General features: G+C 47.4%; 3 protein-coding genes and 3 pseudogenes across 5 annotated transcripts in view; 3 read left to right on the top strand and 3 right to left on the bottom strand.

Annotated features, from left to right (window-relative positions):
- Positions 1–6,106: 6,106 nt before the first annotated feature.
- On the bottom strand, positions 6,107–7,811 carry LOC120842850 (annotated as a pseudogene).
- A 4,432-nt stretch (positions 7,812–12,243) lies between these two features.
- Positions 12,244–12,806, bottom strand: LOC115319013 (annotated as a pseudogene).
- A 7,192-nt stretch (positions 12,807–19,998) lies between these two features.
- Positions 19,999–20,703, top strand: LOC8026043. Its single transcript, XM_040214171.1, has one exon. The coding sequence runs from the start codon at positions 19,999–20,001 to the stop codon at positions 20,701–20,703; it is 705 nt and encodes a 234-aa protein (XP_040070105.1).
- Positions 20,704–21,832: 1,129 nt separating this feature from the next.
- On the bottom strand, positions 21,833–24,933 carry LOC120842938 (annotated as a pseudogene).
- A 24,825-nt stretch (positions 24,934–49,758) lies between these two features.
- On the top strand, positions 49,759–54,612 carry LOC120842934 (BEN domain-containing protein 5-like). Of its 3 annotated transcripts, XM_042293895.1 has the most exons (7): positions 49,759–49,856; positions 50,597–50,788; positions 50,871–50,995; positions 52,227–52,578; positions 52,703–52,773; positions 53,080–53,299; positions 54,374–54,612. In XM_042293895.1, exons 2-7 carry the CDS (start codon positions 50,599–50,601, stop codon positions 54,517–54,519), a joined length of 1,104 nt encoding a protein of 367 aa, XP_042149829.1. In that variant the 5' UTR covers positions 49,759–49,856; positions 50,597–50,598; the 3' UTR covers positions 54,520–54,612. The 3 variants fall into 3 exon arrangements, with proteins under 3 accessions (XP_042149829.1, XP_040070097.1, XP_042149830.1); XM_040214163.2 differs by lacking the exon at positions 49,759–49,856 and having other exon boundaries at positions 50,037–50,788; XM_042293896.1 differs by lacking the exons at positions 49,759–49,856; positions 50,597–50,788; positions 50,871–50,995 and having other exon boundaries at positions 51,405–52,351; positions 52,410–52,578.
- A 9,959-nt stretch (positions 54,613–64,571) lies between these two features.
- The window catches only part of LOC120842931, a gene marked incomplete at its 5' end in the record, with an annotated part of 11,463 nt that continues 4,963 nt past the window's right edge, over positions 64,572–71,071 (top strand). Inside the window, one exon of the mRNA XM_040214156.1 lies at positions 64,572–64,580. Coding sequence (XP_040070090.1) covers positions 64,572–64,580 — 9 coding nt within the window. The remainder of the gene's footprint in view (positions 64,581–71,071) is intronic.

The raw sequence follows: 71,071 nt of genomic DNA, 5'->3' as shown, positions 1-71,071 counted from the left end.
CAAAAATGTATTAGGAATTCTTACTTTAAAACTACCGTCCACCTCTGTGCTGTCAATTTGTCTCTTCCTGACCACCCCGTAGCATTTTCACGCTTTTTATCAATAAAGAAATTGTGAAGAACGGGTATGCGCACGCCCCATTTATGGCAACCGCGTTAGCGTCAATTTGGCCATATTCCTCGCTTTATAGCTTGCAAGCCACACAAATATTGCATTATGTTTTTGCAGACTCTGTTAGTACATATTATAGACATTAATTTCGGAGAATTTAAAAAATATTGAAGATGGCCTTTTTTTTTAAATGATTTTCAAAATAATGCATTTTTGGTTAAATGCCCCTGTGTGAGCAATTCTTGTAAATATATCCTGCTAACCAGGACAACAATATTCAATGAAAAGATTAACTATACACAGGGCAACACACTGGCGATGTTTTATAACCTTAGCCTATATAGATACGGTGAAAAAAAATCTTTAATCCAGAGCATTACTGCGCAATGTGCCGTGTTTGCGATTTTGTTTGTAAAAATAACAACCCCAATACTCGATTATTAATACTTGGTGTCAATCCTTCTTATGCCTAGTTTGTCAGTAAATATTTCTAGACCCGTAGCCAGAACAGTTTTTTGGGGGAAGCCGCCCGAAATGCCAACATCGCACTATATGCAAAACGCACACGTGGCTGAGGGGGTGCTAACAATTTTTTTTCGGAAAGACAAATTTTTTTTTTGCCAAAACAAGGATCGGTTTTGTTGTTCTTGGCATAAAGCCAGCAAAATGTTTTTTTTTCATTAAAATTAAAAATGGTCACCGGACATCATTGTTCGATCTTATCTGAAAACGCCCATTGGCCGACTTGCAGGTCTGGTTGTCGGGAATTTTGAGTTGGAGGGGTTGTGTGGAGGCAAGGTGCTTGCAAGTCAGGCTTTTAAAAGCACTACAGGGCGTGGTGCCAGGTACAGTGCCGACCAGATGTGGGTTGGTTTTCCTTTCAGGCTGCTTTTGATGTGAAAAGTGCAGAGTTTTGGTGGACGGCGGGAAGGGGCCTTGGAATTAAGTTGGGAGACTTGCAGGTGAGATGTTGCAGAGGAGAGTATGTGAGCTAGTTTTGGGACTATAGGGTGGTATGTAACTATAAGGGGTCTCTTTCTCTTTAGGATGGGTGTTTGTGAAAAGGGCGTCCTGTCTGGTAATGCCGAAGGCCCGTTGTTTGGCCCTCTTGAGCAAGTGGAGAGGGTAGCCCCAGTTGAAAAAGGAGGAAATCATTCTAATCACTTTTTTTTAAAGTCAACAATGTTGCTGCTGCAAATACAATGTGGGCGAGTGGTGTGTCCGAAGCAGCGGAAACATCTGTATCTTCGGCGGTGTCGCTATCTCATAGGAGCGATATCTTGCGCTCTATTGCAGTTAACTTTCCGAGGTCGTCATAAAGAGATGAAGGAACTTCGGCCAAGTGCTCAAAAGTCACAACCAAAAGCAACTAACTTGAGACAATGATGCAGCTGAGTGGATCAGGAGTTGAGACGGTGGAAATGCCGATGTTGTTACCTTAGGCTTAGGACGTGGCCACCGGCTGGCCGACGTGCCTCTCGTTTTCATTGATCGGTGGCAAGCTCTGAAGGTTTGCCAAGTGTGCCGTTTAACCATTAGCATTGCGGAAATAGAACTTCACCTTGCGAAACAAATAAAAGGAGCGAGCGATCATTCAACCGAAGCATGAAGAGGAGAAGCAAAGACAGTAGTGTCTGCGTGCTTGGATCACGTGACGTGTTGCGAGCCAACAGGGTCTCTAGTTTCGTTTTCAAGTCGATTGGGACCGACACTTGGGAGTAATTTTTTCTGCGTCTGTGTACTCGCGACCGAAGATTATTCTGGTTAATAAAATCTCGAAGAAACCACGTTTTCAGTGAGGGTATGAAAATCCCCGTAGTTCTAACGAGCGAAGAGCGATTGGCATTTCAAAACCGTAAACATTGCAGGCTGCGCTCGGCGAACCGGCTTAGGATTCAATGTGCGTTGCCGCCCCATCGAAAATATTTTGTGTAGATGTAAATGTCCGCCGTACGCGTACGTAATCTTCAGGAAAGGTGCACTATTATCTTCTGAAACCAATTACATGAAAAAAAAAAAAGATTATAAAAAAAAATCCAAAATTTAGGCCTGTGTTCTTCCTTTGAAGCTTTTGGGATTTTGAGGGTGATCGTGAGTGCTTGGAGCACGGGATAAAACTGGGATGTGCAGTTAGTTGCATGGAAACCGGGAGGTGTATTATTCAGAAGTAAGATAGGGTTCAGAAAACAAACAAGGAATATCGGAAAACAAACAAGAAATAAAGGGAGTTAACACTCACATTGGGTGAGGACATGGAGGCAGCAAGATAGCAGGAAGTTTCCGAAATAAGGGGGGCACTGCCGAGCACAATGAGCTTAAACAAGAAATCTAAAAAATATATGATTGTGCTACTCTAAGTAAGGACATGAATGGGAAGGAATACACGTTTCGGGCAAGACACCCTTCTTTACTGAGTCAGAAATCTGCATAATCTGATTAACATTGAATGAGCAAAATTGCTCTCTATACAGATCTCTGCATGACACCATTAGTGATTGAGTAACCGCCTCTCTAAAAAATTGACATCCTCTACGGACACCGGTTTGGACAGCAGATGTAGACTGCACCCGTCAGAAGGACAAAATGGTCAAGCTGAACATCTGGAAGGCTGTTGTACAAAACAGGAAAGGAGTAAAACAAAAGCCAGGCTCGTAGCTCACTGTCTTTCCTGTAGCCTTTATGTTTCAGGGAATGTAGGGTTCTGGTAATATACTCTGGTGGCTTAATGGCCAGTAACTTGGTGTTCACCATTCTAACTGATAAATCCCCCCTCCCCCCAAAAAAAAGAAAAAAAAAAGTGACATTTAAAATAAATGTACTCACTTTATTTGACATTACAGTTCTCTCCTGAGAGCAGGGGTTTTTATGTTTCCAATGATAAGGGCTGTTGTTTTTCTCACGGTAATAAACTAAGTCCAGTGGATTGTTGAGCTACCTAAATTAATTTTTTTTTAAATACTTGGGCTTTGCACGTTTTGGCACACTATTTGTTATCTATAGGTTCAAAATAACGAGAAAACGGCCAAATAAGAAGGTGCCTTTTGTGGTGCACCTAGTCGTCATATGTGAAGGTCGTACATGCACCATCATCTAGCCATGGGCACACAAAGTGTACCGAGAATCACTGTACATATGTGCATGTCCTGCACATGGTTGAAGGTCTACAATCACTTGGGGGCAATCAAGCTCCCTCGCTCGAGGTAGCCACCCAGTACAAGTGGTTTTCTATGGACCTTCTCCAGAGTTGCAGCTCAGAATAGATCAAGGTCTTTTTTTGCACCTGAAAATAGAAAGAACAAACTTCCTAATGTAGGCTTTAATAGGATGATCACATAATAAACTTCACATGTAAAGCAATTATCTTGTTGCTGCAGGCATCCATTCACTTATTGCCAATCACCTTCCTCGTCTTCTAACCATTCGCCAGCGGCGGCTTTATCTTCAAGGCTCACGCGAAACCCGCATCCATGTTTCATTGACGCCTGATCGTCTTTCACAATCTCGAGCGCCGGAGAACTTGATTCATCGGAAGGTAGTGGTGGCACATGTCACGCATGCACGAAAGCACGCTAGCTAGCACACAAGTCGTGATGACTGCGGAACTGATCTGCCGAACACAAATCGCACCTTAATATCGCACACAGAAACATGCCACACAATGCAGAACGTACGAGGGTGATTCAATAAATAAGGTGAATTTTTTCGTATAAGGACGTTTGGCACACTGGGTGCCAAACGGAATACAAACCGAAAATTAAAGCAATACCGTTGTTTTTGACTGAGCCGGAACAAATCATCACCATAACTGTAACCAGCTATCGTCGTCTTTCATGTCTTCGCTAAACATGTGTGCTGAAAAAAGAAAAAGACCAGTTTGGAAATTGGCACACGACCTTGATGCGGGGATTCAAAATCAAATGCTTGATTTATCTCATATGGAGAAAGGAGGCAGAGATAAAAAAGCAACATTTGTTGCTTGTCGATACACGTCCTGCATTAAAGTAGTGAAAAGAATGATTCCAGCCAAACCACATTGAAGGTGTAATGTAAAGCATGCAGTCAACATAGCAGTGAACTTCTCATTACTGATTGGCATGTTGTACACAAAAGGTAAACATGGCAAAAATATCCAGATCAATAAAACAGTCATTGTCAAGTGCAGTGTTCAGCATGGATTATTCATGCTTGGTTGAATGGGGAATGGTGGGCATGTAGACTACAACCACTAACTCCAATCACTGAAGTTTATAATGAGAAGAAAAACAAATTTGTTCTACTTTGCATCACTGGTTGTTTACTATGCAATCTCTTGCTTAGTACACAGGTCTGTAACGTCTACCAGCGAACAGCCGGCACGTGAAGCTCATGCAATGTAAACATTCGCCTTCAATTGTTTGAACGTGTTACGCAGCAGTATTAGTTAACATTGTTCTTGTGGATACCATAAAGTAGCTTTTACAGAAATATAACACTTGCTATCTATGCTGGATATCTTTCACGTATACAGAATTAAAACGAAAGCAGCTTACCTTTTTTGTCTTTAAACGGCTAGCGCAACAGAGATAAGTGCCGCTTGGACCGCGCGCTCGTTGCACGCGAACAAGGCAGGGACGAGAACGACCACAACGTCACGTCCGCCATGCGGCTGATTTCTAATGTTGCCGTCGCTAGCGCCTCTAGTTTCGGTTTTGTCGACCACGCCCCAAATAAAGCTTTAAGAACTCGATATCTTTGAAACTACGTACAATGCAGAGAAAAAAATTACACCTTGTAATTCAGGGATGCTGACTGCCCTTTAAACATGAAGCAAGAAGACACATTAATAAAACGTTAACAACAGAGAACAACATGTATGGAATGCAGTTTTTTGCACACATTTTCTGGCAACATAGTGTGAGATTCCACTTACCTTACTCCACCATGAGGTGGATCCCACTCCGTAGCTTGATGTTGAGGACTGCTATGGCCGGGCTCGTCCGGAGGCTGCTGTGGGCTCCGATGGAGAGGAGTCACTAAGAAACAAGAATTCAGAAGAAACGGGTTTATTGGCGTCTTCGCTACAACGCTTTGCCTGTCGGCCAAGCAAATGAAAGAGGAGGAGGAGGAAACTATTGGTTTCCAAGATCAGGGGACGTTGGAGGCCCAGAGGGCCGCCGCGACCGTTGGGGCCCGGGAGGTGGTCAGGACTTGGCCTGACTCCTCCGGGTTGTGCAGCATCCGCTCTCAGACGTGAGGGGAGGGAAGAGGGGGGTACGTGTCTGCAGGGCATTCGCAAAGGGAATGGTAGTGAGGGTCAAGTGCCCTGCAAGCAGGACAGGCGGGGGTGGTAAAGAAGTGTGGATGAGTGTGTACTAGTTGTGTTCAGCGGGGAAAAGTGTGTGTTTGTAGGAGGCGCAGCATGTGTGCTGCCTCCAGGAAGAGATGTGGGTGCTGGGGTGGGTATTGGCGGTGGAGGAGGCACTTCTTACTTCTGATGGCTTCCAGCTTCGAAGCAGCCTGAAAGGCCTAGCCAAACGGCACCTGCTTTTCCCTTTCCTAATAAAGTGCAGTAAAGCCGAAATCTAGTGGATAGGTCCCATTGGCTGGTGCATGTTATAATTTCAAGGAAGGAGGTTCCCATTGGCCGCCGCACGTCAGTTTGAGGGACCATGGCGCTGTGGGCCTGTACCGGCGCCACCAGTGCGCCGGTAACAGGAAGTGTCTGTCCGCTGAGCGAGACAATGTGTGGCACGAAGGGCGCATGCTCTGCCGTTTATGCCAGTACGCCGCAGATGAACTAAGGGAGCAGAAGAATGACATGCGGGGTTTTGAATTCACAACTCGTAAGAAGTGCTTAGGTGTCTGAGCCCTTTTTATCCCGAATGTTACCGACGATTGTGATTTGCTAGTCTGCTTCCGTTTTTGCCGGCCGTAAGTGGTGATTATCGGGATAGTAGACATTTGCTTTATTCATAAAAAGCTTGTGCTATCCGTGTGAATTTAGCTGTTGCCATCCTTAATCACGCTCCACTTGGTTAGGAAGAGCCACAACAGGAACGCTTGCAGCAGTACGCTTCGTGGCAACACACTTTCTCTTCCCTTTTCGCACTGCTGCAAAGGAAATCCCAAGCTGAGTGCCCATGAAGGGTACATTCTTTGCAAAATGAAGCTTCTCAATGAGCACCAAGTGCTGGGGATGCTGTTGTGCAGGGCTCCCATCAAACACTGCAAGTGCTTGTATGATGCCAGCTGAATCATCCTGCAGTTGAGCAACAGACTTGACCCTCTTCGGCGTGCTGTATGCCTCTGAATGCCAGAGAATCCCAATAGACAGGAACCTGTTTTAGTAAGTAATGTGCCGAGGTAAGAAACCAGGTGGTATTCTAATGCCACTTCCAGCCTCATATCGGTGCCAAAGAAACTCTTGTTACCGGTATACAACTACATCCCCAGGGAGCATCACCCCAGTCCTACCCATGGTCTGCCGACCGACCATCCTTTCAAAGAATGATGACCTTCCTTTTGGCGCCTCGATTCTGTTTGCCCAGGGAGAAAGCTGCTGCCACAAAACAAATGTTTGGGCAATCTGCTCACCGACGCACTGTGTCCCAGCGAAGTAGTTGAGCAGAACAGCATTCCGCCCTCAAATGGAAAGCAAGAGGTCACCCACAGTGGTTCCCAGGCCTGCACAGAGTCTGTTAAGTGAAGCAGCTGGTGAACGTTGTATGACACGTCTGTCATGCCATACAACGCACTCATCTGCAACATAAGTTTGTCCGGCAGGCCCCGTGCCTCAAAAAGGTCTCACTCCGTGATTTCATCTTTGAGCAGCAGGTACACACCTTAGGACAGAAGTGTAAACTGCTTAAAGAACTGCCGTGGCAAGACGGGCTTCAGCACAACGTAGCCTTAAAAAAGTAAAAGGGCTCGCAACTTTGATGCCTTCCAATAGGCCCTGTGCTCAAACTTCCTTGGGGTGTGTGTAATCTCTGTTGGAGGAGAGACTGCTAGCAGGAGGCTGTTTAGCAGCGGCACCTTTCTTCCAACGTACCAGGGAAAGTCATGATACTCACTTTCAAACCACAGCTTAAAGGCCGACCTACAAAATTATTTTCCGCGGGAGAAGAGGTTTCCTCCTTGCCATCCAGAAAGGAGGAAACCCCTTCTCCTTTCCACAAAGACTAGCTTCCGGACTCGCCCTTTTCAGGGGAGGAGGAGGAAGGAGTGCGAGAGGGGAGGGAGCGAACGTCGTTGGGGAGCACTTTCCTACCCTGCGGAAAATGGTTTCGTAAGTCGGCCTTTAAGCAACTGTCGCATGATGCCAAGGCAAGCACTGTGCTGGTAGTCTGGGATGAAACCATCCACCACAACAAATCGATGAAGGGTCATTGCTAGGCAGGGGCCCTTCACCCCATTCACAGACGCCGCAGCAGTGCCCTTTGTTGCTTCTTTCAGAAGCTTCCGAGCTGTTCTATGCTCTGGAGCTGGATTTAGGTATTTACAGGAAAAACACCCTTGATGGTAACACCACCCACACCCATAGAAACCATTAAACTGCTTGCAGTTCTGCACTGCACAGCGAGCTACAGTATCCATAGAGCACGCAGCTGCGAAATCTCTTCAAGGACCTTCTCTCCTTGTTTTATACAAGAACATCTTCCAGAAGGATCCCGCAGCTCTTTAGTGAAAGGAGTCACGAGTCTACTCATGTTGGATTTGAAAAACCCAAACCAGGGTGCAGGCCAAAGCATGTTCTGCATCTGTACTGTAGGGTCCGACTGAAGGATTTTGCACTGAACTGTCCAGATATCGAAGCTAGATTTTTTGAACACTGATCCCATTCGTGCTCCAAAGCAGGGAAATGTCGTTATTTAAAAAATCAGCCTGACAGTCTGGCGTGTTCAATGCCACCCCCACATTCCTAATGGTGTCCCGCTTGCTGCTTTGTGGAAGCCACTTGAGGTTAGGCTGTGCAAGAATCCATTCAGTCTGCTCCTTCAAAGGCATCACAAGAAAAAAAGGGGCAGGAGCCCAGGTCAATATCCCGGTCAGTTTTCGCATTGAGCCAGACTTTCATTATTTGCTTGCCCCACATACCCCAAGCACATTGGCACCCAAAGCCTTTAAAAAAGGTGCTTTTTCCGTGGTGCTTTGCCTGGTGTGATTATGTTTTGCATGTCTAGTAAATCTGTAATGCCCTGATTACTGACCTTGTACCATATGACATATGCCAACAAGACGGCAGCAATCTGTCCTTTCGTCGGAAAATGGTAGATTTGTAGTCGGGCCTCCATCAGAGTCTGGGTCCAGAAATATAAAAGAATTTGCACATATTCAATACAAAAAATCTTTTTTTGTATTGAACATTCTGACTGAGATTCTGAACGGATTCCGGTTTTTCGCTGTGAAAACTTTGTGCATGCTTGGTGAAGTGCTCGGTGAAGCTGCATTCCTGTTTGCACTCAACGAAGTCGCACTCCTTAGGTCCGATGGCTGCGATGGAGACATTGCTCTATCATCAGGAGAGATTTGTGCTGGCAGGTTTTTGCGTGTATCCCCTGCAGGAACCTTCCTCCAAACCTCCTCAGTATTCCACATGATTTCTGGCTACACGCCATCATCCACTGACCTAATGTGTTCAAGCTCTCGTTCGAGTGGCACAGGCCTCCTTGTAGCTCCTTATGTCCTGTTGTTGTCACTTGCCTTCTTCCTTTTCACGACTGTTTTGACGTGAGCCTCACATTGTTTGGAAGTTGTGATGGTGTTTATTATGGTTTCAAGCTCTTGCTATAGCGGCATACATTCTTTCTTGGTTGCCGAAACGTTTGAAGGGGCCACAGTTAACACTCCCGGAGCCTCGCCAACCACTAATTTACTAACTGGACAATTATCAACTTCATAACGATAGGAACAGATCTTTGTTTACCGTAGTCAGCACTGGCTTGCGACCAGGTTTCCTGCACAGCTCGTGGCTCAGCTATGACTGCAAAGAAAATGAGCATTGCTTGCTAGGTGTGTGCAAATAGTAATTTTTCAAACTGAATCGAATGTGGATTGAATAGTGGTGACATTGAATCAAATAATTTTTGAATATTTGGTTCACTGTTTATAACGCAGACTGCTCAGTATGGTTCACTTGAAAGTATTGTAATAACACAAGGCTAGGTAGTCGAAAATGACTAAATTAAGACGTGCAATTAAATAGAATAACTAACAATGTGCGATCCATCAGCTACAGCAACATTTTGGCGTCGCACAAACTGATGCAGCGGCATAGAAATCATGTGAAGTAAACCACTCTGCTGTGGTGAATACAAAATGTGCAAGTTGAACAAGGGTAGCCAACCCCAGTGAAAATTTATGTCCATTGGGTCCCATTTGTTTCTGACAATTGGAAGCAATGGGGAAAACTGTTTGTGATTTCGGGCTCCTCATTGAAAAAATCCCAGTTGGTTCTAATTGTTGATACCCAATTGAGCATTGCCTATTGACCCAATGGACATTTGGACTCCAAACATTACAACTAGGCGTTGCCCAGTTGTAATGTTTGGAGGTGGGCTAGTCGGTGATGCATAGTAAACATAGAAATAAAACAGCGCAAACGAACACAAGGACAAGTAGAAGAAGGGACACAGACACAGCGCTGACTCACAACTTACTCTCTTTCTCATCTTTTTAAAACATATCAACATAATAAAACAAGAAATGAAAAATAAAAGAAGAATCCAGCATGTAGGACATCCTCTCTGTCATATGCCATCTGAGGAATGTTTTACTGAAACTATACATTATATACCATTACAAAAAAAAACAAATTAAAAAAGAAGAAGTAAATAGTAGGAAAAGATATAACTATACATCATTCCACCTCAGGTCTGAGCAAAGCCAAAAACCACAGCGCGAGCCCTAATGCTCTGTGCGTACCTGTCTTGCACGTGGCCTCTTGGTATGTCGGCACCCTTTTCTGGCTGCATGTAGGCATGCGCCTGTGGTTATAGGATCACTCCCATGGAAGCAGAAAGTATTAAACAAACGTGCCCAAACTCCGAAGAAACTCGAACTCTTCACTGTATAGACCTTTTCCACAAGGGCGCCGCCATCTTGAATTGACTTCACTTCCAGTATGGGCGAAAACGTAACTTTGCCGTTGCCACGCCAATAGAAGACATTTAGGATATAAGCCTAACCGTCACACATTCTCGTTTTGGCTCGCCTCTATTTTTTTACTAGTTACAGGTTGAAACGTTTTACTTTTTTTTCGTCGCCCATACTGGAAGTGACGACAATTCAAGATGGCGGCGCCCTTGTGGAAAAGGTCTATAACGTCACTGACTCTGAACTGACGGAAAGATCGGGACCGTGTTGTCGAATGTAAAACGCTTCATGAATTTCCCTTGCCATTTTTTGTGAATGTTTAGCCAAAATTTCAGTGTCACTTAACCGAGGGAAACAACCACACCTATCACAATGAATGGCTAGGTGACCCGAAGGTGAAGACCTCAGAAACAGATAATGCTCCCGAGCTCGAACATTAATACATCTGCCCGTCTGCCCAATATACACTTTACCACATGAAAAGGGTATTTTTTAAACGACCTCCACAGCACAAGCTACATATTTGATGCGATGGTTTATTCCACACCCTACACGCTGAAGTCCTGCTCTCTCAATGGACGCACACAAACGAGATAACTTGGAAGGTGCTGAAAACACTATGGGAACTTCGTATTTAACAGGATCAAAAAAGTGGCTGTTAAATACGAAGTTCCCATAGTCTTTTCAGCACCTTCCAAGTTATCTCGTTTGTGTGTGTCCATTGAGAGAGCAGGACTTCGGCGTGTAGGGTGTGGAAATTAACCATCGCATCAAATATGTAGCTTGTGCTGTGGGGGTCGTTTATAAAATACCCTTTTCATGTGGTAAAGTGTATATTGTGCAGACAAGCAGATGTATTAATGTTTGAGCTCGGGAGCATTATCTGTCTTTGAGGTTTTCACCTTCGGGTCACCTAGCCATTCATTGTGATAGGTGTGGTTGTTCCCCTCGGTTAAGTGACAGTGAAATTTTGGCTAAACATTCACAAAAAATGGCAAGGGAAATTCTTGAAGCGTTTTACATTCGACAACACGGTCCCGATCTATGCGTCAGTTCAGAGTCAGTGACGTTATGCAGTGAAGAGTTTGAGTTTCTTCGGAGTTTGGGCACGTTTGTTTAATACTTTCTTTCTGCTTCCATGGGGGTGATCCTATAACCACAGGCACGTGCCTACATGCAGCCAGAAAAGGGTGCCGACATACCAAGAGGCCGCGTGCAAGACAGGTACGCATAGAGCATTAGGGCTTTATTTTTTAATTTAAGTTTAATAAATTAATCGGGATTAAAACATTAATCAATTAATCGGTAGGTTAACCGATCAATTACCCAGCTCTAGAAAAGTCAGCGCTATACAGTGTTTAATTGAACTTGTCTTTTTTTTCTCTCTTGTTTGTTTGTTTGTTTGTTTTTCTTTCTTGTTTTTTCTGGTGTCACCGACCGCTCATCTCTAAATCGTTTCGCACCGCCGCACGGGCTCACTTTAAAAAAAAATTTTTGTATGTGGCTTAGGGTGTGCATTTATCGTTTTTTTGTTACTTGTACGTGCAGCACTTTCCTTTCTTTTTTCGTACACGTTGCCCAAGCATGACTACTCTACGACCGATCGAGCGGTAGCGGAGGTGCGAACACGGTCTACGAAAACTCTCTAATATCGCGAGCTGATTGGCCGCTTCTTTAGAGACGTTTGTTTTGAAGGCCTTTGAAATGCCCATCTGACAGGGGTATAAAAAATGTCCTCGTGTCTATTGTCGGGCACAATACGAAAAGAGCCAATCATCGGCAGTTACGACCGCACATATGTCTTTTGACCAAAACACATCATCTGCGAGCGTGACGTTTTGCGTTGTCACAAGTGAAAGCGCGTTTTTTGGTCTAAACATATGTTCCGCTTCGGTTGGCTCTCTGCGGGAAAGCAGACGCGCTGATTAGTCCATACTGCTCGTCGCGCACACACATAAAAAAAAAAAAAATATATATATCATTTATGTTGAAGTGGGAATGATTCCCCATGACCGGTCGTCGCGTTGATCTGGCGCTGGCGGGATCTGGAAGGGTTAAAATAAATGTGTGAATTTCAGTGCATTGAAACACATGAACAATTGCACGGGTTTTGGTGAAAATGTCGGCAACCCTTATGTGCTAGTTCTCCCTACCTTTAGCTTTGTAGGTACTGCCTTGCGATGGTTTCGAGGAGCCGCAGGAAGGTGTCCTTGCACTTTGTGAGGCCGTTGATGGATCGCCACCAGACCCAGTCCAGGTAGGCCTGCAGCATGCGGTCTGCCTCCGCTCGTCCTCGCGGTGTGTTGCCACTCGGGCCGCTCCACCCCTTCATGGTGCGGATGAGCAGCGCCTTGGCGGGTCCCCACGCAGACTCAATATTTTGAGTGGGCCCCGTTCCTGGAATTCACAAACTGCCGGCTGTGGTTGACGGTCAGGTGGGTATAGTCCAGGGAAACTCCAGCCGCGTGCCGGAGCGCGGGAATCCTCCTATACGCCGCCCACTCGTCCGTGGTTATCGTGGTCCCGGGCGCCAAGTGCCGTTGAATTTCGCGACACAGGGTCAGGGTGTCCTGCCTGCGGACCCTGACCATCCGGAGTTTGCCGCTCGCCACGTCGATCATCCCGAACACCCAGGGCCCGCAGGCCTTCCCATTGAAATTATTTCGGAGGGAACCATACCCGTCCGCTTCCAGCATCCGGCCCACGTTCCCCTTCCTTTTTCCCCGAAATAGCGCTTCGTCCGCTTGCACGTGTTTACCGGGTCCTCCCAGTAGGGGCAGAGTCGCCCGTTCCGCGGCACAGCACTCGTGTGCATAGTAGAACCAATCTGCCTGCATATGCCCATTCATGGGGAAATGTCTGTTAAAATCGTGCCTCGTTTTACGCGTGGAGTGTCCGGGGCACTTGGAGTAGAGCAGGGCCAAAACCTCGACCCGGCCCAGCTTGACGTTCTGTCTTCCCAGAACATCGATGCGCATAAAAAAGGAGCCCCTGACCCCATGCTCCAGCTCCGACCGCATACGAGCGCATTTACCGCATTGCATCTGATTCCGAATGCCTTTCTTGGCCTTGAGCTTGTGTTTTGTAACGGTTCCGGGGCACTGCGGTTTGTTGCGGTTAAATCGAAGGTCCCTGCATACACCGTACACGGGATTGCGGGGCGGTCTTCCCCTTCTTCCCCCGACCACCACCCCGACCCTGGGCGGCACAGCTTGGGGCGCCAAGCCAAAGTTCATGCAGAACTGATCCAGGTGTTCTTCGTCCTGAACTAATCTAGCGATCCCCGTGACGTCAGGGTCAATGCGTACTGCAGCAGCCATGATGTGGCCGAACCTAAAAAGAGGTTGAACATATATTAATATTTCGTTCATGGAGCGTTTAGTCAGACATAATTACGATTACTGTCAAAGGGGCACTGAAGTCAATTCTGAGATCGTCCTTTCGTGGCGACAACTCAATCTAGGCGCCCTAAGCATCCCAACAGACCAGAAATTACAATCGTGCGTAGCTTATTTCTTTAAAACCGCAGTCAAAGAACGCGACACGCCCATTTGGGAAGAATTTTCCGAGTGAAGTGGTCGACGAAGGGCGCTTGTCGGCCCGTTGCAAGCCATGGCTTCGCCCGCTGTGAAAAAGAGGAATCTTATCCGAATGTGTATACCTATCAGACTCTCCTCGAAACGAGTTATAATTAAATCATTCAAAATCTGCACGTATTGTAGAGGGCTTTGATTGGTCTACATAATGTATAGTCTGCGAGAAAAAAGAGTCTACATGTTTATCTCTTGCCCTAAGATGAATAGGCGGTTTTGTAATATAGGACTTGGTATACTGTAATACCCTTAATGTTCGCGAGCCCTCAATTTTCGCGAATTTCACGAATTGAAGAATTTGCGAAATTTAAGGGCGCGCAAAAATTTCGGTCCTTAAGATTTTCAATGCAGGCGTCTGAAATTCGCAAAATTTAGTGGTCGCGACTATGTCATCTGTGACCGATTCGCGAAAAATAGGGGCCGCGAAAATAGAGGGTTTTACAGTATGTGGGAACTAATACATTTTAAACAATATAAGATCAAAAACGACCGTTTTCAAAAATGAGCTCAGTGCGCCTTTAACGTTTAAGTATAGAAGATAGACCCGTGTCCCCAGTAGTTCAAGACATGAAAGGATTACGAAATGTCGCAAGCTATACGGTATAAAACCACCCGTTCTCAATGTGCGCATGGGCACAGTCCATTATGACAACAACATGAATCAGCTCGCGAGCATCCCTACTTTGATGTATGTATAAAACAAACATGAGAATCTCAAAAAAGTTCTAATATCCGTGTGCACATCGAGGGACTACAGCTGCGGTCGTATAATGCGACAGCGTAAGGCTACATAGACTCTAAGGACGTGTCGGCGCGCCTACTCTCCCGCAGAACACGAAGAGCGGTAATCACTGCCATTTACAACCGCGAGTGACGACGTCGAACGTATGTTTTTGTCTAAAGAAAAGTCTGCGCCGAGGCATTAGGCAGTGCAGGCGTGATGTTGTATGGCAATGATTGGATCTGTATGTGTTCGGAGGGAAAGCAGACACACGGACATTTTTTAGAGTGACGCAGTAATTCCCATGCGCTAACTTTCTTGCAAAACAATTGGAAAAGCCAATCAGTGCCATCCCCAGACAGAGATTTTTTATAACTTTGGCTGTTCAACAATATTAACAATCTCACCATCTAACACTGTAAAAACAACTTATCTACCCGAGGCTAGAGATATCAGCAAAGCCAAGAGTTTCGTAGAGTTGACGATCAATATTTAAATCCACACAATTAAATAAGACAAGGAGCCCGCTACATCAGTTGGCTATTGCTAAACTTTCATTGTCGTCGCTTATGCACATACTTAAAAAGCAAACAAGAAGTAACGATGTTCCTAAAACGGTGTCACAAAATGACAACGCTTTCACTAACCAATGCCGCGGAAACTGGCACTCAATTGCATTGCATTTCGGTGCTGGTGCAGGGAGACATGGTGCACGGACCTTTCGGTGCTAGGACTTTTCGGTGCACGGACATTTCGGTGCACGGACATTTCGGTGCGCGTACATTTCGGTGCGCGTATATTTCGGTGCGCATACATTTCGGTGCGCGGACTTTTCGGTGCATGTTCGATCAAAATCACATTTTTTTTTGTCTAAAAGTAGTACGCATTATTTTAGCTCGAAATAATTTTTTTCGCTCTTTATAAATTTGTAGACTTGGTCATGCCTTTACGGTCACTTACTGATGTAAAACCTAAGTAGCTAAGTGACTTTATATATTAGGCACAGCACCATCCTGCGGGTGGACTGCAGACGTTGGACGTTATGTTTCATTTTCTCTTTTCCAACGTATACGTACTAGACGCGCCACATTATGTTTTTGCGTTGGTTCGATACAGGCGTTTTCGGCGTCTTCTGTAAAGGTGTGGGCTTTATTATTAATCATCTGTGCACGAAAGGCCCCAATAGCAATAAGCTTGAAAATGTTGAAAATTACCCGAGTAAAAGATTAGAAACTTCGTGAAAGTTTGAGACGTCCTTCTTCTTGTGTGTCCTTTTTCTTCCACGACGTTTCTCATCTTTTACCACAGTCTCGGGTAATTTTCGACGTGATCAACATCCACCAGTTCGCCTGCAAACTTGCCGTTTTTATTTTGTTCTGTTTTTGTTAAGCTTGAGAAGTTGGTTGTGTACCATAACTCAGAACAATTTGGAATATCTTCAACTATGTGTCCACCGTGACATCCTATAGCATTGATTGTTTAGCACACCTGACAGGAGGAATTAAAGGTCTTCCCATGCGTCATGCGTCGCATGTTTTGTAATATAAATCGAGGCATAAAACACATCTTAACGTTTGTTGCCAAGCTTGGTTCTAACAGACTTTGAGTATAAGCTATTTAAAGGTTTGAAACAAAACTAACAACATGTAAAACCAACGTTCCTGCGGACAGTTTATCAGCATCTCGCATTTATTGTGGATGCTTCTCAAAAGTCTATACAGTTTAAATGTTGTATTAAGAGCCGAAATGTCCATGGGAAAGTTTAGAGCTCCTTGAAAAACACCCGAATTACTTATTCGCAACGTGATACGGTTCCCGTGCATTTTTTTCTGACCAGTAAAAAGACCCATGAAACATGAGAAAATACCCTGATATTACCTGCCCCCCTTCATGAACTCAATTCAGTTTTCACCGAATTTCTTTGTAGGCCGAAAAAAGGAGCACTCAAGACGCATCTACCACGCTTTATTTCTTTCGTAAGCAAAAACCCTTATGCTTTATAGGCCCGTAGCTCTGAAATTTTGAGCAGCGCTCCAGGCGAGCAAAATAGAATATTTGGCTTGCGTTTTGAGCATCCCTCAAGATGCTTCCCCACTACAGTTTTTTTTATACTTTTTTTCGTTCTAAGTGCCAGCGTACCAGAGAATACAAGAGCGAGTTGCGCGCTTCTTGCATCCCTGCCAAGCACGCGCGCTCGTGCAGTGCAGGCATCGTTCAGGAAGACGTGCTTCTGCGAGTAGCTTCAGCTTCGCATTCAACGTAAATTGAAACACACATGCTCGCGGAAGATAAAAGAAAGCAAAGATGAAAGGAATGTTTAATAGGATACTGCGGCCGCGAGCGCCATAATTCATTTTTTTAAACGTTTTGTTACCGCGCATCTACAAATGCTGACAGATGCTTGTATTCCAACGTTGGAGCGCCACACGGATGGTGCAGCCAGCATAACATGGTCGCGTCTCGCGTAAGCCTTCCGGATGCGCTCGCGCCCCCTGTCGGGCAGGGGGCGCGAGCGCGTCCGGAAGACTTACGCAAGACGCGACCATGTTATGCTGGCTGCACCATCCGTGTGGCGATGTAACGTTCGATTTTGCACGTGCCACGTTCGAGTACAAGCATCTGTATGATGCGCGGTAACAAAACGTCTAAAAAAAAAGAATTATGCAGCTCGCGGCCGCAGCATCCCATTAAACATGCCTTTCATCTTTACTTTCTTTCATAGCTTCCGCGAGCACGCATGCTTCACTTTACGTGATAGCGAAGCCGAAGCTATTCGCAAAGGCACGTCCTCCTGAACGATGCTCACACTGCACGAGCGCGCGTGCTTGGCAGGGATGCTAAAAGCTTGCAGCTCGCTCTTGTAGCCTCTGGTACGCTGGCACTTAGAATGGAATGGAGTGTAAAAAACTCTAACGGGGAAACATATTGACGCATGTTCGAAATGCGAGCCAAATATTCTATTTTTCCCGCCTGGAGCGCTGCTCAAAACTTGAGAGCTACGCGCTTATACCGGGTGTTTCAGCATTGCTCTAGCATACAGGCTCTACCCCGTGTTTTAAGGGCCCACCATTGGAGAAGATTGACTCCACTAAAACGCATAAGGTATATGGTCGTCTCGGCAAACATTTTAAATCTTCTAAGTAAGAAAATGTATTGAACGCTGCTCAATATCACTATCACTCTAAAAAATGCCTGAGCGTCTAGTTACCCCCAAAACACTCGAATAGCCAATCTCTGCGAACTACGAAATCAGCTCAGCAATGATGAGGCGGAACATCCGTTTAGACCTCAAAATGAAGTCTGTGCTGTGGCATTACGCAATGCAAAGCGTTATGCTTTCATTGTGTAATGCCACAGCGCAGACTTCCTTTTGAGCTTTAAAGAGATGTTCCACCTCATCATTCGCTGAGTTGATTTCGTAGATCGCAGAGATTGGCTCTTTGAGTGTTTTGCAAGTAAGTACACACACAGGCATTTCTTACAGTGTAAGTGCAAGCAAGACTGGGTCATGTTAATTTAGTTGTTTTCCGTGCAGTTTGTTTCAAAATAAATTACACATGAGATCGAACTTTTCATACTCTACGAGTGAACGCAAATTATCTAACAGCCTTATCGAAGATGCGCAGAAGAAACCACTCACCAGTGTTGTCCTTGTTCACAGCTGCGATGAAGTACAAGGATTGCAGATATTGGAGATCTTAGCTAGCTGGGCGTATACTCAGTTTCGCTGGACTTCAAAGGGATACATACATTTGAAGTGGATAGCACACCAGGATATCCCTGTTCTCGGCTTCTTATAGGCAGACAACAGTAAGTGACTGACGAATAGCGTCGTTGGTCTTAGCTTCTTTTCCTTTTTTTTCTTTTTTTCCCTTGGCTGAATTTACATGATGCGGCCGTAGCGAATCAAATCGAGATTTGCCGCCTATGATTGGGTAGAAGAGGAAGGGAAAGGAGGATCGGGGGCGTGTGACTGGTCACCTGTTGATTCGATGCTCCACGGTCGCATTCATGAAAACGTAACCGACAGCTTGGATACAACAGGACAAACCGCTTGTCATGTCCAGAAATGTTTTTGTTTAATTTTTCACGTCAATTTCAAAAAGGCTTGCGCAGCAAAAAAAAAAAAAAAACTAGAAAGGTCAGCGAGGCTTAAAGGAGCTGCGCAACAATTTCAGGGCTTTGCTTAAATAATTGTGGAAGTTGATGCCTGACACTTCTGCAGTGAACTACAGAAAACAGATTTTGCCTGGATACCCTAGTTTTTATTTAAAAAAATGAAAAAAGATCCAGGTTTTTGCCGCCTCTCAACTCGTGCATCGTCTTCCGGGTCACGTGCACAGTGACGTCACTAGAGTAGGCGCGGAGTTCCGGAAAAGTTCTCTCTTTAGAGCCATCAGCGAGCAACGAGAACTCATCCGCTCGCGACCGCGTGACCACCCGTCCTTGCCCGTCCGGCGCTGTCCCCCTCCCCCTCCGGCTTCTGGCGGCTGTTCGCGGTTTTGTGAACCTAGGATAGATGGCGCCACTAAAACGCCGTATAATAAAAGTTTTGTCGATGATACCAGGGTTTTGACGCATTTATATATATGTTGGAACGACAAGATTTATAAAAAAGTTACCTTTTATCGAGCAGGTATTCGCACAACTTGCTATCTTTCTTACAACGACCCAAGTGACGTCACGCCGCTTGTTTCCCATGGCCGCCGCTCGTGGCTGCAGGTCGGGAAATATTCCAAGTTTTCCCTCGCCATTACGCGGCGGAATCGCAACATTTCGATGAAAGGAGGTGTGTTTTCTGCCATTTGTGACACAGTGAACAATATCAAAAGCAGAAAATGCCAATTCTTTCAACGTTAAAATCGTTGCACAGCTCCTTTAAGCTGGAACCCTCATCACCCGGGGGGCCAAGTCTTCAGCACGCGAGCGATTAAGTTCGGACAGATCATCGTCTAACTGGAATATATGTTTTAACAACCGAAAAGCAATTCACTAATGGGCAAAAAGAACAAAAAAAAAAAAAAAAAACTGGGAGAGCGATTGGTGGGTTTGCAAACGCTGTAAGTCTAAATGGACGGGCTACCGTGGTGGTCTTTCTAAAGACGCCGCCGAAAGTCACGGACACCTTTCAGGGCGTAGACTGCCATTTAGGGGTGGACTCTTCCCTCCACCCCCGCTGGGGCTCACATGCGGCTGCGTCCTTCCGTTTCCTTGTTTATCAAGGTTTATGTAGACGCTATCAAAAGGAAGGAGCCTAGCCTCCTGTGGTGCAAGTATGTTGGTCAGGCAGAACCACCCCGCTTCCTGTGCCCCATCCTGGACAACGAGAACCTGCATTTCGAGAAGTGCCGTGAGCACTTCAGGAAATAAATGGAGTCCGTCCGACCTCTGAGCCTCAGTGAAGTGAGCGCCATCCAGAAGTCAACATTTGGCCGAGGAAAAAATCCGACATGAAAAAGAAAGCGCGTGGGGCAACTGACAGCATCAAACTTCAAGCGCATGGTTCGCTGCAAAAAACCAGAGAGCCTCGTCCGGGAAGTCATGTACCCTAAGAACATCAGACTGAAGCCAGGTGACCCACGCCTCTATGGCATCGAGAACAAGCCCCTCGCTGTGCACCAGTATGTGCAGCTTATGGCCTACTATGATAAAGAGGTGCATGTTGACGAGACGGGCCTGCACGTTTACCCAAGGTATCCGTTCATTGCGGCATCTCCCGATCGCATCGTCTACGACGGCGAAGGAGTTGGCTTGCTTGAGGTGAAGTGTCCCTGCAGTAAGAGGGGTCAAACACCAAAGGGTGCCGCCCTGGACAAAAAGTTCTTTGCCCACATCGTTGAAGGTGAAGTTACGCTCAAGCGGGGCAGTGCTTACTATTACCAAGTGCAAGGACAGCTGGCTGTCACTGGGCTTCCTTGGGCAGACTTTGTCATCTGGACAAACAATGTACTTCTGTGCGACTCTATCAGTGTTGAGCGGATAGCTTTTGACAACACCTTCTGGGACGGCACCATTCTTTCAGGGCTACTCTATTTCTACGAGCGTGTGGTGATCCCAGAAAGAATCACTCAACGAGTTCGACGTCTTGGCAGGCTGCACACTACTGAACCTGGACATGTATCACATGAGATGCACGTGGCAGTATTTTATATCGCTCGCATGCATGAAAATCCATTGAAGCTCACATTCGAAAGAGTCAAGTAGTTTATTATCATGTATCTATGAAAAACAGTCGTTCTTGCATTCTGTCGCAAAGTGTACTTTCACTGAAACAAAAAGTGTAAATGAGAGCTCATACATTCGCGTGCATTTTGTTTTTCTAGCGAGTTGAAACGTGGTGCCGCTAACGTCAAAATGGCTCAAAAACCCGTCGGGTACGGTGCAAAACCTCTGATGCGTCATTTTCTGTGCTGAATCGGATATATTTTTTTGCAAAAAGGTAGTTTCCTGCATTGAGCGAACATTTTTATGCTATTTGGCGGAAGAAATATGTGTTAAAAAGTGGCAACACAAAAAAATGCGAATTGAAAAAGCGCTGTTAATTAGATAGAGCGAGTGAGTTTGTCAAACAGAAAAGGACGAATAGTGGTTGTTTCACATTTGTACTTATCAAAAGTAACAGTACTTGTATTTATGTATGATGAAATAATGGGAAACATGCTACACTGAAAATGTTTGAAAATCAGGAATGCTAATATATCTGGTGCATATAACCGTTCCCTTGTACTCATGCAAGTCACATGTATGTATTTTTTCTCAAGTCTCTTTTTCAGTCTTCTTTTCTGAAAACAACTTAGCATACAATTCTCCAGTTACACACTCATGCACATGGTTCATTTTCTTCTTCCTCCGTAATCAGTGGCCCTCTGAAGTTGCACAATAAAGCACAAGTGATGAAAATCTCGTCAGCCAAGTCGATCATGGTGAGACGCAGTGCACGATTGAAAATGTGAAACTCCTTAATACGTCTAATCACTCTTTCAACATGTACTCTAGCGCCAGCAATGTTACGAGTCTCGTAGACTTCCGACTTTGGCATCTGACGTGTGTGTGGCACTCTGAATGGTGGAATATGAAGCTTCATACCATGTGGAAGCAAGTCACCAATTTTAAAACCTTTATCTACCATAACAGCCTCACCTGGTTCTAACAGGTTGAGGATGCCGCATTGCCGAACAATTTCTCTCTCACTCATGGCACCGCCGTACAGTGGCGAGAGGTAACAAATATAACAGTCCGGTGTTACCCCAACCAAGCACTTCATTGTGTTTGCATGCTTATACGGTGAGAAGGTTTGGCACTGTGCATCCAAGGCTGGATGGCGTTTGAATCCTTATCTCGGTTGCATCCAGTACCATCCTTGTATCAGGAAATGCATCGAAGTGTCTTGGCATTCTTTGTTGTGCAAGACCCAGCTTCGGAAAGCAGTTGAGAGCACTTAGTTCACGACTCCGCACAACAATCCATGACGTAAACAACCTGCTGAAGGTCGACATTGAAATCCCAAAGTTTCTGGATATTTTCTTCAGAGACATTCCAGAGACATTCCCGTGCGGAGCCTTACTAGAACTGTGAACAGCTGCTCTTCACCTGTGTGGACCCTGACATAATTGCCTGAACACAATTTAGGTTTGCGTGTGACAATCATGCCGTACAAGTTCTTAAGGGGACACACCCCCTAGGGGGGTCAACTTTTGAACCCTTGTCTTAAACGTAATGAAATTTACAGGGTAGGCTGGTGCTCATGCTGGAGGGTGTGTAACAAAATTTCAGCTCTGTCGGTTAAATGAAAAGGAAATAAGAGTAGCTTCTATCAGCAACACGCCTACATTGTTTAGTTAATCTATCGCCAGAAAACTATTGCGATATTCAAGGTTTTTATTTGCTAGATATGTAGCAGAATGCCTAGAGGGTGCGGCTATGGAATGTTTTTTCTGAAAAGTAATTTATTTCTATAAATTTTCTCTTCTGCAAAATTGGTCAACTTTTTGGTCTTCTGTGCCTTCGACAAAATGTCAACATTTTTTACAAAAGACACCCGTAAAATGACACAAAAGTTCCATAGCCGCATTCCTTATTAAATTTCACTCAGGAAAAGGGAAGAATGAGCTTTCCCTGTTTTGCCATTATCAAACGATAGATTGACTAAAATGGAATTTATACAAAAAAGTGGAACGGAGAAAAATGCGTTCAAAGTGCTCTAAACCCTACCTTTTCTATAGCTTTGGTGGACAGAAAATAATTTATAAAAAATTAACTATACAGTGAAAATTAATTAAACTTTTTGGGAATACTCTCTAGATGTTGGTGGATGTGAATATGTCATTTTTCACACTCAACTTTTTTTGCAGAAAGTTTTTTTTTCTGGGCAGCGTCTCCCCTTAAACACAAAATAGTTTGGCAGCCCAGTGTAAAACAAAAAGTCTTCGGTGCCCATGATGTTAGCAAGGGAAAGCGTAGTGACCTTAATTTCAGGCATCTTTTCCTCAAGCTTCATAATCATTTGGCTTTGTGCTTGTGTCCTAAGCTTTTCTGCCTGAAGCTGCCGCTCCAACTCCACAATCCTGCCCTCCAACAGACGACACTGATGGATGTCTCTCAAAGGTGTTGCAGCATCACAGTCCTCGGCCACACACATGTCATTTGCAGTGTCTGTAGACTGGATGCACTGGTCTTCCGAGTTGTCCACAACCTCAGCCATGGTGTCCGTCTCCTGTTGTTCCACTGCTGCACCAGAAAAGAATACAGTCACTGAATATATTATTTCACACATTCCTCTCGCCAACTCCTCAACTCGAATCTAATCAAGCATACCAACAAGAAATAAAAAAATGTTTTTGGCTCAGCTCTTTCTAAGTAACCACATGTCAATGGAGAGGGAGCCATACTAGGTCAAGTCGTAAGTGACGCGCAAACCATAAACAATATTTGAAGTTCGTCTTTGACTCAATCACTTTAGATTCTGTCGATAAAGTAACAAACAACAACAAGCAATATCATTTTATGCTTTTGCAGCCTAGAAGATTGATAATAAATAGCATTGAATTAATACCAATGTTACCTGGAGGGGATAACTGCTTGGATGCTTTATGGCATTCTTGGCGGATGCTGTGACCATCTTCTTATCATGCCGCGTCCTTGCCCTGTCAATCCGTGCAGCCGAGTCTCTTTGTAGGCTGGACATGTAAGCAAAGATTGACAGGACATAGTCCGGGTGGTCTTTGCACCTTGATGGAGCTCCTGAAATTATATTATTTTGCCCGTCATATTTCAGCTCTGAATGAAACACCACTCTGAGCATGTGCAGTGCTTCTTGGGGAGCAGATTTTAATAGGGGCCTATGGGTGCCAGGCAATGAAGCAACTAGTAGTGATCAATATCGTATTAAGAAATCAGTGAAGCCTTTCAAAACACAGCCGCAGCTCGAAAGCATAAGGTCAGTTCACAGGAACTAAAAATGGCAGCGTTATTGAGTTGGCATGAGACCCACACAATCAACAAAATATTTAATGAATGCTTAAAATCGAAGTGTTGTATGACAAGGTCCTTGTTATCACTAGATCTGTCAACCTGTTGGTGACGAAAGGGGAACACTAGGCCGGCCGCACTTATGTTTCTGAATTTAGAACATGCGGGTTATAAGATACCCAAAACAAAAAGTTGTTTACTTAGAACTTTCACAACTTTATTTAGCTACAAACGTACGGCAGACGCGGTGGGGGAACCAAAGCAACAGCTGCTCGAACTTTTCCTCTTCGGCTATACGCATAGTCACAAACTGCACAGCGTAGCTGCGACAGCAAAATAGTAATCCAGCAGTTTCCGCGCCAGCGCGTAATCGTCACATAAGCAAGCAAAAAAATGCTCAAGCCAGCACCTACCTGTTGGTGGAGGTAGCAACTGAACAGCGTATACAGACACAAGCATCAGATTGGATCAGGTACAGTGCACCTCAATCTTAACGCCGCCACTGGGTTCCCAAACATGGAGCTCGTGTCGGCTACTTACTGTTAAATTTGTCACCAAAACGTTCGGGATGCCTTCTCAGGATGGGATAGAAATCGGGAACCCAAACATTCTTCAGATCGTTCAGTCGGCCGCTGCAGGAGTTATCAGAAACGGCAAATGCCGTGAGTTATCAGAAACGGCAAATGCCGTGGCGGCGTAAAGTTTGAGGCGCACTGTACGTTTGAGGTGCACACTAACGAAAGCAAGAAATAATAAGCACGAACCTTGCTCAAAGTGGTTGCCGCAAACGCGGGAGTAGTCCGATGGCTGCCACGGCGAGCCGTCCGCGTTGTTTCGTCGGATCTCCCGAATCCAGAACTGGCGCTTCGTCGGGTGAAGACTTGCACAAGGAAACCGGAAGAAACTTAATCCTCGATTCGGTTTGCTGTCGTTGCTGCAGCCGACAGCGGAGCAGCGCTGGGGCATTTTAGAGGACTTGGAAATGTGCGACCGCTTCCCGGCCTTCCGCGGTTGCTATGGCTGCCATGGCTGCTGACTGCCGTGAGGCGGACGCAAAGCGCCACCAAAATTGGTGGACTCCCGTCTGCTGCTGCTGCGCATGCGCCGTGGAAACTCCGGAAAATGTCCATTTTTCTTGTCGATTTGAGAAAAGCTAGCGCCGAAAAAAAAAAAGAAAAAAAAAGAAAATCAGTCAGGTTAAATGGATACTGACCAAGGAATTTAGCGCCCATAATAAGTGGCGCACAATCTTTCCACGAGCCAGCAGCTGCCGGTGTGCGCCAGCACACACAGCGAAATTGACGTTATAGTCCCCCATTCATGCTTAAAATGACAGTGAAATGCGTGGGCTCTAGGGGAAGGAGAATAAAGACATGCTTTTCATCTCCACGGTGGGGTCTGGTGTAAAAGGAAGGCGATTAATTGGTCTAACAAGCACCTAGCTTTCACTTGTGGTGATGAAAAGCCTGTCTTTATTCTTCTTTGCTCCGAAGCCCATGCATTTCGCTGTCATCTGGAGCGCGAATGGGGGATTATGACGTCAGACTGATCCAGGGATGGGCAAAATAGATGCAAATATGTATTGAAATACAAATACAAAATACTTCGTCAAAAATGTATTTAATTACAAATCTAATTACATTTCCAAAAAAGCATTTAAGTACAAGATACAAATACAACCAAATGTATTTGGTCTCCTTCAAATACTTTTCCAAATACATTCCTCAAAATTTGCGTCAGCGACTTCAGGGCACCTGCAACCGGTTTCTGGTTATCTCGTTATAATTTTGCATCGCACACTTGGGAGTTATTGTGCGATGCTCTAGTAACGTAATAGAAATATATTCACAAAAAAATGTAATCAGCTTGGACGCAATAGGTGAAAAAAGTACAGAGCTTCAAGCAGCTTTTTTTGTCGATTACATTTTGGTATAGACCAACAAAGAACCGAGACGACCAAGACGCGCAGCACTAGCTAAAGAACTTTTTATTGTTGCAACTCGTACCAGTTACGAAAATCTGGACGACCCGCGCATTTAGAATGTTCCAGGGAAAAATATGAATAGAAATCAGGTTGGAAAGCATCACAAGTTGTCACAGGCACTTACTTAGCCAGTCTGCCTGTGAACGTCGATGTCGTCTTGCCCTGGACTAGCACCATAATCACAAAGCCACTAAACGCTTGTGCTTGATTGAGAGACACTGCATTCGGTGCAGAACGTAGTTTTCTTCCTGGTCTGTACAGTGACAATAAATTTGAGGAATGTATTTTCACCCACAAAATTGTATTTAATTGCAATTGTATTTGAAATACCCACGTTTTCGTATTTAAATACACACATCAAATACATTACCCAATTTGTAATTAAATACAAATGCAAAATACACAAAGTATTTGAAATACATATTTCAAATACTTGTATTTGAAATACTGCCCATTCCTGGACTGATCTCACCAGCCAGTTTGACTACGCCACCACTGCCACAATGCATAGAGGGAACTTTAGTCTTTCTGCACGCACGAAAACTGCACAGGAGCTCAGCGCGTCTGGAGCACGAAACGGCACGAGCTCTCGCATGCACGGCTGTCATACCTCCTGTGAACTAAAGTTATGGCGGCCTCATGCATGCGCCGAATGCTTAGTGAGTTCGATCTGTAGGGAGTATTCACTGGTGGCCATATCCGTGTGAGCTGCTGCTGAGCGCGTGCCGACGGCGAGCTTCCGCAGTCCTTTTGAAGTATGCATTTAGCACCATCTAAGTTGCTGGTCTTAGCAGGCTATTAATGTGAGCTCGTTCTGAGCATGCGCTCTAAACAGCACCCACAAATATGGCGTCCAGTGAATACCTCCTATTCGTTGCATGTGCTTGCGCATACCGGCGGCTGCTGGCTCGTGGAAAGAATGTGCGCCACTTATTACGGACTATAGTTCATGGATTATGGTTTGGTTCAGTATCCGAAGCTAAGCCTCTTCATGTTTCAAAAGTAGCGCAAGGTGCGTCGATTCACGAGCCACGTGCCATGTGCAGCCCTTGAGAAGATCATGGCGGCACAGCGCAGCACTCGACTAGATTTCACACGCCATGTTCTTCCCAGAAGTGGCGTGCGGCACGTGTCTCGAGCATTTCCACAACAATGAATGGCTCCACTTTTCCCAGGATAGAGGGACTTTAATCCAAAGCTGGAGCGATGCCCCATCACCCGAGGGGCCAAGTCTTCAGGACGCGAGCGATTAAGTTCGGACAGATCGTCGTCTAACTGGAATATATGTTAACAACCGAAAAGCAATAACACTCATACACAAACAGAAAAAAAGAAGAAAAAAAGGCAAAGCGATGGGTGGGTTTGCAAACGCCGTACGTCTCAATGGACGGGCTAGAGTGGTGGTCTTTCTAAAGACGCCGCCGAAGGCCACGGACACCTCCCAGGGCGCAGACTGCTATCTGGGGGTGGTCTTTTGCCCCCACTGCCACCGGGGCTGACGCTCAAGTGCAGCTGCGTCTTTCTGTTTCCTTGTTTTCCTGTTTATCTTTTCACTTTCTTTTTAGGTGGGAATCTCTTTCCCTTCCCCATTTACTTGCTCATCGATGCCGTACGGCATATTTCATTAATTCATTCATTCTTTCTCAAGGCAACGGTCGAGCCATCACATTTCTTTTGAAATGGTTGTATTGCATTGTTTCGCTTTTTTTTTTTACTTTCGTTTGAGCCGGTCCTATTTTGTGGCGGCAACTCACTTGTTTTCATTTTGTGCTGCGCCTGCGAAAACAAACATGCGTAATAGGTAGAGAATAGAGATGTGACATTTCCTGAAATTTTAAAAGTTGAAAAAAAAAGAGGATTGAAGACTACCAAAATTATATTGACCAGAGCTGTTAATTTGCCGTTCCCCGATGGTGCCACCACAGGATACTCGTTTTCACCTCAAGAAAAAAGGAAGTTTTGCTCAATGTTCATACGCCGCGCGAAGTAGTTCTGACAATATTTGCTTGTCAGAGGAAGAAGCGATACTTTTAGTGCTTGAAACGTGTACGTCTTGATAAGAAAACATGTATCTGATCTAAAATGCACTTACACATATCTTAATTCTTTATATAAATGGGAAAATTGGTAATGCTCCGCGAGAAGTCGGACTTTTTTTACTACGATTCTTGAGGTGAAAACGAGTATAGATAACTTCCTGAAAGAAAAACACTGAGTACGTAGCTCACGCCGCCGCCCGAAATTCTCATTTCATAACTTGTTCAACAAAACTGTCCCTTTTTTTTTCTTTTTTTTTTTTAAGCGGTAGGTTAAAATGTGAATAAAGGGAGAAATGATTCTTGTTAGGTCTGAGGAGTCGGATTCGCTTTGTTTTCTGCGGCCACACTATAGCTGCGTGTGGATTTTGTTCTGCTAAGTACAACTACAACTGTTATTTATTTGAAAAAAAAAACAAAAAAAAACGCGTGTCATTTGTCACCGTGTTGATGCAAAGCTTGTCTCAGCAAAAAGCAATACCGTCACTTGCCGTATCGAAGAAAGAGTTTGAATATATTAGACAAGCTTTGCATCGACACTGTGATGAATGACACGTTTTTGTGGGCCTATATCAGGAGTGGCCAGGCTGACCCGGCCTAAGAGCCGCAAACAAAACCACGAAACTTCCAAGAACCGGGGGGGGGGGGGGGGGGGCAAACTTTTGTCCAGAGCAATAAACGAAACTCGGACTACTTTCAATCTATCCGAGTGAAAAGCAGTTCAAGTGTACGCAAGGTAACACTAGCACAAGGCTAGCAAGCCGCAACCTTTCTTTCGATTTAAAACTCGTTCCGTTTCTCTTTTTGGGGAAGTGCTCGTGACCGGGAGGGAGGCGGGGGGGGGGAAGGGGAGGGAGCCGCAAGCCGCACTTTAACACGAGAAGAGCCGCATGTGGCTCGCGAGCCGCAGCTTGGCCAACCTTGGCCTATATTATGGATTTTTTTTTTTTTTTCAAATAAACAACAGTTGCGAGTGCGCCTTGTGTTGGTTTATTTCGTCTTCATCCTTGCCTGTTTTTTGGTCTGTATTCCTTTTAGAGGCTAAGTACGAATTTCCAAATGCAACCCGCTTGCGGCGTGACATCGCAAAGTGTCCGAAGTGCTTTGAGAACATTAGCAGCATCGGACGACTTGCCAAGATCGGAATATGGCATATGTTGATACTAGAAGCCCGCGGTTAGAGCGCCCATCGTCGGAAAATGAAAGCAAGAATAGAGAAGCTGACTGGCACGTCTATACTAGCATACTTCTATGGAAGCATTTGTTGACAAGATTACTCGCAAATGCCCAAGCAAGCACGATGAGGCACTGGCACGAGCGGTATATGCTATACTCTGTTTCATACTTAGCGTGCAACATTGTCAAAGCTACTGGCACGAACGCGTGGCTTCATGTATGGTTTTGTTTGCGGGAGAATGCAGGCAAATGATCATCGAGATCAAGCCCCATGCTCGCGCCAAAAGTTTTGACAGCGTTGCACACTAAGTATGAAACAGAGTATAGTGGAATGCCTTTATCATTTATGTCAGTTTGAATACTGATAGGTTAAAGGGATACTGAACCAAGGAGTTTAGTGTCCATAATAAGTGGCGCACATTCTTTCCACGAGCCAGCAGCCGCCGGTGTGCGCGAGCACACGCAACAAAAATGGCGTCGAAGACCTCCGTTTGCGGTTAAGATGACAGTGAAATGTATGGGCCAAAGGAGAATAAGGACAAGATTTTCATCTACACAGCGGTGTCTGGTGTAAAAGGTAAGCGATTAATTGGTGTAACAAACACGTAACTTTCACTTGTAGAGATGAAAGCTGCCTGTTTTTATTCTCCTTTAGCCTGAAGCCCATGCATTTCACCGTCCTCTTAAGTGCGAATGGAGGTCTTTGACGTCATTTTCGTTGCGTGTGCTTGCGCACACCCGCGGCTGCTGGCTCGTGGAAAGAACGTGCGCCACTTATTATGGACACTAAATTTTTTGGTTCAGTATCCCTTTAACATACGTGTTAGCACTTCAATAATTTGTGATGTGGCTTTTTCGCTATTTTTTACAATCTTTTCAATTTTGTTTGGGGGAAGAAAAAAGGTTTTGTTCTGTACATCGTTGGTTGTTTTCCTGAAGAGCTCTTTTCTTTATTGCGTCGTGAAAGTTTCTGCATTCTTTTTTGCTTCAAAACTAATCGCTACCTGTTCATCTTGCTCGTTTTGTTTTGTTTTACATAAATGCGGCAGTGATTGTCGACGCCGGGGGAGTGTTTTGCTAAGTGCTTTTTTTATCGTCGGCAAGTTTATTCTGTTTAGTTCGTGCTTCTTTTTTATTTTCGTCTGCTGCCGAGCCTCCAAAATGTCTGTTCAATGTTTGTGCACTTTTTGCACGGTCATTTTTCTCGTTACTTTTACTTTATGATGGGGCTTTGAGTCACATGAAGCGACTGCATTGACTGTACGAAATGCATGTCGTTTTAATAGCCGACATAGTGACTTGTTCGTTGTTTGGCTATAATCGGTGATAAAACACCCCACAAGGACGGACACCATGCAATTCCGTTAAACGAAGCCCTCAACATTCCCATCGATCACACCAACGCTGCGACAGCTTTCCAACCTCGTGGAACCCAATCTCAGAGCCGTTGCAACTGTGCGACCTCTATTTTAGTAGCAGATTGACAGGTATCGCACCCATTTCGGAAAAAAATCGCTTCATGTGAAACAGGCGTATGTTTCCTCATCCTCCGACGGCCAGCGCTATTTACTAGAATTTCTCTGCAATTCGGTTCGTGACCTAGCCAGCCAAGAGACGTTTGATTACTCCAAAGCCTTTTCTAATATGTATTTCACTAAGTTACTCTTCAAATTACGAAACTCCAGTATATGGGAAACGGAACAAATGGTCCCGGAACTAATGGTCCCAAGTACAAACTAAGGAAAAATGGTCCCAGATAAGTATCGCCAGTGTGGCTTCTGCGTTATCGGATAAATCCGATAATATCCAATAACACTCGCCGAATTTCGAGGCTGCCGGTTGGACGAACTCGACCGGTTTTTATTTTTTTCTGGGAAGCTGAGAAATGTTTTGCGCTATGGAAACCTAATGCACCTATAAAGGCATTGAGCTAAGATCGATATGCGTCATACCACTACGCGTCATGACGAGATGGAAGTAATTAGAGTTTCATGGCTTCAACAGTGCGACTAGGGGCGGAGGCACTCACTTGATCGACTAACTTTTTACCGAACGCCCACGTTTCACCGAATGACACTTTAGCGAATAGTCGACCGCCGCGAAGCGGCGTTTACAGGTGGGCCAAGTGGGTTCACATTTTTGTAATGAGCCGCCACAGACTGTCACCGCGAAACGGCGAAGCGCTGCGTGAGGGAGGGAGGGGGAAGTTAACACGCGCTCCCGTTATTCATTAAAACGTCAACTCGCTTAAATGTCGCTGTTCGCTAAAACGTCATTTGCTCATGTGACATGGACCCGTAATAGCTCCTATGAGCTCGGTATAAGATCACTAAATTAACAGTTAGGAGATAACTGTTGGACAGTGTTCATTTCGAAAATATTCTGACGATTTTGAATAAAATTAAGTTCAATACCCAACCACTTTCTTCAAAGTAACCGGCCTGAAAATATAGACGAAATCCTTCATCCCACCAGGAAATCACTGATTGCATAACGGATGAAGTATAATGCATGGCATATATTAGTTTCAAAACAATCTTCTTATGGGAGAATTTTTTCCTACATTGGACGTGGGACCATTAGTTCCTGGACCATTTGCTCCGGGACCATTAGTTCCGGGGACATTAGTCCCGGACCATTTGTTTCTACACCCCCAGTATAGACCAGTGTCCGCGCCAATTCCAGGGCGCCGCCATGTTTATCTACGCTCGCGCCACCACGCGGAGAGAACTGGCAGGGAGGGGGGGCTGCGTTGGCGGCGTTGCTTTGGGTAGCTGGATGCGGCAGGCTGTCCGAATGCACCGACACATCGTGAAAGATGTCTTCACCAGAAGCCTCTGCGGCCCGTTCTTCAACAGGCAAGGTGTCGTGAACATTCGAGAACCCATCTCGATCAAGGAAAATAAGGGAAAACCTTTTTTTGTCTTAGATGTTCTCGGTGTCTGCTGACCCTTGACATCCGCATTTCAGTCCGGGTTCATTGCGTAGTAAATATTTCGCTACTGCTTTCTTGTAGCTTTCAAATGCTTGATTGTTGGCTTCTTGTGTACGGCATTACATTCGTGGCATGCTTGAGACCGATTTTTGCTATCTACTTGCCTTTCTGCGGCAGCGCGGCTCCGCCGAGCCTAAACCGAAACCGAAACGAAGGTACCATTCGACCAGTGTCCGCGCCAATTGCAGGGCGCCGCCATGTTCATCTACGCTCGCTGCTGGATGTTGGCGGGATGCGGCAGGAATTTTTCTTACCCCGAATGCACCGACACATCGTGAAAGATGCCTTTACCAGAAGCCTCCGCGGCCGGTTCTTCAACAGGTAACATGTCGTAAACATTCGAGAACCCATCTCGATCAAGAAAACAAGGGAAAACCTTTCTTGTCTTAGATGTTCTCGGTGTCTGCTGACCCTTGACATCCGCGTTTCAGTCCGGATTCATTCCGTAGTAAATATTTCGCTACCGCTTTCTTGCAGCTTTCAAATGCTTGATTGTTGACTTCTTGTTTACAACATTACATTCGTGGCACGTTTGAGATTGATTTTCGCGATCTACCTGCCTTTCTGCGGCAGCGCAGCTCTGCCGATCCGAAATAAGTAGGAGGCGTTCACTTGATCGAACAACGTTTTAGCGACGGCTGTGTCTACAGTGCCGTCGGACGGCACTCCAACCGCGCCTACAAGTGCCGTCCGAAAGAGAGTCGGACGGCGTGTGTATCACTGGGGAGCTCGTTAACACACCCCTTCGCCTGCGTTCAAGCCGCTTCGCGGCGACAGTATGCGGCTGCTAATTCCAAAATTATTGACCCATTTGGCCCCGTCGTACACGCCGCTTCGCGGCGTCCAGCCGGCAAACCAAGCCCCACCGTACCCTATGCACCTCCGGAAACGAAGTCCCATACCATTTCGTTCAGCGAAATTTCGGCGGCATTCGTTTTTTCCTGTGTTAATCGTAAAAAAAAATGAATGTAAATATCGCCAAATGCGTCGGCAAAATAAAATGTACGAGAAAACAAAAACAAAAAAGTAAGCCCGCACCCAGGATCACTTGCTTATGAGACAGACAACTTACCACTAAGCTACACTCCGCTTCGAAAATCTTGTTTTGGGAACTCGTTTTGTGCGAGACTTTTGGACGGCACTTGAACGCGTGAGTGGAGTACCGTCGGACGGCACTTCAACGCTGTGCAAGAGTGCCGTCGGACGGTACTCTAGTCTAGACACTACATTTAGCGAATGAAAACGAGACCACGACGTTTCATTGAATGACTAGCGAATGGCGGCGTTCATATTAGCGAATGGGTCTAGTTACATAGACAGCTCAGATTAGCTTTCTTTTGTAATGTGCCGCCTTGTCTGCCCCCGCGAAGCGGCGTAAACGAGGGTTCCGAGTATGTTAGCACGCGTCCCAGTGATACATGCGCAATAAAGCGCCCCTACAACGTGCCGCCGCAAACGAACAGCAGTGAGCAGTTACATAGACAGCTTGGATTAGCTTTTTTTTTGTAATGAACCACCTTGTCTGCTGCCGTGAAGTGGTGTAAACGGGTGGTCCGCATGTGTCAACACGCGACCCAGTGACACACGCAACGAAACGTCCCTACAGGCTACAAACAGCCTATTTGCTAAAATGTCATTTGCGAAAACCTCCATTCGCTCAAATGATTCCTATTCGCTAAAGTGTCATTTGCTAAAACGTCATTAGCTCATATAATATGAACCAGAAATAAGTAGATCATATTGTATCATGGACGTGAAGCGAAACTGGTATGTAGTACCGCGGCCACCTGTACAGTGGTTTTTCCTCGCATATACTATGACCAATTAGAGTTTAAGAACATTTTGATATTAAGTTAGTTTCGGTTTCTAAATTTGGCAAGCCAACTATGCGGTGGTGGTCCTCACTTTTTCCTTGATTTCCGAGGTTGAATTACTAGCATGTTCCAGTACATGCAATTGCCTCACAGACTAAGGGCGTCACACATGAGTATGCGCTTCAACGTACAGTCGACCGTAATTCGCATGCTGGCTATGACACACATGTATCAGAACCAGCTAGCTGCCCTCTCATTTCACTCCGCATATTTAGATTTGTGTTTAGTTTTGTGCTTGTCCGTCCTTTCTCGTGTTTCTTCCTCAAGTTTAATATGTCATGTATTTTTTTGTTTTAGCGTCCTTGGATCTTCCAAACCCCTCCACCATCCCGGAAAGCGTCTGGGTCGACAACATGAAGCTCTGGCCAGCTCTGCAGGAGCATCATATTACCTATTATTTGCTTAAAACGAAAGCTTGCGACTTGGAAGTGGTTCAGGCTCTGAAAAGCCTGGAATCTTATAATTATGTCGTCAGTGGTAAGGTGGGCCAGTTGCTGATACACCAATACTCTGAACACGCTTGCATCATAAAATGTGATGTAACTCCATCACAGTCGGAGAACAATGCACCCCATAAGCCATGGGTGTGCATTGGTACTGACTGTCGTGTGCTGACAGGCGCCTGCTCTTGCATGGTCGGCAAAACTCGTGTATGTAGCCACGTGGGTAAGTTGAGGGATAGTTGACCGTTCCTTAAAAGTCTAGTAATTTTTCACAGTTCTAAAATGTGCCATCTTTTGTTGCGAGAAACAAAATTGGACGTTCTCAGGTACATGACATATGCTTATGTTTATACCTTAGCGGAACTTCAAGGCATCCCACCACATTTTTTGTTTCGACGTCATCCCATGATGTTTTTGGACAGCTGTTTCACATCTATAGGGTCCGAGCGAGAAAAGTAAACCATCCTTTTTGGAACGCATAAAAAGCTACGCATCGCCGAACGCTGAAGTTGGAATGTAACCATGGCGGTCCCACCAAGATGCCAAAGTTTCAGAACGTAGTGCCATCGAATTAAAAAGTTACGAGTAATTATCGAAATTTTTCAATAGAAAAATGGCGGCGGATGGCGGCTCACGGAGCTGACGGATGCATGGAGTTAAATGGGAGACGCTACCGGGACGCGACCTCATTTTCTCAATTGAAATTTTCAGAAAATTGCTTATAACTTTTTAATTCGTTGACTCGGCGCTCTAAAACTTCGGCATCTTGCTCGGACTGCTAGGGTTATATTCTGGCAGAGTTTCAGCGTTCGGCGATACATACTTTTTTTTATGCAGGCGAAAAAAGAGTTTTTACTTTTCTCGCTTGGACCCTGTATTTTGTACCGCCTTACGAAGAGCATTTGCCAGATACGTTGTTTCTTGAGTGGTCTGTTCACATTTTTTTTGTTTTGTATGTTGCAGTTTGGCTTGTCTATTGTATGATGCATCTAAATTTAGCCCTGTGCTCATTCTATACAGAATTGCAAGCAGGGTGCCCCACCACCACCATGCTTCTGGTGTAAACAAGTGCATAGAATTGCAAGCCTGCCAAAGCTGGCTCCATTGACATGTTGAAGGCACTGGTATTCATGTGCCGCCATGGTTGCAATTATGTATACAGTGTTCCACACAGAGAAACGGTCACACGAATGCATAGCTGCATGTTAAATGAATAGCATTTCAGGGTTTGGTATGTAGATTTGTAACCACATAGGAGGAAGCAGGTGGAAAGCTGGTACCCCCTCTGGAGGCACCTTGATTTGCTGCAGCGGATGGAGCTTGTCTATGTGATTGTCGTCTCAAAGACTACGAGAATTATATGTACACTTTATTTTCCATTTGCAGGGGCGCTTCTTTGGAAGGTGGAGTTTGCCGTTCGTAGGGGCCTGACCGGAACCTTGTGCACAGATGAAAGTGCACTCTGGAACTCTGGTACAAAGCGCAATGTGGTTCCAGGTCAGATTGGGGACATGAATTTCAAGCGGCAGTCGGCACACCAGCGAAGAAGCCTTGGCAGGAAGCAGCGGCGGAGGCCAACGCAGCCCCCCCCCCCCCCCCCAGCCGTGAGCGTCTGGGTTCGAGATTATTGTTCGCCTTTGGTCCTTGCGTCGAGGCTAAAAAGAGCACTTCCGGACAAAGGTCTATATATCGTACCAAAAGTGCTTTAAGGGATCTTTGTATATTATACCACGGCAGCCAAAGCTATGGGTGTTGGTGGCCCCGTCTGCTTTGATCACCGATCAAAGCTGAGAACGTGCTTTCTTCTGTTGCGTCACAAAAAAAAAAAATAATAATAATCATTCAGTCTAAAGGGCTGCGACACAACAGAAAGGCCATTGGCCTACACTTGAGGCCTACAGTGCTGCATTACTACAAACAAAACAACAAAGGAAGAAGTGAATGAATGAAATTGGGGTTTTTTGGCGCATCAGCAACAAGGGTTATAGTGCGCCAGAACTATGATAAAGAAATAGAAAGGACAGGTTGACAACAGAGTCAGCTCTTGTAAAGCAGCACAAAAATTTAGAGACGGTGTATAAGGCCAATATCCTTCAAGCAAAAGCATAAGGTGAAATGGAACATGCTCATGGTAAAACAATGCAACATGTTTGTGACGTTCACCTTCAAATTTTGGGCAGACTAAGAGAATGTGTAGAATAGTTAGGGGTTCAGAGCAGAAATCACATTCGAATGCCTCTTCCCCCCTTACCCTGCTGGAAATGAGGCGCACATTCACATTGAGGAAGTAGTCAGAATTAATGTGTGCCAATGTGCAGTGTAACACGAATGTGCAAAACCAAGAGTTTTCTCATTGGTGCACATAGGAAGACTGCAGGGAAGCCACAATCTTAGAAAAGGGGCAGTTTTCTGATTGAGGTGAAGCCAACCTTGGGGAAAGAACTCGGGCAAGTTTCTATGAGCACCAATGTGCTCCTATGAGCACATTGGCGCCGATAGCACCAATGTGGTTAAAAAGACATTTTCTCATTCGGGCCATGGGATACATTGCAGGAAAGACAAAATCCGGGGGAAGGGTTACTTCATAAAGCAGGTGAAGCCAACTTTAGGGAGATCTCAAGCAATCTCTCCATTTTCTCATTGGTGCTTGTAGAAACACTACAGGGAAGCTGCAATCCGGGGCAACCAACTTCCAAAGCCAAGTTTGTAGACGATAGCTGGCAGAGTCTATGAAGACCATTAGCACCAATCTGCGTGATGCCTCGTTCGCTTATTACTGCCACTCTAAACACTACAGGGAAGCTGCAGCGTGAAGGCGTTGACAAGTGAAGTCAATCTCTAGAGTCGGCAAGCACTTATTAGGACTAATAGTTTGCTCATTAGTGTCCATACCTTGACGTATTATCACCGACTTGTTATATACTAAATACAAGCTCAATTACCATGCCAAGGCCGCACCAGAGGGTTCCCTCCCCCAGTCGCACAACTATCTATGCTCACTATTATGCCAACCTGAAAATAATTGGTATAATTGGCTTTCGTATGGCACAAGATTTTTTTTTTTTTTTTTTTATAGTGCCCCGAGTAGAACTGAAGTCCCAATCGTATGAACATTCAGATTTTCATGCAGGGAACAAACTTGCAGCAGCCTGTAAAGCAGTAGTAGGTACTGGTACACAAGAATATCACAACTGCTCTTTCAAATACAATGCTTTATTTTAACTGGAAGCTGCAACCTTTCACAGTACAAAAGTAAAGCATTTTGCATACAGTAACCCATTGTACGTGTTCTTGTTTAATACAGCCCTAGTCACCTTCATCTTTATGAAAACAGACTTCTTCCAAAGAGCAATTATCCCTACATTATTGCTTAATCATGGTGTCTACCAAACTATTACATGTCAAATTCGCAGACTTTTCTAGGTTTTCTTTTACATGTGAAACTTCAGAACTAGCTACACTTGTAGTTCCGTGCGGCAGGAGGGACGCACATGCCAAGAAAGGCTGACGCCAAAACCATATGGCTGTTTCCCTCTAAACAAAATGCTACATAGATGGCTCTGTTAAGTCAGTGATCATTTTCTCAGATTTAGCTAAGTTTTTCATGATTTCCCTGACTTTTTCAGAAGCTCAAAAGTTCCTTTGCAATTATAGCTTTTTTAGGTTGGTAGACACCCTGCTAATGTCAGTAGGTATGCTTGATTTAGCTGCACCCACCTGCATGGTGCAGAAAGTGTACAGTGCAGGGCAATGTAATTACGGTATGCATTGTCCAGGATTAAAGGCATTTCACATAATGGAACAAGGACAGACACCACAAGTGGTTCTGTCCTCGTCCTTTTGTTACAATATTTCGATCCTGGAGACCAAACACAACAAGCCCCTAAAGAGTCCTCAAGATAGTCTGCACCAACAAGTAGGATACAGTGATGTACATACACTGAGAGTACCAGTGCAGGTGGTGTAGGCAAATCAAACATACCTACTAACATGACATGATGGTTACTCCTTTTCATAATAGTTGGGCAAAAGGCTGGCAAATAACCTGTTGCCTGACCGCATGACAACAAATTTTGACAAGACATTGTCTGCTGAGACAATCCTCACATTCTGCTTAGAATAATACTCATTTACATGGGTCACATGAAGCGTTCTTGACGAGACATACTCTTCAAGAAGTAGCACACAACGGTGAACACCATTTTCCTTGTATACACAGATTTTCAATATTTCTCCACACAACCCGTTTTTCAATTGTACAAAGGAATTATTGCGACGCTTGCATTTACCATATTCTTTAGAGTGCAACAACTCACCTCCTGCAATCACCCTTTTATACACAGTACAGACACTGCCAGGTAAAACAACAGAGCTACCAAAAAAATTGTGGCTACTTCCATGTTTTAAGCCTTTGCCAATAAGGTGGCATTTCTCCACCTCATTTGTATGCACTAAGCGCTTTGACCCAAGCAAGCCCTCACAAAACTCTTGCACTGTTTGTTGCCTGATGTAGCATTTAACGAAGTAGTACACAGAGCGGTACAAAAGATAACTCTTGGCTATTTGCAGAGGTACTTTTCGTGTCCCTTTTGCTAATTTTAAAAGAAAGCCGTTTGCAGATTCATATGCAAAAGCAGAATGGGCCCATAACGGGCCCCACTCTTTTACGCTTTTCGGCAGATGAGTGAGAAGATGGACGTTATATGTCATTGACGTTTTCGTGTACAACTCTTGCATCCCACAAACAAACTCGGTCAACATAAGGTCGGCATTATTCACATCTGTATGCGTCACAGAGTCCTTGAGCAGAGCATACACACTCTGTGAAAGCAAAGCAAAATGTTTAAGATATTTTCTTGGAAGAATGCCATCCAGGCAAGGAAAAGCATAGTACAACAACCAGCATTTCCACTCCGACGCCTTCCAGAACCGTCGCTCAGAAATGGGCCTTGGCAGTCGAGAAACAGTTTTGGGGGGAAACATCCTTTCTAATCTCTTGTTAATTTTAGCTACAGTCGAGGGCTCTCCAATATAAAACTTTTCACCAACAGACGAGAACCATAGCTCTGCTAGTTGCCGTACCACCCCAAGAAGGACAGCATGCATGTAGTCTGGTACGAACCCAGATACTATCCCAAACTTTGGCATGTTTATCAATGCAGACGGGCCCTTGACACCAAAAATGGTTGTCTTCGTTACAAATGCTTGTTCCATTTCCTTTTCCATTGTCTCATTAGTCCTGTCGGGGTAGCATTCTGGGCCTACAGGGTACTTGACAACATTACCTACGTTCTCACCAGGGTGGTAACACCACCCACAAGAATAATAGCCATTGAACTGCATTAACTTTTGCATCGCAGGACGAGCAACGCTGTCTACGCAGCAACAGGTTGCAACGAATTTACTATTAATAAGGGTACCATCAACATGCTTCCATGTAACTCCTATTGTAGCCAGATGCTTTGCATCATCGACAAACGACTTCAGAAACATATCCATGTTTGGTTCCCCCTTACCATACCACAAGCCTGCCAGCAGCAAATTCTTTTTTCTGGACACTGGTGGTAGTTCATTTAGCATGATATGAATAGGCCACACAGAGGCACGGGAAGATTTGAACACTGGAGCTCCATCAGTGTTAAAAGAAAATGAAAAATTGTTACAGAAAGACAAGAGGCCACCAGGTTTGGAAAGTTCCTGATACAGAGTGCCATCAAAGATGTCTTCAAGACAGGATATATTTTTGTGTTTCTTTTCATTCCTGTATTGAAGTTCCTGGACCAACCCTGGTTGATTTTCCAACATGAACTTTAGTTGTGGTGCAAGGGGTAACATGAGAAAGTAGGGTGAAGTTGTCACTGAAAATTTCTGGTGGCAATGTGGACATGTTGACTGTTGCAAACGTAGCTGCTCTCGGATGCCAACATATCCTAGACATTACTCACAGTACATGTGATACTGCATCATGAGGGAGGGACTGGAAAATGCTTTGTTGAACAGGTACTTTGTACTAGGCAGGATGTCCTTCTGGAACACGACATTGAAGAGCTGCAGGATGTCAACCAAGGCTGACACAGTAGGCCGGTGCTTTGCAAGAAATGACAGCAGAAGAACAAGCACTTCCGCTACGGTCGTTGGTGTACATTTGCAAATTTGAGTAGTCAAGTCAAAACCCTTGACGCTGAATGCTGATGGTGCATCAGAAACATGTTCAGTAGGAGAGCCAGGCTGCTCTCCTTCGCTCTGAATGTCCTTCTCTTCGCACTCTGAGCTCCCCGGAGAGCTAACTGAGAAGCTCGAAAGGCTGTCTGCGCTGCACGGAGACTCGGCCTCCTCACACATACTTTCAGTTTGCGGAATTTCACCCGAGAGCAACACCGGTGACATTTCAGCCAAAGAAATCTCACTCTGTCGAGAAGTTGGCCCACTGCAGTCTGTCTCACTTAGGTGGCCAGTGGTCAAACAAGCTTCAATCCCTTGTCCAGAACATGGCGGACCCTATAAAAGAGTGTTTACAGCAACAAATAAAAAAAGGCAATATACTGTCTCACATCAAATAGCATTGGGCATATCATCAACACCAATGCGAGCAGTATCAGGCACTATATTTTGCAAAAGACCTTCAGAGCGCAACACATGTGCTGGTGCAGCAAACTGTCCTTCGGAAGCCATTTGGCACCATGGTCGCTGACAGGCTGAAGCCACACGGGAAGCTGCGCCCCTCTTCCTCCTCCACCTCCACCTCCACCTCCACCCACCCACCCACCCACCCACCCACCCCCTTCACTTCCCCCCCCCCCGCCCGCCCCCCCCCGCCCGCCCCCCCGCCCGCCCCGCCCCCCCCCCCCCCCCCCCCCCGACAGCAAAAACTTTCTAGCCTTGATAGCACAAGCATGAATGCGTAACCGAAGCACACTTGTGCTTTGGCGCTTCGGAGGTAACGAGCGTCTACAGGAGGTAGAGCTTCTGCAGCACTCTACCCCACACCAACCAACCGTACATGAGACCCATTTCAGTGCTCAGGAGCAGACATACTCATATCTACAGGGTGAAACAAGGAGACGGCAGGCTCTTTAAATCGACCGGAAAATTCGGTTTCTTAACCTATCGCGCTACGACTTTGTGCAGCGTTGCCCACAGATGGTGCATTTTTTTTTTGTAAAATTTGCAAAGAGCGAACTTACCTGAGGAAAAAGTAAAGAAAGAAAAAGGCTTAGCTCCGACGGAAACTCAGCGACGCCACCGGTCTTCAAACAACACGGCGCCGTTTCGCACGGGACACAAGAGATGGCGCAACGAACGCCGTCAACGAACGAGCATACGGCGCCGAGTGCCAGCGTCAGCAGACAATCTTTTCGACTCAAAAGCAACACTCGTTCCGCAGGCGGCGACAGTCGCAGAAACAAAAACAGACGCGGTAACAACGAGGAACTGCAGTTCCTTGTCTGCTAAATACGCCGGCTCTCGGCGTCGTCTGCTCGTTCGTTGGAGGCAGTTGGCGTCGCGACCGCTTGCGCCATCTCTTGTCTCTTGTGCGCAACGGCGCCGTGTTTGAAGACCGGTGGCTTCGCTGCGTTTCCATAGGAGCTAAGCCTTTTTCTTTCTTTACTTCTTCCTCAGGTAAGTTCGCTCTTTGCAAATTTTACAAAAAAAAATGCACCATCTGTGGGCAACGCTGCACAAAGTCGTAGCGCGATAGGTTAAGAAACCGAATTTTCCGGTCGATTTAAAGAGCCTGCCGTCTCCTTGTTTCACTCTGTAGATTAAACCAGCAGTCGAGCGGGAAGGCACGTGAAAATTATGTTTCATGCTCTGAAGAACGTGCTCTTGCAGGGCATCCTCCTTCCCCACAAGATGGACCCCATGAAACAGATGCTGTAAAACTATTGCTGCTCGCGAGCCACAATTTCACTAATTAGAAAAGATTTAGAACTTAGTTTAACCGTACACAAATAATCCAACCTTTAAAGGCCTGGATTTGGACCCCTGGAATAGCCTGCACCAACATAATTTGATCCTCTCTGGTGGTGGTGCATAGCCTTTACAGTACTAATTCTACAATCAAAAAACAAGCGTTACCAGCGGGCGGAAACGAGTCGGCGCAGCTTCCAGTGCATTAACGGCACGCTTTCACCACCAGCAAGAAGAGCAGCTTTGACGTCACGTGCAAGCCATGATGGTCCCAGCCGGATTTAAAAAATATAAAGGCCGCACAATAAAAACGTTTTACAGTATTTGACAAAAATTAAGAAAGCTTGAACATGAGAAAGAACGGCACGCACAGTATGAGTTTAGGTTATAGGGACATTATATGTTCGATCGAGTAGCACCACACGTCAATTTCGCGCTTTCTTAAATTTTTTGTCCGTATTCCAAAGATTTCAATCTAAGGCGCCCAAGACGTCTTCGATTTCCAAGACGTCGTCGTCGTCGTTCTTGACATCGTCAAGGCTTTTGAGGTCTTGGGCCGTGTGGGGTCTTACATGATAGAATTTTCTTTCAGATTTTCGTTGCAAGTTTTCCCATACAAGTGCAAGTTTTCCCCTATTTGTGTCCAAAAAGCAAGTTGCAAGTTTTGCCATATTTGTGTTCAAAAAGCGACGAAGCTCGCCCCGGGGTGTTCGCACGCGCACATCGAGCGCCGTCGGGCAAGCTTCATCGCCTATTCGTCAGATATTCGCTCACAAAGCCCAGCCCAGAAGCACTGCAGCAAAGCATAGGAGCCGGAGGTTGGAAGCAGTGGCTCGATACAGAGAAAGACGAGAGCGAACGCACACGGTATTTAACAACGAAAGACCATGCATGAAGTAACGCTTGAAATGAACAAACTCACATCTCCACGATTGTGAGACTGCGCAGCTGACTTCTGCTCCAAAGGTCGCGGGGCGCCTTCAGCAAGAATCTGACAACAAAAAGATTTCGTCAATAAAATCTTACGGTTCACCGACTATAAAAGCCTACCTTTTCGGTCTGATGCCACCGAGCACGCGTCGACCGCGGCACGCTCTCTTCGGATAAAGGTGCCAGGTAACGTCGGTATTGCTTCGGCCGCTGCTTACTGGCCATAATGCCGTTTCATATGCAGAAGTTTCGGCAGAATCGGCGTAGCGCTTGTTTGACGAGCAATAATGGCGAAGAATGACGCGGGAAGAGCGGGAAGCGGGATTAGTAGCGGTACAGTGGCTGTAGTAGCGGGATTGGCGGGATGGCTACCCGGGGACCTGGGTACTTCGAAAACGTGAAACGCACGCCATCGCGCCATAAACCGCATTGTAAACAAAACCATCTTTACAGTCTATAGTGCTAATAACAACGTCCTGAACTAAATATAATTCTAAGTTGTAAAATGAAACTTAATTTTTTTTTATTAGAGTTATCCTTCTCTTCTGTATTTGCCATGGGTGTTAGGTGGCCGTCTCGCCATATTGTCACGAATGAAGGTGACGAAAAGCCAAACAGTGAACTGAAAATAAAGATTTAATGGGCGAACTTGTGCCAACCAAAAATAAATAACGAAGGAGCGTCGAGGTAGCGGAAAAGCGGGCGGCGGTTCGGCGGCACTACAGAGCGCTAGCGAAACTGGGACTGACTCGACAAGGTCGCGGGAGCCGCTTATCTACCCTGCGTCACTATCTCGAAAGTTCGGCAACGAAGGTTCGAGCGTCGCGCGCTCGGGGCGAGGATGAACTGGCACTTTCGAGAATAACAAAGCAGAAGGAAAGTTACGTCTGCTGCGAGAATGACCGGGAATCTTCTAGAAGACCGTGACCGAGCGTTGCCTTCTCGGCTCTGCGGGTGGCATTATCCCCCCTTTAAAAGTGCATCGCCCCGATGCAAAACGAAAGGAAAACGGAAATGGCTAAAACAATTACGGCGAAACAAAACAAACATGCAGTTTCACAATCCTAACGCGCGTAGAACGGCTTGAGTCGAACAACGTGGACGACTTCGGGTCGTGGCTGGCGGCGTCCTGATGGGCGAGTTCCGTCGGGGAGCACCTCGTAGTTCAAGTCCCCAAGGCGGCGGATGACCTTGTAGGGTCCGAAGTAGCGTTTTAACAGTTTCTCGCTGAGGCCGCGGCGGCGAATGGGTGTCCACACCCATACCCTGTCTCCGGGCTGGAACTCCACGTCGCGGCGGCGAAGGTTGTACCGGCCAGCGTCCACACGTTGCTGGTCCTTTATTCGAAGACGGGCTAGCTGGCGTACTTCTTCTGCTCGTTGGGTGACCAGCTGGGCGTCGTCAGTGCCGTCATCCGTCGGGTCGTGGGGCAGCATGGCGTCGAGCATCGTCGTCACCTTTCTGCCGTGCACCAGCTGAAAGGGTGTAATGCCGGTAGTTTCTTGAATCGCCGTGTTGTACGCAAACGTGACGTAGGGCAGCACTTCATCCCACGTCTTGTGTTCCACGTCAACGTACATAGAAATCATGTCGGCGATGGTCTTGTTTAGTCGCTCCGTCAACCCGTTGGTCTGCGGGTGGTATGCCGTGGTCCGGCGGTGGTCGGTGTGGCTCAGGCGGAGTATCTCTTGTGTCAGTTGCGCCATGAACGAGGATCCTCGATCCGTAATCAGGACTTGGGGAGCGCCGTGTCGGAGGACGATAGACTCCACGAAGAATTTGGCTACTTCCACGGCGGTCCCCGACGGGAGTGCTTTTGTCTCGGCGTACCTGGTGAGATAATCAGTTGCCACGATTATCCACCGGTTTCCCTGCGCCGACGGTGGGAAAGGTCCGAGAAGATCCATTCCAACCTGCTGGAATGGTGTAGTCGGGGGCGCGATCGGTTGCAAGAGACCTGCCGGCTTCGTCGGTGGTTTCTTACGTCGTTGGCATTCGTGGCACGAACGGACGTAGAGGTGGACAGTCTTCGGAAGCTTGGGCCAGTAGTATTTTTCTCGGATCCGTGCAAGGGTCCTACTGTAGCCAAGGTGACCAGATGTTGGGTCGTCGTGGCAGGCTTGGAAGATCTCTTCTCGAAGACTAGCAGGAATCACTAGCAGCCACGTCGAGTTGTTGTCCCCGAAGTTTTCTTTATAGAGGATACCTCTCCGGACGGCGAATCGTGGCAGGTCACGTGAGAAGGCTCGGAGAATCGTACCCCCTCGTCCCTCCAAGTGGTCGATCAATGCACGCAGCTCAGGATCGTCCCGTTGGAGCGCTGCCATGCCGTGAATGCTCACCGCGCCAAGAAAGTGGTCGTCGTCGTCGTCGTCTTTGGCACATCCGGCAGCTGACTCGACAGGGGCTCTGGACAGGCAGTCGGCGTCGCTGTGTTTTCGGCCTGACTTGTAGACCACGGTTACGTCGTACTCTTGCAGTCGTAGGCTCCATCGAGCGAGGCGTCCCGATGGGTCCTTCAGGCTCGCTAACCAACACAGCGAATGGTGGTCGGTGACCACCCGAAACGGAGTCCCGTACAGGTATGGGCGGAATTTCGTGATAGCCCAGACGACGGCCAGACATTCCTTCTCGGTCGTCGAGTAATTGCGTTCCGCGTTCGACAGCGTCCGGCTAGCGTATGCGATCACGCGCTCCGCACCTTCTTGTCGTTGGACCAGTACCGCTCCGAGTCCTGTATTACTGGCGTCCGTGTGGACCTCCGTTTCGGCTGATTGGTCGAAGTGGCCGAGAATCGGTGGTGACTGGAGCCGTCGCTTTAGTTCGTCGAATGCCTGTTGTTGTTCTTCACCCCAGTCGAAGTTCACGGTGTCCTTCGTAAGGTACGTTAGCGGCGCAGAAAGCTTGGCGAAATCCTGAACGAATCGCCGGTAGTATGCGCAAAGCCCAAGGAATCTTCGGACGGCAGTTTTGTCGGTGGGCGGTGGAAAGGCCGCTACGGCGCGAGTCTTCTCAGGGTCAGGACTTACACCTTCGTTGCTCACCACGTGGCCCAGGAACTTCAGTTCGCCGTAGGCAAACCGGCACTTCGTCGGCTTGAGGGTGAGTCCTGCGGTCCTGATTGCCTCTAAAACGGCCCGAAGGCGTCGCAAATGCTCGTCGAAGTTGGCCGAGAATACCACGACGTCATCGAGGTAAACGAGACAGCTCTGCCACTTGAGGCCTGCCAGGACGGTGTCCATGACACGTTGGAACGTTGCCGGCGCCGTGCACAGTCCGAAGGGCATCACCTTGAACTCAAACAGTCCGTCGGGCGTGACGAAGGCAGTCTTCTCTCGGTCCCGTTCGTCGACTTCGATCTGCCAGTAGCCACTCTTAAGGTCCATCGACGAAAAGTATTGGGAGTGGCGCAGCCGGTCCAGCGTGTCGTCGATGCGGGGGAGCGGATACACATCTTTCTTCGTGACCGCGTTGAGCCGCCGGTAGTCAACGCAGAATCGAAGCGTTCCGTCTTTCTTCTTTACCAGCACAACTGGAGAGGCCCACGGGCTGCTCGAAGGCTGAATGATGTCGTCGTTGAGCATCTCCTGTACTTGTTCATGAATGGCCTCTCGTTCCTTTGGGGAGACCCGGTACGGCGGCCGATGCACAGGGAGCGCGTCCTCGTTGGTAATGATGCGGTGTTTCGCAACTGTTGTCTGGCGCACCCTCGACGTCGTCGCAAAGCAGTCGCCGAACTCGGCGAGGAGGTCTCCGAGCTGTCGTCGTTCCGTGGCGCTGAGCTTGGGGTTAACGTCGAGCTGTGGCGGCACAGTACTGGACGGCTGACATGGCGAGGGCTCGTCGGAGATCGCGGCGATTTCGGCGTCGGCCCGGAGTTCCTCGACGTGTCCTATAGTGGCACCTTTCGTGAGATGCTGCGCCTCCGGTCGAAAGTTCGTCGCGAGGACCACACAACGTCCATCCTGCAGCTCTGCTACGCCCCTTGCGACGCCTATTCCTCTTCCGAGAAGCAGTTGGACGTTGCCTTCCAAAAGGACTTTCCCGCTGGCAACTGCGTCGGTAACGACGGGCACAAGAACACTCGACCGTGGCGGCAGGTTCACGTGGTCCGCAATGACTCGGACGGCGGCTGGCGACGTTTTGGATTCCTCCGGAGGTAGCACGGGCTTTCGCAGCGTCAACCTGTTTGCTCCAAGGTCGATCACGGCACCGTACTCACAAAGGAAGTCCATGCCAAGGATGACGTCTCTCGAACAGTCTTTGAGGACGACGAATTTGACGGGGCAAGACTCTCCGTAGATGTCCACGCGCGCAGTACACCTTCCCACTGGTGTGATGAGATGTCCGCCGGCGGTTCGTATTTTCGGGCCATCCCACGGCGTCATCACTTTCCGAAGGCGGCGAGAGAGCTTCCCACTTAAAACGGAATAGTCTGCTCCGGTGTCGACGAGTGCCTTCGCGTCGTGGCCGTCGATGGTAACGTCGAGGTTATTCGACACCGTCACAGAAGCGTCGCTCCTATCCGTTTCGTCGCTAGTGTGGGAGCCCTCCGACGTTAGTGGAGGATATTGGCGTCGTTCGTCACCGGCAATACCACCTCCCGGTATTGCCGCACTCAGTTTTCCCGGCGAGGCAAGGGGGACAGGCTTTCTCGGCGGGACCGGCGGAAGGGCGATGGCGAGCGTCGGGGAGGTGGTGAACGGAATCCTCGGCGGCGAGACGACTCAGGAGATGAAGAGCGGCGGAGGTAGTCTTCGATGTCCCGAGGTCGCTCTCCAAGACGTGGTCGAGGGTCGTTGGGCGCAAACCCTCGTAAGCCCAGCTGTCGGTAGGGGCATCGTCGGTAGATGTGGTCTGCTTCACCACAGTGGTAGCACAGGGGGCGTCGATCAGCCGTCCGCCAGACGTCAGTCTTCCTGGGCGCCGGTTGTTCTCGCCGGACGCACTGAGGTCGGTCGTCGAGACGTCGGAGGTACGGCGGTGCTGGTGTGTCTCGTCGTTGCGGCGCAGGAGGTTGACGGGCAGGAACTGGCGGTCGTCGAGCCATGGCGGCGTAGCTCACCGTTGGTTGTTCCGGTGGTGGCAGGTCGACGGGAGCCTCCTGCTGGAAGGCTCGCTGCACCTCCTCCCGCACTACTTCCGCCATAGAAAGCGAGGCAGGGCGATCGGCAGTGGGCAGAACCTTCCTGATTTCTTCTCGAACGACGTCGCGGATTATCTGCCGCAGGTGTTCGATGTTGATACTATTGACATCGGAGCGAGGTGGTGAGACAGCCGGAACCGTTGACACACCGGTGCGTCGTTGATAGTGCACAGCTCTGGCCAACAGCGCTCGCTCGATGTTGGTTGCCTCGGCCACGAAGCCATCTACCGTCGTCGGGGGGCTGCGGACAAGGCCACCGAAGATTTCACTCTTGACGCCCCTCATGAGGAAGCGCAACTTCTTCTCCTCGGTGGCTTGAGGGTCGGCGCGTGTACAGAGTCGTAGCACGTCTTCAACGTAGCTTGTCACGCTTTCGTCGGGGGCTTGTGTCCGCGTCTGGAGCAGGTCCTCCGCATTCTGTCGCCGGTGTTGGTTCGAGAATGTTCGCCTCAACTCGGCAGCGCAGATATCCCACGATGTAAGCGAAGCCTCGTGGTTTTCGAACCAGTGCCTCGCGGTGCCTTCCAGCGAGAAGTAGAGGTTCTGGAGGCGCTGCTCGGCGTTCCATCCGTTGTGGCGGGCGACGCGCTCATAGTGAAGGATCCAGTCCTCGACGTCTTCATAAATTTCGCCATGGAAAGTTGTCGGCGATCGGGGGGCGACGGGCAGGACAACGACGGGCGGAGCGGTCATCGTCGCGGTCTTCTTCTTTGATTTCCGCGGCGGGGGTCCGAGTTCAGGAGCTTGCCCTTGAAGACGGCGGCTGGCACGATGCTCTGAGTCTTCAACGGAAGGTCGTCGGGAAATGGGGCTTGTTGACCGAGTTCTTCTAGGGGTACGCTGCACGGGTTTTGTACCCCGCACCTCCACCAGAAATGTCACGAATGAAGGTGACGAAAAGCCAAACAGTGAACTGAAAATAAAGATTTAATGGGCGAACTTGTGCCAACCAAAAATAAATAACGAAGGAGCGTCGAGGTAGCGGAAAAGCGGGCGGCGGTTCGGCGGCACTACAGAGCGCTAGCGAAACTGGGACTGACTCGACAAGGTCGCGGGAGCCGCTTATCTACCCTGCGTCACTATCTCGAAAGTTCGGCAACGAAGGTTCGAGCGTCGCGCGCTCGGGGCGAGGATGAACTGGCACTTTCGAGAATAACAAAGCAGAAGGAAAGTTACGTCTGCTGCGAGAATGACCGGGAATCTTCTAGAAGACCGTGACCGAGCGTTGCCTTCTCGGCTCTGCGGGTGGCAATATCGCCAGCCGGAGTCGGCGCGCGGTTTCAGTTGAGCCGATTGAGCCAGTTGAGCTGCTAGTTTTGGTTGCATCACCTGCTGCGTATGAGCTTTCAGTTGCTGAAAAGACCGCAGGACATCTATTCCTACAGGAAGAAAGGGTAAGATTTTATTGCAGTAAAATATAGTTCAACAGCAGTTTGCGCCGGCGCATGGTTGGATCGGCGAAACGAAATTGCGATTCAGGCAGCAGTTTGCGCCGGCGCATGGTTGGATCGGCAAAACGAAACTGCGTTGCACGCGTTTTTTTTTTTTTTTCTTTCACTTCTTTTTCGTCTTCTTCTTCTTCTTCTTCTTTCATATTTATATATAAAGCGAAAAGAGTACGTTTTATCGAAGTGTGGTTTAGAGAAATGCGATGTGTGCACGGCGGGAACCTACACTTGCAAGCAAACCATGCTACGCGCGCTCGCTGTCGCTCGAAGGAATGTTAATCTCAAGTTCGAGCACGCACCTACAAGGGTTCATCGCTGAGTACTCGGCAAGCTAGGCTGATGAATCAGAGAAACATCGGAAGCAGCATGCCGGGGGTTGCCATCTTCTCGAAACCGAGTTTCGACTTTCGAGGCAGCTCGAAGAAACTGTTTTCGCTAAAACTGCGTTCGTTAGAACGAGCTTCTCTAGACCGCACGCTGTCACGGTTGATTAAGGCGTATAATTAATATAAAAATATTAATCGGGAATTGGTGTAGTCTCGTCTTGCCTTGGTGCTTTGTTTGTGTAATAAATTACCTCGCTGATCAGCCACATTTTCTCCACCACATGCGGATGTGACGGTTGGAATTGTTTGAACATAATGCGATTACTTCACATTAAATTCGATTGTATTCTTTTCTTACAGAGATGAATTTCGCATATGTGCAATATTTTACTGGAACAGCACGACCTAAGACTATCATCAGTACATCTGCAATTAAAAACTTTGAACCGAGAAGTGAGGATGACTACAAGAAGGGTCACCTCTATGATGCTTTGTTGACTCCAGACGGAGGGGAGCCGGGCTGTTTTAAAGCCCAAATACTACTTTTGGCAGGTGATATATATCAATGCAGTTCCTCACAGCAGCACACCAGAGGAGACTTGCCCTATATGTTATTGTGTGTACCACTTTGCAGACTCAAAGTCGTCGATCGAGGAGAGGATCAAAAGGGGCAAGAGGATCCCTCTACCTAAAGTCCTTGACCAGGTTGTTGAGCACAGCAGTTCGGAAGACGACCAAGCAGCTCTTCGGGTCGAAATGGCAAGCATTTTGTTGCTGCTTATCCTTTTAGAACTATCATAGAACCCCTCCGGTGCCTTCACATAATATGTACAAATGAGCTGTGTTGCCACGAAAAATTATTTACACTATGAAATAAAAGACTAAATGTCACTACAAGTGGTAACTGAATAAAACAATGGCCTTAACAGGTAAATACAGATTAAAGTATGAAAATTGATACTTCACAAAAAAAACTGATTTTAGCTGGTTTCTGGTTGAAATTAAAATTATATTGTTTTTCCATTTAGTCTGTTCGGTTTTTTGGTACTGTAGTTCATTATTTATTCCCTCATATAGTTTTAAAGCACACCTTGGAAGATTACAAATTTTCTGTAATATTCAGAGAAATGAGGTTAAGTATGACTGATACATCTTGTCTGGTGTAAAACAATATATAACAATTTTTGTTCTTTTTCTCTATTAAGAAAAACGAAAAGGTAATAGGTATGTATGTGGATGTTGTCCTTATAATTATTGTGATTGGTTGACATTAGAACCGTTTATTAGACAGTGTTGCAATTGCACTTTTAAATGGAGCTATTATTAAAGCCTTGCCGAATTTGAACAATTTATAAAAGGCTACAAGTTTTTAGATATAAATTTTGCCTTTCATGGCTTGACTGAAAACCCGCAAGCCAGACCAAAACGACTATGTGAGCGCAACATAACGCGCTCCTTCCAGTATGCAGTTTTTTAACCAGGACACAAAAGGCGTAATTTCAGCTCTGAATATCTAAAAGCTTGTTGCCCTTTTGCAGATTGTTTCAATTCGATAGTACCCTAACAATGGTTTGCTTAACTACAATTGCAACATAGCCCCAAACAGTTAATTTACAGATTTTCGTTAATTAGTCAACATACTAGTGATGTTTCTCAAAGGCTTGATAAGCCGAGTGCAGTAATGCAGTGAGAATAGCACCCAGACAATCCGTCACCTGATTTTCTTTCTAAAATTTCATTTAAGAAACTGCATAATTGAGTTTTACACAAAAATTACTAATTTTCTATATAATTTGCTGTGATTGAAAACATAAATTGTATTGGAAGAAATCCTTATTGCAATTATATACTAAATTTTTCTTTGGCAGAGCAAAGAAATGTTGGTGTAAATTACAATTATTATTTTGACAAGAGTGTCCATGAAAATGTGACCGCCAATGAAATCAAAAGATGCTGGAGCTTTCCCTACATGGTGCTTGTAATAGTGCAGGCTCAGCAGAAATTGAATCGTACAAGAGAAGCAACAGCAAAGATGAAGCAAATAATTTCAGAAAAGTTGTCTCAGAAGCGCAAGAACCCACTTTTCCCAGAGGCTCGGAGTGCCAAGCATGCCAGGTACGAAAGCCACAGTGATACAGACAGTGGGGATGATGGTGCTGTTGTTCCCAAAAAGTTGTACGACGATCTCCATCAGAAGTATCTTGCCCTAAAAAAAACTACAAGGGAACTTAAGGAAGACGTTGAAAAGATGCGGACAAGAGAGGCCAAAAACACAGACATTCTGGATGTGATTCTTGAGGGTGTAAACAGCATCAAATCAAAGCTCGAGAGCACTGGAGCAGGTGCGTATCTCTTTCCTTCTGAAGCATGAATTTTACAAAAAAAAAAAAAAAAAGCCTAAGACAACCATGGTGATTTAAAATGTTTAACTTAGTTTTTTTTTTTTCTTTTTTTTGCGCCGTCAAGGATGCTCAATAAATGCAAACACCAAGCATGATATCGTGAAGAAGGCTAAACTCAGAACTGACGGAAGAACGGTAAGCTGATGCAGCAAATTTTTTATAGCCTGTGGTTGCCGTTTTAGTTTTTTTAATATTTTGACAAAGTACTGGAAAGGACAAAATTATAAAGAAGCCACAAGCTAGATTTATATCTGCTCTTAAAATCTGCAATTAGAAAATGGCCGATCAATGTTTTAAGATTGTGGTCATGAAATAAAGCTGGCTTGAACTGTCGGTTAATTTGAAGTTTGTGTACTTGCTGTCATTTCCAACAGCTTCGTAGGATTACAAATGAAGCCTTTATTGTTTTTATTTATATTCATTGCTCTGCTTCATTTGCAGGTCTGTGTAAATGACAGTGTTACCCTTAGTTTGGACCAATGGGTCGCCTGTCAGCGACAAAAAAAAGAGTCCAAGTTTGTGAGGAGTCTGGCTACTGCCATATGGGGACGCAATATTTTGAAAAATCGATCTACGAGTGGCAAGGTGTCTAACCGTTTGATAAATGATGGAGGTGCTGCGAAGCCACCACTGACTCCAACAAAACTTAATGTGCTAGAAGGTGAGTAGCTTGTAGTTTACGGCACTTTCCGTGTTTACTCCGTTTTATCACTAACTGATTACATTCAACAGGGCCGCCATATTTCTCATGACCTGACTACAAGGTGAAGAAGAAGCAACAGATTAATATAACCAACAAATGGAGATTTTGGAGATGTTACTAAAAAAAATACTACACGAAATAATGTGCAGCGTATCGAACCTTTTGAACATTTATTTTTACCTGTTTGGTATATTATATTTCACAGTAGTGCACTAGATTTTTTTCGGTAAAAGTTGCATGCATTTAACTGGGCATCTTTTAAATATGCAGGGCATTTTTTCTTCCATAATTTTTACATGGGTGGATAACCATCACCTGTATTGACTAACTAACCAAAACCTGTTAAAAAATGGTTTAATGGGCATGTTGCAATTGGTGGTTGACTGTGGAGCAACTACCGAGGATATGCTGTACAGATAGTGACGAGATGACTAAAACAACTGTCACTTTTCTATGGACCATTATCGGCAAAACTTCCCAGATTCTTTTTGGTGCGCAGTTCTTGAGTTAGGCAACGAAAAAGAAAATTTTAACAATGAACGTTTCAAAGCGACAAATTTTTACGAATTGTCGAAATTGGGTTAGCCTGTAATAATGGCTATTTTGGGGGGCCCCCATGAGGCCCGCCACCCCCCCCCCCCCCCCCCCCCCGAAATCTTACATTTTGTTGGGACCTCCTCTCCCCCCTCCCCCTCATGCATCAATTTGTCATGGGCGCCCCCCCCCCCAAAACAAAATCCTGGCTACGTGCCTGATTGCAACATGCCTCATTAAACCACTAAATAAAAAGTTAATTGCCATATATTTGTAATTTGTCGACATATTCTGACAGTTATCCAGCCGTCTATGTCCGTCATGCCCACAAATATAAACTAAAGGATAGACGTATCTCATTTTTTTTATTTATATAAAAGATAAAAAGATATCTGCATACTGCAAGATTAAAATTACCCCACACTTAGGTTGTTTTAAATATTACAAATTTCTCTGTCAAAATTATGCAGAGTTTAATAGTTGCATTTTTTTTTCCAGCATGCTATGAGGACTGGCTACGTGAACCTGGCGCCAGTGGCGATGTGTTGGCTGAGCGGATGGCAGCAATGACCACACACATAAACAGCGCCGTACGTGACCTGGGCCGTGACGTGCGGCATGCGCTAGGTACTGACCAAGAATAACGGACCAAGTGTCTCTGGAACTATGCTTGTCAAGGACGACGCTTCCTATGTTTCCACATGTATTATTTCAGAAAAGTAAAATTTGTGTTTCAACACTGGAGTGTCTCTCACTTCGCCGCAAGGTAGGTTTGCTGTAGCTGTTTTTTAGTGTGCTTGCCGCATTAAAAGCAGCTACAGTAGACCTTTCCCGCGATATTTTCTGCCATTGAAATAATATTAAAAATTCAATGAGCATAACATACAAATCCCTTAAGGCGAGACGCGGGTCTTAAAATGGTAAAAAATCGCGAAATTTGGGGTTTTTCAAAAATCACATGTTTGGATAGAATATAGTCTGAAGTACCTGCCTGCGAAGTTTCAATGTCCTATTCGACGTCTAAGTATAAAAAAAACGATAAATACGATGCCTCCGCGACGCTCAAATCGCGAATCCAATGCAAAAAAATAGTCAAACTGCGCGCCCGCGTCGCTTCACGACCGATTGTCGGATCGCGGCCATCTTGGTCTTGTTGGGGAGCTGGTTCTCTTCCCTACGTCCTCATCCCACTCACTATCGCGACAACCTTGGAGAGCGTCCGCATTCCGCGGGTTTTCACGACCGGAATAACGATTGCTCATTGGCCCGCGCGCGTACGTCACGGGTACGTTGTGCCGCACGCGCCTGTCATAGGCCAAGACGCGCCCCTTTCCACTTTTGCTCCTTTCCTCCTCTTGGCGCGCGCGCCTCCAGCAGCGCAAGGGGAGCGTGGAGAAGCGTCGTCTGCTTCGTTTTGGCCCGTCGCTTTGTTCGTTTCGCGGCTGAGTGCACGTTGTTTCGAAATCGTTTACGTTCGCGTCGGACATCGTTGGTTTCTCGCTACGAAGTTGCGGGAGTTTTATTTCGAGCGATCGAGATGCCGGGGGACTCTCGATTGAAAGAGAGTACGCGGCGGACGTTCGGCAGGAAGACGCGACGTGCGTGGAACAAGCGGAAGACATCACCTGCAAGTGCGCCGCTACGATCTGCGCCACTGCCGAACGCATTGGATCTGCCGGGACCATCGGCTAGCCTTCCCGTTGACGATGCTGCGGCCTCAAGCTCTGGTCCGGATGGCTCAAGTTTTGCCGGCACCACTCGCGTCGACTCTACCTACTACTCTACGGCCGAGCAAGCGCAGCGCGCCGAGCGATCGGAGCAAAGCAAGCGCGTTTTATCGGAGAAGTCGGCGACCCAGCGGAAGTTCGATCTGCTTGAAGTCAACGGATCATGCCAAACAAGCGATGCCGGGACCCAGTTTGTCATCGTCGACATGAAAGTCCTCAACGACCTCTTCGCGCACGCGAGGTGTGGAAGCTGCGGTGTGGGATCTCTCACGCTCAGCAAGGCCGCGGACAAGGAGTACGGCTTGGCCGTCAAGCTTGTGCTCGTCTGCAGCACTTGCGACTTCCAGAAGAAGCAGTTCTCCTCTCCCAGGGTTGCTGGAACAGCAAAGATCACTCACTCCCTTTGAAGTGAACATGAGGGCCATGAAGGGGATTCAATCCATTGGCAAAGGAGTGACAGCCTTGGCAAACTTCTGTGCCTCCATGAACATTTCTCATCGGGGCCTGCACCACAAGACGTACCAGGGACACCTGAAAACGCTTGTGCGGGCATGTGAGAATGCAGCAACCGACAGTGAAGCCGCCAGTGTTGCTGTCGTCAAGGGGCTCTACACAGGCTTTATGAACCCCATTGGCAACATCGATGTCATCTTCGACGGATCATGGATGACCCGAGGACGCAGCTCCCACATTGGTGTAGGCTGCATTGTGGAGTTGTACTCTGGCCTCGTCATCGACCATGTTGTGTACTCCAACTTCTGCCTTGGATGTGCCTTGGGACCGGAGCCCGAGGACGATGGCTACAGCGACTGGTACGCAACCCACGACTGCCAGAGGAACATTGACTGCAATGCTGGCCGTATGGAGGTGGAGGCTGCGCTCACAATGTTCCAGAGGTCTCTGACCAAGCATGGTCTCCGCTACACCACCGTCCTTTCGGATGGGGACAGCCGGACATTCCATGCCTTGTCTGAAGCGAAGGTTTACGGCTTCATCAAGATAGAGAAGAAGGACTGCGTGAACCACGTCCACAAGCGGATGGGAGCTGCCTTGCGCAACGTTGTTGAGAAGAAGGCACAAGGCGAGTCACTTGGTGGGAGAGGAAAGCTGACACAGGAAAAGATCAAGAAGATCACTAACTATTACGGCTATGCTCTCAGGAGCAACAGCCATGACGTTCCAGGGATGAAGAGGGCGGTGGAAGCCACACTCCTGCACATGACCTCCACAGACGGCGCCCCAGACCACAGCAAGTGCCCCGAGGGAGCGGAGTCCTGGTGCAAGTACAACAGGGCCTTGGCAAACAGTGAGCCTCCGCCGCCGCACAAGAATCCTCTTCCGGATTGTGTTCGGGCTGCACTGGAGCCAGTGTTTGAAAGGCTCAGCAATGAAGACCTGTTGGCACGGTGTAGTGAGGGAAAGACGCAGAATGCCAGTGAGAGCCTGCATTCGGTGATCTGGACGCAGACTTCAAAGAATGCGAATGCCTCCCTGGACAGCGTGAAGAGGGCTGCGGCTGAAGCTGTTGCTGTCTACATCCAGGGAAGGAGAGCGACCAACGAGTCCATTGCTGCAGGCCTGGGCTACGCCACCGGTGACTGCCTTGTCCGCCGAAGCATCGAAAAGGACAGTCTCCGTTTACGTAAAGCAAACGCGGTGCACCAGAGCAGCAGTAGCGTGAAGGAAAGGTTCTCCAAGCGACACCAGGCAGGAGCATCACGAGATTACAGCCCAGGACAGCTGTAATGGCTTTTTCCAGTGCCATGTGGAACAAAGGCCCTTTTCAGGGCCAAACAAAATTACGTTTGGAGCTTGAAACTCTTGCTTGCCTCTCCCGTTGTCCAAAGTTGTCGGGTCATCACTTTAGAAGCAATTTTTAGCCTATATCAGTAATTCTTCACCATTTTTGCAATCTTCTCAAAAACAAATTATTGCAATTTTTAAAATTATTTGTTCAGAATGCACTACACTACATCTTGATAACTATTATTGCATAAGGGTTTTCACATAATTTATTGTAGTCAGCGTCGAAACAGGAAAATGTGATTTTATCAACATTTCACTCGTTCTTTACTTCTTTCATATTTTTTTTCCGAATGTTCCCATAAATGGATTACATCATCTTTTATGTCAAGTTGTTCATGAAGACTTACACTACACCTTGGTGGCAATTATTATTTATCATTGTTCACACAATTTTCTATGTTCAATGTCAAAACTTTAACTTTGATTTTCTCATCTTCATGTTTTTTGTCAACGTGCTTAGCCTTACGGGGGTTTTCATGAGGTTTTTATTGTAGCATTTTGAAACTTTTTATACCGTTTTATTCAGAAGGGACTGGACTGTGGAGTAAAGCTATTTTTTTGCAGTTTATAATGACAACGAAAATTTTATGATAAATAATGCGACCTCATTAGTGTCATAATTAGCATAATTAGTACATTTTTGTATTATAATGTAATTTTGTGAAAATATAAATAGCTTTATAATGCATGGCAGACCTTTAGCTATGCATCTACATCAATAAAAAAAAATATTTTTGTTCGAAATGGCCTTAACGACCCGTAAGAAATTAACCAAATTAGGCAACACTATTTTTTATAACTTGAAAACTAATTGAGATATTTTGAAACTGATTTCATATTTGAATTGAGGAAGAAGGAACACATATGCACAGTGATTTTCATTAGTATAGCTGCAAAAATAAAATAGTCCATTTTAGAACCAGTGTCTCGCCTTAAAATTTTACATTACTGCTGCTGGATTTTCACTTCTTCAGCTCATTGATGCTTATTCGTTTCTATCCTGCATTCTCATTCAAAACGATTGAATCCTCCTTACAAAGCACATAACCGCTCGTGGCAGTCTGCCTATTTTGCTCATTCGGGCACATTCATTTTCGCACCGAAATACATATCCATTTTGTCTCATTTTCTATATTCAGCTTGTGGGTTTCTAGGGTAATTTCACATTCAAGTTTCATCGGGTTGCTCATTCATGCACATTGGTTTTGGTGCAAAAATGAATGAGATTTTAGCTCTTTTTTCCAGCAGGGTAGAAGATGTCCATGGGTGAGATGTTTATGTCTAGTCCGCAATCGACACAAAATAACCTCGTAAAAGCGCTCACGATGCCTGCAACGTTTCCACTCAGTTAGAGTTCTTTTGATGATGTGAAGCTTATTGTGAGTGTCAGTGTCCCATTCCTCTTGCCAGTTCTTTGTTATCTGCCTTCGTAATTTTGCTCTATAATCAGCACTTGGTATCGCAAAAATGTCAACATTGCTATCAGCCAAAGTTGCGGCAGCCCGATCGGCCTCTTCATTACCAGCTATGCCCATGTGGCTGGGTACCCAGCAGAACTCAATGGCTAGTTTCCCCTCCAGTGCCTTAAGCACTCGTCGGTGTAAATCTGTTACAAGAGGGTTCTTTTTCTTTCCTGCAGATTTAAGGGCTCTTATTGCACTATGTGAGTCGGTGAAAACTACTCTTTAGGGAATTTATGTTTCAAAATGTGCTCAACTGCCATTATTACACCATAGAGTTCAGCTGTGAACACTGTGGCATCTCAATTTATTCTTTGAACACTCTGAATGGACTCCAAAACAAAAGCGCATCCAACATACTCTGCAGTCTTGGTGCCATCTGTAAACTAACTATTTTAATTTTCATAAATGGCATGCATTTCGAGAAATTCTTGTCTTATGACATCTGCAGACACTACTTTCTTGTTATATTTGGTCAATGAGAGATTGCAGTTTATTTCATTGTTCTTCCAAGGGGCCAGTGGTTGCTGGAGTTCAACAGAAGGACCAGGTGCTTCAAGGCTATGCTGTTCAGTCAGTGTTCTTATTCGTAAAGCAAAAGGTTTTGTGACAGATGGTCTATTCTGAAAGGTGCAATCATATTGTATAGTTTGTATGATGGAGTGGACAGGATTGTTTGGGGAAGAGCGAATTTGCAAAGAGTACTGAACACTAAGAAACAGCCTGCGCCTCTCAAGAGACCATTCATTTGCTTCTGCATATAAACTTGGCACCGGTGATGTACGAAATGCCCCCGTTGCAAGCCGAATACCCTGGTGGTGGACGGGGTCCAACATCTTGAGAGTTGTTGCTTTGGCTGACCCATACACGGTACACCCATAGTCCAAAGTTAAGCGTACAATTGCTCTGTAAATGCGCAAAAGGCAGACCCGATCTGCACCCCAGGACTTGTGCGAAAGAACTCTCATAATATTTAGCTTTTTCTGGCAACTCAATCGGAGCGATTTAATATGTGAACCAAAAGTGAGCTTTTTATCAAAGGTGACACCGAGAAACCTATGTTCGGCTCTATCTGGCAGTACTGCCCCTGCCGAATTCAGCGAGGGGTCTGGAAATAGGCCTCTTTGGGAGAAACAGACAACATTTTTTTCTGTCGAAAACTTGAACCCTTTTTGATCGGCCCACTTCATCATTCTATTGATAGTCATCTGCAATTCGCGCTCGCAAATGGAGAGATTACAAGACGCATACCAGATCTGCACGTCGTCGACATATAACGAGTGCATAACATTTGGTGGTATCACCTGTGACAATGAATTGATTTTTAAGAGAAACAATGTCACACTGAGAACACAGCCCTGAGGGACACCATTCTCCTGAACAAAAGAAGCAGAAAGTGTAGTTCCTAAACGCACTTGGAAGGTTCTATCTTTTAAAAAGTTGGCAATGCAGTTGAACATTCTTCCCCGTATACCAACATGCACAAGATCCTGTAAAATGCCATACCGCCAGGTGGTATCATAGGCATTCTCGAGATAAAAAAACACAGAAAGGTAGAACTGTCTGTTAACAAAAGCTTCTCTGTTACCAGTTTCAAGGCGGACAAGGTGATCAGTTGTTGACCTCGAAGTGCGAAAACCACATTGAAAACGACTTAAAAGACTTGCTTTCTAAAATAAAAATGAGCTTGTTGTTTACAAGTCTCTCAAGTCTTTCCCAGACAACTACCTAGTCAACGCAATATGGTGGTAACTAGAGGCATTAGATCTGTCTTTTCCTGGTTTTAAAAGGGGACTATAATGGCCCTTCTCTCCATACACTATTAAAAAATTTAAGAAAATCAAACGAATCAGCGAGATTGGTTAGCATGCTGTAATGTACTCTATCGGAACCTGGGGCTGAAGGCTTTGATGATGCAAGAGCGTGATGCAGCTCAGCAAGTGTAAAAAGCTGGTTGTACTCTTTATTGTTGCACCCAACAGTAACAAGCCTGACCTTCTCTGCCCTTGCCTTGTGGCTTAAAAAGTTAGTGCTGTAATTTCCACATCCTGATATACTTTGAAAATGCCTGCCCAGAATGTTAGCCTGCTCTTCCAGAGACGGGGGTATCACCGTCTGGTGACGAAATTAAGGGAATTGAATACTGACGGTAGTCCCCGTCTATTTTCCTGACCCTGTCCCAGACAACCTTGACACGTGTGGAGCTATTGAGGAGATTGGTAGCCGTCCGTTCGAGGTCTTTTCGGTTTAGACGGCACCACGTGACACAGTAGCGACGGCCGCGACATAATATCCTGGGCTCCGTCCTCCGCGGATTTCATGGTCGCTCTCGGTTGTCTGGATTACCAGACAACATTGACACGTGTGGAGCTATTGATGGAGAAGGTATAGCCAATCCAGGACTTCTATTTTACCTGCTTTCGGACATAGCGTGCAAAAGCACGCTTTTGCTCAAAAGACAAGACATTTAGAGCTGTTGGATATCGGCGCAGAATTCCCCAGAATTTATTTTGTGTTTTCTTTGCTTCACAACGAACGCTCATCGTTCTACCAAGGCTTAGGATGTTTAGGTAAATAGCCTGTCGTTTGGGGGATCGAAATCCGTGCTGCACCTATTGAGATTGTTGTGATGTGGTCATTTACTTCATCGACAGAAAGCGTGTCAAGAAGGTCATGGGAGAACACAGCAGTCTTTTGAAAAAGCTCCCAGTTTGCGGTTTCTAGCCTCCACCGGGTAGCACGCGACTGCAATCTCGGCAGGAGTTGCGTTGGGGCCAGGTGAACCGGGAAGTGATCTTTGCCATATGGGTTATCAATCACATTCCACTGAAAAAGGTAAATATATCCGGGGAACAAATGGAAAGATCGATACAGGAAAAAGATTGGTGAGATGTGCTGAAATATGTTGGTTCACCGGTGTTAAGCACACAGAGTTCCCTTGATGAGATGAAACGTTCAATCACTTTTCCCCGACTGTCAAACCGTTGACTCCCCCGAAGGGGGTTATGTGCATTAAAATCACCAAGTATAAAAAAGGGTGTAACAAGTATGTAGCGCCCCCCTCCCGTCCGCCCGTCTGCAGCCGCTTGGCTCGGCGGGCAACATTGATCACCGCGCCCAATAAACACCGTTGAGCGCAGCCGCTCCGGTCAGTCATCGTCCACCCTCAAAACTAGGCTGCGTGTCGTCTCTCCTCGGCAGGTGCTTTGGCCCCCTTCGTCCACGTTCCAGAAAGATCGTGACACTGGCGACGAGGGACCGTGGCACTGGAGGCCACCAACGTGCACGGTTCGGCCCACGCCGCCGAGAGAGTCGCAACACCGCCCCCCGCTCCTGTCGCCATGCCGCTGTACGGGAGGCTCGAGCCGTTCGAGGGACATGGGTCCGCCTGGCCAGTCTACGAAGAACAGGTCCACGTGTTCTTCCGGGCGAACGACACGCCCGAAGCGAAACAACGGGACATCTTCTTGGCCAGCTGCGGGACCCGCGTCTTCAGCCTCCTGCTCGACCTCTTCAAGCCGGCCACGCCGCACGTCAAAACGCTGGGTGAGCTGCTCGCCACGCTGCGCTCGCACTTCAGCCCGGCGCCATATCCACTCTTATGGAGCGGTTCCGCTTCAACAACCGGAGCCGCTGGGACGGGGAGACCCTCGGGCAGTTCGTCGCTGCGCTACGAGGGTTAGCGAACACCTGCGCCTTCGGCGACCAGTTGGACTCGCTACTCCGGGACCGGTTCGTCTGCAGCATCAACAACCCCGCCATGCAGACGCGACTCCTGGAGCTTCCCGACCCCTCGCTGGACGACACGGTGAAGGCAGCGCAGGCGATGGAAGCCGCAGGTAAGGACGCCAGCGAGATAGAGCGTGCTGGCGGCTCACCGTCGACGGAAGCGGCGGTGAACAAGATGGCGGCAAGGAGCGGTGCCTGCAGCTGCTGCGGTGCTGCCCACTCCTCCTCACAGTGCCAGTTCGTCCAAGCACAATGCTTCACGTGCGGGAGAACTGGGCACCTCGCACGTGTCTGCCGAGGGGGGGAGGACGAGCGGCGGCCAGCAGCAGCAGCAGCCTGGTTCAAGCCCGGGTTCCAGCCAAGCCCGCGGCCAGGGTGGTCGTCGCAAGAGAACGCGGCGGGGACGAGCGGCACCAGGCCCGGGTTCGTCTTCAGCCAGGGTCCACGTCGTGGCCGAGGACCCGCAGATTTTCGACGTGTGGCACACCAGGAGAATTTCATCCTCTGTGCCACCTTACTTGGTGTCAGTCAAAGTCTGCGGCCACCCCATCACCATGGAGCTGGACACAGGGGCCAGCGTGTCGGTCATGCCCGGGAAGCTGTTCAAGCGGACCTTCCCTGGCGTGTCCATTGAGGCGTCGGACGTCATGCTGCGCAGCTACTCCGGGCAGCTTTCCCAGGTCCAGGGTCGGGCTCAAGTCAGCGTTCGCCTTGGCGACAGGGAGGCAATCCTTCCCCTTTACTTAACCAAGGGGTCGTCGCTGACGCTGCTGGGCCGGAACTGGATTCACTCGCTGGGTGTTCGGCTGCTGGATTACCAAGAAGCTGCGCTGCACGTGGTGAAAGACGTCCCGAGCTCGGCACCTTCGCCGGCACGACGGTCGGCATCTACGTACCCGAGGGAGCCCGGCCTCGGTTCTTCAAGCCGCGTCCGCTGCCGTTCGCCCTGAAGGACGGGGTCACCCAGGAGCTGCAACGACTGCAGCGAGAGGGTATCCTGGTGCCCGTCAAGACCTCCCTCTGCAAGTCTCCTCTGCAGGTGGTCCCCATCGACGATGGGGACCACCTGCAGAACCTGCGCAAGGTCCTGACACGACTACAGGACGCCGGTCTCAAGCTGAGGCTTAACAAGTGCATGTTCCTGACCCCCAGCGTGGAGTACCTCGGACACATCATCTCCCAGGCTAGCCTGGCCCCGGCTCCCCGCAAGGTTGAGGCCGTGCTCAAGGCGCCGAAGCCCAAGAGCAAGAAGGAGCTTCAGAGCTACCTCGGCCTCATCAACTTCTACAGGAGGTTCCTGCCCAACCTGTCGACGCATCTGGAGCCGCTGCATCGCCTACTTCGTGACGGTCAGCAGTGGGCCTGGAAGAAGGAGCAGGACTTGGCCTTCCAGCACAGCAAGGAGTTAATCGTTAAGGCTCCAGTGCTGGTGCACTTCGACCCGGCCAAGCCTGTAGTCCTCACTGTGGATGCGTCGCCGTACGGGGTAGGAGCCGTCCTGTCGCACCGGGGTCAGGATGGTCAGGAACGCCCTGTGGCGTTTGCTTCTGGTCGACTACATGCGGCAGAGCGACGCTACAGCCAGCTCGACAAGGAAGGCTTGGCCCTCATCTTCGGGGTCCAGCGCTTCCATCAGTACCTGTGGGGCCGGCAATTCGAGGCAGTCACGGACCACAAGCCGCTGCTGGGGCTGCTGGGGCCAGACAAGGCAGTCCCTGTGCAAGCATCGCCTCGTGTGGTACGCTGGGCCTTGACGCTAGCTGCCTACAGCTACAAGCTGGTCTACCGCCCTGGGAAGGACCTGGGACCTGCCGACGCCCTGAGCTGCCTGCCCCTGCCGGAGGTGCCTGCTGCCGTTCCAGAGCCAGCTGACGTTTTCCTGCTGGAGCGGGCCTACCCGGGGGTGCTTACCAGGACTGCAGTGGCGCAGGCGGCCAGCCGGGACCCGGTCCTGTCTCAGGTGGTCAAGGCGGTTGCCCGAGGGTAGGAGCTGCGTCACCAGGCGTACAGCCACAAGACCGCCGAGCTGTCGCGCGCGTGAGATGCGTAGTAGTGCACTAAAGTTACCACTCGTGGAGCAGGTACAAGGCTAGCGGTTGCGGTAAGGCGCCCGCGCGATTTTTCCGTCTCTCATCTAGCCCCAGCCTTGTACCTGCTCCACGAGTCGTAATTCTAGTGCACTACTACTACTTCATTACTAAGTAATGAAGTCACACTTCGAAACGTTGTTGGAGTATATATATATTGCTTAGAGCGGGTACCGTAGAGTAAGTTATCAAAATAAAAAGCATATCTCAAACACCACTGTTATAGTCCGACGTTTTCGGCGCGTCGGGGCGCTGTAGTGGACGTCAGACACGCTGCGTCGGCTTCGTCACGCCAGTGTAAACATCGAACCCTCTACAGTCAAGCGTATTCGCCGCGGGGTAATCACCGCGCGCCGTCTGCGAGCATGCGCACAACGATCTTCTCAGCGCGCCGACTGTTGTCAACTTCTACGTCCGCGCCGTTTGGGCGGCTCGGTGCTCGTAAGGCTTCGTAGCGGTCAGCACCCACGCCGATTTCAGAGCTTTCCTTCTCTATAGTTCTTATAAAATAAGTACACAATCTGCATAGAGCAAGTATAGTCTTTATTGAATTCTATGGTCTGCATAAATTCCCAGGAACGCTTGGTGACGAATCCGCTGCCGCTACGCTTCGTCGGTTCATGGGCGTATAGCGGTCGCGCAGCCACTCTCACGGTTTTTAACTCATCGACTGTCAATGGAAGGAAAAAACGAGAACTTACGAGACATGATCACGTTTCCTGCAACAGCAAAACACAGGGTGCTCGCCGCGACGTAATGTGCGCAGCAAACCTGTGGTGAGAAAGCACAGCTCCCGGATAGCTTCCCGTTCGTTTTTCTTCCTCTCCTGATCGCGGATCGTGGTAGTCGAGTGTGCTCGTGTCGTAGAAACACGGCCGATTTCGAATTCCTTCCAGCAGCTTTTCGACGACGAAGGGCACATATCATATGGGGGCTGCTGCGGGTTTACTACGGTTGATGAATGCCATTTCGTCGAAGCACGTTTTAGAGAACGGGCACGTTTTATCGAAGCACAGTTTAGAGAAAGCAGAGCCTCAGTTTAGAGAAATGCCGTTTATCGAAAGGGGGACGCTATTTAAGAAAGGGTTTTCTACTTTTCGCGTGTACCACTGGTGCACGTATTAACCCAAGCCCCCGCTGCGCTCTCGCCGCTTTGCGGCGGCAGTCTGCGGCGGCTCATTACAAAAATATTAACTCAACTGACTTATCCGCACACGCCGCTTCGCGGCGGCCGTATTCACTAAAAGGAGGCTCATCGCCATTTTCTCTAAACTGGGTTTCTCTATAAAGGCATTTGATAAACTGGGGTCGGTAAAACGGCGTTCGCTAAAACGAGCTTCTCTAAACCGCATGACTCCGGTCTGCTGCTACTGTAGGCCACCATTGCTCTTCGGCTGGTCGAGCGGCTGCGCAATGCATCACGGTCCAGCGACCCGACGCGGCCGGCGCAAGGAGCGCGCCGAAAGCCGTCGGTCGCGTTGGTTACGTTAAGGGCTGTTTATACTCCGTCGTAACGCCAACGAGCGCAAGCGCTCGTTCACGCTCGTTGTCGCTGTCTGCAAACGGGGTGTCTATACTCCAACGTCAAGTTGAACGCGGCGCTGCGCTGAGCAGCTCGACGCGCGACGTCGTAGCTACGACGGACTTGGACATGCTCTACGTTCAACGTTGGACGTCGGCGCCGCCGACGCAGGCTATCCCAGCAGCCCTCGCGCGGGTGCGTGCCCGCCCGGCGTGCTGGCAGCGCCGTGCCGGCCGGGTGGCCGGATTGGCCGGATCGTCGGAAGCCAAAACGCAAAATGGCGCGAGGCGGGAGCGACCTTACGACTGACGAAGCGGAACAGCTAATCGAGGCGATAAAAGAACGCCCGTCGATCTACGACATGGGGTCCATCGAGTACAGGGACTCAATTAGAAAGGAAAACGCCCTGGAAGCCGTGAGAATAATCTGCTGTTTCAAAACAGGTAAGTGATGCTTCCCTCGCGGTAGGGATGCTTCCCTCGGGGCAGAGATTCTTCCCTCGCGGCATTGATATGATTTTCGAGCGGCGGAGTGCGCAGATATCTATAAGAAGGAAGAGAACAACACAAAAAAAAGGATGCCAGAGACGGGACACTTTCTCGCCGTCTTTTCTGCTGTGTGCAAATATCGCATGAAAAAGTAAAAACAAAAAATATAAATACAACTACCATGTCCCGCGGAAAGCAGAAATCTAAATCACCAAACAGTAATGTAACCTCTACTATCATGTCCCGCGGGAAGCAGATATCTAAATCACTTACAGTCAGGGGCAGATTTTGAGGGGGGGGGTTCGGGTCTGGATGTCCTGACCCCCCTCTTGATTTCTGCATGTGTGAAATTTAGGGCGTAAAACGAAGGGGAGGGGGTTCCTAAACATGGTACGCTGGCCAACACCTGCCCCCCCCCCCCCCCCCCCCCCCCTCAGAAAATTCCTGCATCCGCCCCTGTTTACAGTAATGTAACCTCTTTCAGTCGACGACGTGAAAAAACATTGGAAGAGTCTGAGGGACCGGTACGTCCGGGAGCTGCGCGCCCTCGAGGAGGCAACCAGGAGCGGGAGCGGCTTCATAAGACGCAAGCAATGGCAGTTTATGGAGCTGATGCGGTTCTACAAAGACCATGCGCGTCCAAGGAGGTATGTGACAAGTTTGTGCTGCTCTATTGTTGTCAGGGGCTCCGGAATTGAGAAGGGGGGGGGGCAGTGGGGGCAGTGGGGGCATGCCCCCACACTCAAAGCTGGTTCGACCCCCCCCTTCCCCCTCTTTTCCCCTCCCACCACCGGTGAGGGTGTTGCATGTTGAATATATTGGGTGGTTCAAGTCACCAGGCTCAATCTAAAATGGACCGGAAAAATCGACGCCTGCATGTAGCCATGTAAACTTTTCGTCAAAGGTGTATTTCACAGGTCGGTTCTTCCTTGCAAAATTACACAGCTTAGTTCTCTTTTAGTAAAAAATATGGCCAAGAAACTTGCCAGGGTGTGCGGTGGGCGGCAACCCAGACGACCAAGTCCCAAGGAGGATAGAAAGGTAGGAGAGGCATGACGTCGGGCCGCGTAGCCTCCACAAGCCATGCTCCCTTGACACCTCGCCTCTTTCTCATTTTCCTCCTTACTCTCCTCACTTACCATGCCAACGTGACCACATATCACGTGACCGTAGCTAGCCTTCATCTTGCTATGGGGTACTAAAATACACCACAGTCTAGCCTTCGTTCTGATAAAACCTACCGGATGGAGCGCGCGCAAGCCTGCAAGGAGTCCTTCTAGAACCAACCATCCATCTCGCACGTGACATGTCACACGCACCAATCGCCAGAGAGATCTGTGGTCACGCTGGGCACAAAATCGTTTAAACTTTTTATGACTAGGCTTCACCAATATTGCAACGTGCCCACTCCTAGTACTTCTAACCTCCTTGCCAAGTCCAGTCGCGGAGTGTGTTTGGCTTTCGTATTGGTAGATGGCGTCCACAGCACAGCTTCGACAGCAAGAACAATTGTTTTTCATTTGCACCTTAGATTTTCATTGGTAATATAAGTGCCTCCACTGCAACTGGTTCATAGAAATTAATGCCGAAGCATCGGTTAAACATTATGTAAACAAAGCAAAAAACGAGCAGCCACTCTTCGGCATGGCTTGTGAGGCGGTGCCGCTCAGCCCCAGAAAGTTGAAGATGGACCTCAGCACTTTTGTCCGCCTCTCGAGTCTCAAGCCGGCTTGACCCAAGTGTCGAGGTTCCTTGGCCGCTTTTCAAAGTCTTTGTCCTCCCAGGCTTTACGGCGATGAGTGTTGTGTGCCTTACGCTCTCAGCTTAGCGGAGCTTGGGAGGGACGTGTTTGTTGCAGCAGGGGCATCTTGGGACGAATGAAACGATTGTGAGGTGGCGCTTCTTCCGCACGACGGCAAGCAGAGGGGTAACAGCGCCTCCAGAGTGGTCCTATCTCAGCATACCTGTTTCCGTTCCCCAATTCTCCTCGGTGAATGGATTTTGTCCTCGGGGTTGCACTCTTCCTTGTTCTTGGTGTCGTGGAGTGAGTGATTTTCTCATGAACCAGTGATACCAAGTCTACTCATTTATCAGTAGATATCATTTTGCTCCCCGTTTACTGATTCATAGCATCTTCAATCTCCGTGTGCTGGATTGTCTCAAAACCAGCAATGTTTTGGGGAAATCCGGTGCATAGAGCACCAAAGATGCAATTATTTATTCAGTATACTGCAAGTTCAAAACCGGCACGATTTTGAGCCGCCCCTGAGGAGCAGTGATTCGGTACTCTTCGGTGATGGAGCGCCGAGTCGGTGCAACATCGAGGAGGAACTACGCTGCGCATTGGTACTATGTTCTGGCAACGCTGCCCTGGACCTAGTAAAGATTCTTACATTGTGTTTGACACAGCAATTTGATAGACGCATTTGAGATTCCCATGATCGAGGGGCTCACAGTGTGCGGTTTCTTGCACTTGCGGTTGGTATGTTGGGAATCCATGGAAAGATGTGCTCTACGTATGGTGAAGTCCGCCCTTGCTAGAATGTGTTTGAGCGCTTCTCGTTTGGCGTGTGCTTTTGTCCTCTCCTGAGACCTGGTCTCAAGGGCGGAAGCCGCCATCAACATATGTTTATGCCTTCTGTGTCAACAACATAGAAGGCAGCGCTGAGTCCACCAATCTTGGTGGATGCATCCATGTAGATTAACTGATTTTGGGGGGTCTTTGGGAATTTTTGGTGCCTTTTTTGTGTGTTTTTTGACACAGTTCTGTCCCCTGGCTATGGGCATCGGGCCCATGTTTGTTGGTGTGGTAGTCAGCTGTGTCAGGTTGATTTGATTCCATGGTGGTGTCGGCAGTGCTATGACCAGGAGGTGAATAACGTTCATGGTTGCAAGTTTAACAACGGCTCGGCCCTGTTTTGTCTGTACACGTGCCTGGTGCATCCCGAATTGTTTGTCGAGGCTGTCCCTCGACTTGGGGACGTGGGGTGCATTCGCACAGCTCATTCAGCTTGGTGTGCTTAAAGGGATGCTGAACCAAAATCTGAATTCCACAAAACACTGCAGCAAAAGCGTGCAACGGGATGCTACAAACACCAAAACATCACTCATACAGCAATATCACGAACGGATGACCATATTTAAAAAAAAGGAGGCGTATTTGACAGATATGTTTACATCTTGTTTCTCCAAAAAGCAGAGGAAACTGCCTCGTGTTTTCTCCGCCTCGCCGCCTTGAGGGGGCAAAACAAAGAGAGGACGAAACGAGATATCTTGACGTTCAATCTCGCCCCTTTTTTTTTTTCCAAAAATACGGCCGTTCATTTGAGATACCGCCTTACGAGTAGTGTTGTAGGAATTGTAGCGTCCCGCCTACAGCTCCTGCATTGTTTTCTGAAATTCAAATTTTTGTTCACCATCCCTTTAAGCAGACCTGTGATTGCTCTCCTGGCATCGTTGAGTAGCGAGTCAGGTTTCTTTCAATGTTTCTTGATTAGGCGGTAGGATCAGAGTTTGAATTCTGCCTGTTTTCACACCCTGCAGGACTGTGTGCAATGTGGCAGCCCCACTGGAGCCTTCCACCCCGGAATCTCTTTTAATGGGCATGGTGGACTCGCTGGACAGGGAGGAGCCCGCTGAGATGACCCAACAGGCAAACACCGACTTCCTTCCCGCAGAGTCTCCTGGATCATCCTCAAGTACCCCCTCGGAGAGGGGCCACAGCCGGGTTCCTGAGCCTAGGATTGCTAAACGCAAAAGAGACCAGGACACAGTCGAGCAGGAGCTGCTGAGACACCTCAACACCAAAATGACGGGATCAGAGGCCCTGGGGTACTCAATTGGAGCTGCCATACAGCACTGGGACACCGAAACTTATGCCCTCTTTAGTTCTGATGTCCACAGGCTTATTGCAGAATATGAAGTGCGTTTTCAGAGTAAGCAATAAACAGCAGCCATTTATTTTTCTGCAGACAGCAGGCTTCCTCTGTACACTTGGTTATTGTTGGGATAAGGGAACACTACCAGTTGCGCAAACAAAACACTAAATGTCAAAAAGGGAAATGTTTCGGGGAGACCTTTTATCACGCAGTCGCCGGCCGCCAGCACGTTCGGTTCACTGGTGCTATACTGGGTTCTTATTGGTATCAGCGAACATAGCTTTGAGTAGAAGAGTTTTAGAGGAGAAAAGCATAAAAAAGGTATGCCTAATTTGAAAAAAAAAAAAAGAAATTAAACTGAAAATGCAGAACCCTAGTTACATTACATAAACCAGTGGTGGAACTGCGGCGTCATTTGCTCCAAACTGTGCCGGAATGAACAACCTGCTACATGCTGCTCCCATACAGCCTATATTTATAGACTGGCCTCGGAGAGTCC

This window comes from Ixodes scapularis, unplaced genomic scaffold (genome assembly GCF_016920785.2).
Source record: "Ixodes scapularis isolate PalLabHiFi unplaced genomic scaffold, ASM1692078v2 PGA_scaffold5__190_contigs__length_132052651, whole genome shotgun sequence".
In the NCBI taxonomy this organism is placed as follows: Eukaryota; Metazoa; Arthropoda; class Arachnida; order Ixodida; family Ixodidae; genus Ixodes; species Ixodes scapularis.
This window is presented reverse-complemented; position numbering and strand designations above follow the sequence as displayed.

Excerpts from the sequence above, each read along its gene's own strand:
- LOC120842934 (XM_042293895.1), top strand. The coding sequence starts at position 50,599 with ATGAATTTCGCATATGTGCAATATTTTACTGGAACAGCACGACCTAAG. Across the intron at positions 50,789-50,870 it reads CCAAATACTACTTTTGGCAG|ACTCAAAGTCGTCGATCGAG; the intron begins GTGATATATATC and ends ACCACTTTGCAG. Across the intron at positions 52,774-53,079 it reads TCAGAACTGACGGAAGAACG|GTCTGTGTAAATGACAGTGT; the intron begins GTAAGCTGATGC and ends CTTCATTTGCAG.
- LOC8026043 (XM_040214171.1), top strand. The coding sequence starts at position 19,999 with ATGGTTCGCTGCAAAAAACCAGAGAGCCTCGTCCGGGAAGTCATGTAC.